A 72,089-nucleotide genomic window follows, 5' to 3' on the forward strand; every position below is an offset into this window, starting at 1 on the left:
CTCCAGAGGCATTTGCTCAGCACAGCCAGTGGCCAGGGGACACTTGGAAACTAGCAAAGCTGGATGTGTCTGGGCTATTCCAGAGCCATGTGCTAGCAAGGCCTAGAGCATTTTAAATAATAATTAACCATGTTCCAGTGATGCCAGGTCTGGTGTGTCACATCAGGAAAATCGTGCAGAAATGTATAATATCCAAGCAAGTGTCTGACTGGAAAATGTCATGGAAAATGTCTCAGTTACCTCTGCTGATTTCTTTCTGTGAGTGGTGATGCTCCTCAAACACTGACCCCAAAGTATGTTCTGCTGTTGCAAAACTTAAATCCCGTGTATGTTAGGAATCATGAATCACACTGGAACTGGCTGAAATAACAGGAAATTATTTTGAAACGGTTATTGTTAGACTTCCTAATTTTACCTCATCTATAGAACCAAAAAAAAATTAATTTAAAAGAAGATATCAAATTATAAGAAAGGCCATTCTGCAGAGAAAGCCTCATTTGCATCTTTCACTCTTCAGCTGAGCAATTAAGTTTGAACTGCCAAAGCCAGGCTATTTTGACACAGCCAAACCACAAAAGAAAACGTGGGCAATTGCATTTTACATCACAAAACGAAACTGGGGTTTATACTTGTCTGTTCTTTTGGCAGTAAAATGCAGCAGAAATACAAGATTGTGTGTACTTTAAAATTTTATTTTATTACTGATAAGGACCCATTTCTTTCTCCAGGGAGAGGGAATGTTTATATTGTGAAACAACTTTGTACAGTGAAGGAGTTAATCAGGAAAACCAGATTGCGGTTCATTTTCCAGGCAACTTAATTGAATTGGTTTTGAGACTGAAAAGATACAGTTTTGATACCTTGTAATGGTTAAAGACTAAGCAGCTGATTAGTTGAAGGTTGTATTAATACTAACAGCAACTCAGTGTGCCTTAAACAAAAATAGCAACACCCACCAGAATTCGTTAACTCCTCACTGCCGAATAACTTCATTCACTTCCCACATGCAACCACCCACTGTGTTGATAACTCATTCTTTTAAATCATGCTCAGATGCACCTGATTAAAGATAGTCTTGAGGGGTTTCTTAAGACTGGTTACATATTATGATTTTTGCAGTGAAAGTGTGCCTGCAAAGACAATATCTGTTTCACAAGGGGTATAGATAAGCTTCTATGTGCAAGCCTGATCAGTGCTCCTAGGCCTGCTTTTTTACCTTTTTTCTGATTTAAGCTTCTGAAATTATATGTTTCACTTAGCAGAAATTCTTTTTTGTTGTGGCTGTCCAATCTCCATCGGGTGCTTGCTTGCACAGCCAAAAAGAGCTTTTTCATAGCTTTCTGCTTAACAGAAACTGAGGTATAAAAAGCCTCAGAGAGGCGGTTTCAATGTGGAGGATGTGAAACAGCTTATTATACTAGCCCTGAAACTCCTACCCCCAAAGTATTTTCTTAAAGGGCTTTTGAGATTTCTACTTGAAAATTTGAAAGTTTAATTTTACCTCGAGGAGAGATCTTGAGGACAGTGTGAAGAGACAAAACTGAGGTCATCCTGTCTGTTATAATGAAGTGGCCTCCACAAACAGTTGTTCTATCAGGTTGTTCTTTCAGGTCTTTTATAATTATAATGGCTGCATCTATTTCTACCATGTCAAGATCTAGCTCCAGTTCATATACCTGTTCTCTAAGCCTTTCAAAGACCTCAGTTACAACAGACTGGACAGACTTTACATGAAGAATCTGGGAATTCAGTAACATGAGGATGAGAAAGGAAAGGAGAAAATAAAAATATATTAATGTACTTCACAACTGTCCTGGTTCCAGTCAGGACAGGGTTAATTTTTGCAGTAGCCATGAGGGGCATGGCCAGAACCCAGAAGTTATTCTATACCACCTCAATTCATTGCCAGGAGTGGGGGAAGGGAGCCTCTTCCACGGGGAAGGGCTCTCTTCTGGTTATAGGTGAGCATTTCACATGTGACTCACTCTCTTTCGTACAGTCTGTCATTAATATTGTTGCTGTTTCTGTTAATTTTCTTATCTCATTGCTCTTTCCAGTAAATTGTTCTTATCCCAACCTGTGGTCTTTGCCTTTTGTTCCCTCAGCTCCCCTCTCCAGCACACTGCACCAGAGAGGGACTGAGCAGTGCATGGTTTTAGTGGGAGCACAAAACTGGAGAATAACATTCTTATACAATAACACATCAAACTAATTTCCCTATTTCTCACTAGAAGTTCCATAAGAGGAGGCTGCAATATGACTTGCATCTGCTGTGAACTCAAATTATACAGCTGCAGTAGAAAGGAGAGACTAAGACTGCATTTGTAAGATTTGTGATGAGTATTGTGAATAGCATAATAATGAAGATTTCATTCTGGAAAAAAATAAATTAGTCCATTGTTCTTAACGAAGCTGAAGAGAGTTTTTCCTTTATATAATTCCCTCCTTCCTGACTTGGGACACTGGATAATGCTGTTTCTTCATTTTTTCCAACATTATTTCTACAGGTGCTTTGGCAGATACTTGAGAAATGTTATTTGGTTTTGTATTGGAAAGACAGGACTTGAAAGATTAATTGCTGCTTTCTGCATTAGGGAAGCTCTGTAGAATTACTGAATGTATCATGTATGTTTCCATACTATTCTTCTGCTTCAGAGTAGCATCATTTTCAGTGTGGGGTTTTTTTTATTTATGAGCTAACTATTTGGGAAGTGTGATTAAATTTTATTTCTGTTCTTAATAATGGGGAATTCCTTCTCTCATGTCTTGTATCAGCTCATAAAAATAAATACATTTCATGGCTAAACTGAATTTCCATTTCAAGATTCTCAGTGTTGCATTTATACTGAGCCTGATAATCAGAAACCACCTTGCCTCATAGATCCTTAATGGAGCTGAGCTGACTCCCACTGGTTGAAAATCAGGCTTTGTATTTCCAGTCAGTCATCCTGAAGACTTAGTGAACACTTAAAGAGGAATATATATCCAGGAATCTAAAATATTACTGCAGGTGTTTCCTTTCAGATCTTTCTCTACCTTAACAAAAAAATGTGTTTTTACACATTATGTGAATAGCGTATTTTCAACTCTTGTGCGAGTTGAAAGTGATAAGAGAAAGCAGTTTGCATTTTATTTTCTGAAGTTATATAGAAGTGAGAGTGGCTAGTGCTGCTACTAGAATGGTATATATTGGCTATTCGATAGAATGATCATTCACTGTATTCAGGAAAATCTGAGGAATAGAAAGCAGCAAAAGAGAAATTCTGCACATCATGATCCCTAAGAATTTGTTCATGATGTGCATATTTCAATATCCCGCAAAATGCAGCCACCACACAAAAGGATAAAATGCAGCAAAAGTAGAATCATTTTTCTGTGAAATAAATATATCAGGTGATCTTCCATCTAGTCTTGGGAGTTACAAGAATTTGGCACTGACTCCCACTTTCCAACCACCCAATCTCTAAAAAAGTATGGTTTTCACAGCTGAAGTAAATTTGTGTTTACCTTAGAGGAAAGCATTGTTTATTTCTGCAAACGTAAATTCCTTGGATTAAGAGTTTTATTGCAAAGAATCTTTCTCTAGCAGCAGCAAATACTCTTGGTAAATTCTTCCCATATCTGTCTTCTGTCTCCGGTGCCCAGATGTGGGCTCCAGGATGTCTCCCTCCTTTTTACCTGACTGATGGTAAGCCAACAGGCAAATCAAGGTGGGTTTTGCCCTTGTTTGAAGACAGCTGTGACACTTTGCTTTCTGCAGTTGTTGGGGTTCTCCCTAGTATCTACACTCTTGGAAAGCTGACAGAAACTGGTTGTACAAGGACATCAGCTACCTCCCTCAGCACCCTGGGCTGCAGCAGGACAGATCCCAGGACATGTGTGGGTGTTAAGTGCTCATGCATGATCCCTGATTTGACCATTAAACTAGGCTGGTAGCATTTTTTCAGTGAGTGCAGAGGCCTGGCAGACTTTGCTGGTGCCAAGAAGCAGGGTGATGAAGACCTGCCTAATCCATGTCTGCTGTCACTGGACTACCTCCCCCATCCTGCAAAGATCAGCCTCCTGTGACCAATGTAGTAGTAAAGGTGTCCACTGCCTCGACACTTCTTCCAAGCCAGTGGAATTTTGGCTTCCCTTTCACTGCCTCTACATGCCTTGGCAGTGTTTATTTATTCCTTCTCTATTTCCTGCCCCTGTCCCCCAATCATGTTTGCAATTTTTTTGTTGAAGCTGTGTCACAACCTTCTTGCTTCATCAAGCTGAACTTCTGATATGTCTCCTTGTTTTCATGAGGATGGACCATCCTTGAACTTGGAGACCACTGTCCCTGAAGGCCAACAATCTTTGTTGGAATTCTTTCCCATTCAGAGACACCCCCTCTGAGATCCCACCTACAAATTCCCTGAAAAAAGGCGAAGTTTTTGTGCCCTAAGTCCAAAGTCTGTTCTCTGATGATGTTCTGGAGCCATGACTCCTGAGTCCAGAGCAGAAAATTTAGGAAACCTTGCTAAGGCACTTGGAAAATTAAGAAGTGATTAATAACAGGCAATATGCCTTTACAAAGGGGATATCCTGCCTGATGAATTTGGTGACCCTCCAGGATGGGGACAGAGCAATCCCTTAACATTCTATTATCACCTTCCCTTGTATGGAAAAACTGTTGTCTTCAAGTTCAAGGAGCTTGTCATCCATGAAGGCTCCCATAGAGCTGCTCTCCAGCTGGCCAGCCCCTGTACTGGTACTTGGGGTTATTCCTCCCCAGGTGCAGACCCCTACACTTTCCCCTGTTTAACCTCACTGGGATCCTTTCCACCCAACTCTGCAGCCTAAGAAGGTCCAGATGAATGTCAGCACAGCCTTCAGGTGGATCCACCACTCCCCCAGTTTGGTATCATCAGCAAACTTGCCAAGGACACATTCCATCCCTTCATCCAGGTGACAGAATCACAGAACATGCTGAGTTGGAAAGGACCCATAAGGATCACTGGGTCCAGCTCTCAGCCCTACACAGCACCATTCCCAAGAGTTATGCCAGGTGCCTCAGAGTATTGGCCTAATGCTTCCTGAGCTCTGTCAGGCTTGGAGCTGTGACCACCTCCCTTGGGAGCCTGTTCCAGTGCCTCTGGGTGGAAAACCTTTCCCTAATATCCAGCCTAAACCTCTCCTGACAGAACTTTAACCCGTTCTCTTGGGTCATGTCATGGGTCACAGCAGAGAAGGGATCAGTGCCTGCCCCTCTGCTTTCCCTCATGAAGATGTTGAAGATTGTGATGAAGTCTGCCCTCAGTCTCCTCCAGGCTGAATAGACCAAGGGATCACAGATAACAGTAATGAGCAGTCATTCTATGCAGAATGGGATACTTACACCTCTGACACAATGACATAAGCCAGGGACCCAGGTCTGGTGCAATAGCAGAGGCCTTGAAAAGCAGAGATGCACAATATGATGCAGAGGAGTACAGGCATGGGGTGACAGAAAGTGGGGAAAAAACTTGGCACTGGAGAGAGATTCTGCAGCTATGAACAACTGTCCTGTGATCAGCTAGAGAAAAGCAGACCCAGAGCTGACCAGAAATGGTTTTAAAGATAACAAAGACAACAAATAAATGACACCTGCCATATGCAGAGAGCACCATATACAGTAAATTTGGATGCAGCATGATATTACATACCACTGAAGAAAAAGGAAGATGTAAAAGAATCATGTTAGCAAATGTGGCCTCAAGTAGCTCCTGGAGAGAGAAAGAACTATGAGTATCTTTTCCCTCCTGAATGATTCATGAGGCTGATAGCTTCTGACACTGCCCTCTCCAGGGGCCCCTGTTGGCTTCAAGATGTAGCAGAGCAGTGGGAAGATGAGCTCTAGGAAAAGGGGGGATAAAAACTGCAGAATGGGGGTTTTTCAATTTTAATTTTATTATTACTAAGACTTTTCCATATAGAAGTGATTTTGCTGAAATACTATTAATTCATGTCCTATAATAATTAGATCTAAATCACAGAATCACAGAATCATTAGGATTAGAAAAGACGTCCAAGATCACAGAATCCAACCTTTGACTGAACACCACCGTAACAACTAGACCATAGCACAAAGTGCCATATCCAGTCATTTCTTGAACTCTTTTGCTGAGCAGCCTGTTCAGTGCTTTACAACCCTTTCAGTAAAGAAATTCTTCCTGTCGTCCAGCCTGAACCTCCCCTGGCTCAACTTGAGGTTATTTCCTTTTGTCCTGTGGCTCAATGCCTGGGAGAGGAGACCAACCCCACCAGGCTACGACCTGTTATAGTTACAGAGAGTGATAAGGTCCCTCTGAATCTTCTTTCTTCCAGAGTAAACAACCCCAGGTTCCTCAGCCACCCCTCATGTATGACGTACTCTCTAGACCCTTCCCCAGCTTTATTGGCCTAAGAAATTTTATTTTTTAAATAAAAAACTGGTAGACTGCTGCATGCAGCTTCTCATTTGGATGTGACTTGTCTACCCTACATTCATCTACAAGTGGACTTTGAGCTTACTTAGAGATCCCAGCAGGGGAGCACAGCTACCACCCTTGACCAATGAATAGTACCACGTCTATTAGGGAGGCTGTCCTCACTAACTAAGCACACAGCATCAGGAGGAGCACACATGGAATGTTGAGAGAGAAAGGGAACCCCTGCCTAAGCTAGCCAGGTCAGTCAGATCAACCCATACAACCAAGGGCATGTCAGATCTCACAGCCAGATTACCCTTATATCAAACAGATGATTAAAGTGAGTTAAAATTAGTTAGTCTTTTAAGATTTCTGTCATCCTAGTTATGATTCCTCTATCCCATAAGCAGGATTTTGAGTATAATGCTGCAACAGCTGCCAGGTCACAGGGAATGAAGCCATCTCAGAGGGACAGGTTGCTGCCTGCAGCAGGGCCTGGAGTCTTTGCTGAAGACTATGTGATATGTACTATGTTCTATGTGCTGTAAGCTATGTGCCATGTGCTATGTGCTATGATGATGGTGGTGGGGTCCATGCCAAGGTGACCAACAGTGGTGAGAGTGAAAAACCACCAGAAATCAGCAGCAGTCAGTTGTAGAGTAAATTTGGGTCTTATCCAGTTTTTGAAAGCACAGTCAGAAAAAATTCATCCTACTAAATCAGGTGGTTTACTGTACAAGGCTGAGATATAGATACAGTCTAATTAACCAGAAAATGGTACAGTTAAACCTCATGAACAGCTTACCTGCTCTACTAAAACCAGTTTTGAAACTAGTTTTTGAAACCAGAGTTTCAAAACCAGAATGGAGTCTGCAAGGTTAAATTGTGACGATAACGTAACCATTGTTCTCACAATAGTATTTACATTCTCTGAGGTCTGTGAAGGATTTGAATATTAGCATGCATAACACTGTAAAATAGATTTATAAGGGCAGCTAATGTGCAAGGTGTTCCCTGCAGTAGTGTTTGTCTCGTGTCCCTAGTGTATTGAAGCATAAAGACCATTCCAAGGACATAAACAGCTGTGCATTTTGATTGTGTTGCACCTGTTTTTGTTAGACATCTGTGGATTGCTGTGATGGGAGCAGGCAAACCTCAAAACTTCCAGACTACTTTCATTTACGTTCAAATACTAGGCAAGTGCTTAGCAATTAAAAATTAATCATCATTAGTCAGGCCTTATGTATATCACACCACATTCCTGGTACTCCTTTCTGGCTCTTGATACTAGCAGGGTTGACTGGATTCAGGTCTCTGAGGTCAGGATGGCCAGGCTCAGGACCACTGTGGTAAGAGAAAAGAGAAACAAATTTGGCAGGTTGGGCCCAAAGAATTATTTCCTTCCTCTGTAGGTCAAAGCCAGCCTATTGTGATCCTTTCAGACCTGTGTTACTGATTTTCTAGAAGGGAAAAAAAATCACCTGCTGGGTGACTGCTGTCTGATTACTTCATAGGAATATCCAGTTGGACACTGGATATCATTGTCTTAGTTCTACTGTTTTTATGCAACTGTACCAAACAAACTTTACAAAATCTGTAGCTTCTGACATCAGTCAGTCTTTTGATATATGTGGTTGCCATGCTCACAGTCACTAACCAGGTCTGATGCCTGGAATAGGTAAGAGAGGGTAAGAGGTAAGAGAGGCAATCATTTTAATTTCATTTAATAAAGCATGCTAAGCAATGCACAGGTTTTGGCTGCAACAATGCCATGACTTAAAAGAATTTCAATCTAGTCTAGATTGAACCTCAGAAAAGATACAGCTCTGTCTGATTTGAAGTTTAAGAGATTCCACAGAAAGAGAAAGAACAGAAATCCTCTGTTTCACCAAATACTACCCCCCACCATGTCTCTCACCCAATTTCAGAAGAGTTTGATCAGACTTTGGGCAGAACAGAAATGTGAATCATGTCCAGAATCTAGCACAGGTATTCTGAGTTCATGTGTTTTGTTCTCTGACTCATCTCTTTAAATCCCTTTCCATTAATCAAATTCATCCATGCACATTCTGTAGAGAAAAGCACAGCATCATTATTATTTAAATATATAACAAATATTTATAACAAACTTATTTAAAATTTTTGGCGCACAGTTAAATACATTTTTTAAAATTGTAGATCAGGGAGTATGGATAAAAAAAAAAGGTTTGTACTTCTTAGAAAAAAAGTCTTATTATACATCTCAAAAATTACTTCAACTTTGTTTAAAGGAAAGAGGAAGATATCAGTCTTCTGGTTCCACACAAAATAACTGGAACACCTATAGGCTAGAGGATTTAAAATGTTGAGAGTTTTTAATTTTTTTTTATTCCAAAGTATTGAGTTGTCTTTTGTCAGGTATCACACCACAGAAGTGCTAAAGGGTATGCATGTCATGTATTGCGCTTCATTTGGGAACTGCAAGGATTAAAACAACATCATAATCTCCAAAGAAGCTTGCACTATAAACAAAAAAGAATTAGATTTTCCCATGGGTGATCTGTCTCACCTAGTAATTTAATTTCTCAGAAAGTTCAGTGATGACCATGTCAGGGAACAGCTTAGCCAAAATCAAGACACGAACCACCAGGCAGCAGCAAGTATTTCTAGAGCTAATCCTGGGCTAGAGCTGGAAGGGTTTGATATACTCCCCAAGAATGAGACTTAAGTTTATATCCCTTATTTTTATCCAAGCCCATGCATCCCCAGTTTTACTCCACACTAGTTTTGGGTGTAGACAAGGAGAGGTGGAATAAGCCTGTACAAATCTACTTCTTTCTACTACAAAATTTAGAAATATTTACAATATTTACATTTGCAAGCAACAAAGGAAGGAAATTTGGTATGTTCCTATTACTAGAACAACAAAATACAGTTTTTATCAACAACCTGGAGAATCCCTGTAATACTGTGGGTGTGATTTACTGAACTTTCAGGAAAAGATCTTATAGCTCACAGCAGCATTCCTCTGTTTCTCACTCTTCACCAAAACACACTCATCTGGCACTCTGTCCAGCTCTGGTGTTAATACAGTCACAACCCTGCAATGATGAGCACTTTCAGTTTTAAAACTAGATCTGGATTACAGAAATAGGCAGCCTCAATTTCCATTTTGCAGCCACAGTCCAGCAGACACTCAAAATGCAAGTTTTCTTCTCAGCTGAGACTATGAAGTGTAATTAAGTGAACTTTTGTTCTCCTAAAAAGAGCTGTACTGAAACAGTTCAAAGAAATGTGTCGCATAGATACACAACAGAATTATTGTGGGATCTTTGTTCCAACCTTGCTTCAAGTTTTTTCTTATTTTTTCAGAATGGTTGTATATCAAAAGTAGTTAAAGATCTGGAGGCTTCTTTGCAAAGTGATTTTGGAAAATGGTGCCCTGTCTATCTTGATACTCAAGTTCCTTCTTTTTGACAAGGCTTTATAAGATATTTTCAGACTAACTAACTGAAACTGAAGAACTAAAAGAATGTATGGTGTTGAGCATAAACACATGCCAAAGTGCCTTCTTTACACTTCCAAAACGTACACAATACATAGAAGCAAGCAAAAAAAAGGAAGATACTTTCTCAAATGCTCATCTCAGCCACCATAATGATCCTAGACCAACTAACCAGGTGGAACTGCTGCTGGTCCAGTTTTGTCAGACACAGCCTCAGGAAGTGGTATATCTGAGTGCCCTTCCTGTAAGCAGAGCATTTCACTAGAAGCCATCCCTTTATGGCAAGAATCATTTATGGACATATGCATTTTAAGGTAATACAGGTCATCTACTGATTAAATATATCCATCTTTATGCACTTATACAAAAGACAAAAGATGTGGAAATCAGTCCATGATTTTTTGTAGCATGACCATGCACAGTCCAGGTTGATGCAAATGCTGTAAATATCAGACCTACACAACTTTTGGGGGTTAGTTGTTAGTGTTAAGAGGATAGCTCACTGGTTAAGAAATCCCACAGTGCAACCCCAGTGAGGAGAGACAGTGGCCTTTGCTGGGCAGGGGCTGCTGGGGGTGTTTGGTGGTGGTGGCATCACCACAGCTTGATAGGGCAGGGCCAGGGACTCCTGTCACCACCTGCAGCCCCCATTCTGTCTCCTTCAGGGCATTGACTCCCTCCTGCACTTTCCAAGCTGGACTTCCCAGCACAGTGGTGATCCTGGAGATGCTTCTCAGGTTGGGTGCAAACCTGCTGGGAGCTGGCACACCCTGTGTGAGCTGCACAGGGCACAGCAGTAAGGTTCCTGTGTCAAGGAGTCAGCACAGACCAGGCTGCCCAGGCACAGAGGTGGTTTTGAAAGTCTTATCTTACATAGGGAAAATGTCCTTTGGACTTGTTTGGTCAGCTTTTTTTTTTTTTTTTTTTTTTTTTCCAGTTTGTCATCTGAACTTCCCTGTAGATACGAGATTAGAGATAACTTGCTGTGTGATACAATAGCAGCAGTTTGGAGTTAGGCTGAATTGCAAGAAGCTTTTCCATTGGCATCACTTCATGAAGAAATGAAGTTATTTTGGCAAGGTGACTCTTTTTGAGGGGTTAAGAAGGGAATAAAGTTGTGAAAGGTGACAATCTCAGAATCTGTGGAGAAGTTAAGCTCTTCCAGTCACCATGGTTACTTGCTTCTAAGCCAGAAACAGGGAGGGAATGTATAATTTATATCTTTAAACTGGCCTTCCTTATTGAAACTATATTGTGTTCTGAGTTGGACCCAGTTCAGTAAAACTGTTCAAAGAAAAAGGTCTGCATTTTATGTAAAATACCATGGAAGTTAATCAGAGCGATTAATCCCTGCACTCTGCAAACAGCAATTTTAAGAAATGAACTGACCAAGTCAGAATAAAAGTGGGTTTATTGAGGCTTTTTTAAGGTGACACAAAAATAGATTTGATATTTTTCAGAAGGTGAATTAAGACTCCAGTTGTTGGCCAGCACAAAGCTATGAGGACTATTTAAGCACTTAAAAAAAATGTATTTTGGTGCATGGAATGTTTACTAGGCCTTCTACATTGATGTTTGACCTTACTGCTGTCTTTGCATCTGGAAAAAATTGCTAGTAAGGAAGGCAGGGTCTGAAAAAAGATGACTAGGAAAATGTTATTAAAACAGTAATTCTGCTTATTAACTTCTGTCTGAAGTTAAGCTGAAAAATTTTTTCTCTCTCTCTCATGTTTTCTCTCCTGTCCATTTGTTCAAACTCTCATACATTCACTCCTAAATAAGAGGGTGAAGAGCTGGTAGTTCTGGGAGAGGAGGATGTCCCTGCCCATGTTAGGGTGGTTGTAACTAGGTGATTCTTAAGGTCCCTTCCAGCCCAAATCATTCTATGTTACTTTATGTACACCAGCAAGAGGTTTCAGAAAGAGATTTCCCAATGTACCATGCAATTCCTCGTTATATTATATCTCTTTAAAAAAATACCTTATTCTATATCCATGCACTTTACTTTGTTCCATGTACAATTTACTTACGTGATGGCCTGCACCATTTATTGAAGGGCCTTTTGCAATTCAGGAAACACTGTGGATCAAATTCAAATATTTCTCAGAAAAAAACCTACTTTCAACTTTTGATAAAGTAACTACCTTATCCATTTCAAAAAGCACTAGGTATATGCCTACTTAGATTAGGTGTCAAGAACCCTGAGATTTTTTGTATGATAACAAACCTCATTTAATTCAATATTAGTACTGTTACTAAATGAGAGCAGCATTGTGAAAGCTATTGCTTTCAAGTGTTTTCTTTTCATGCTCTTGATTTGGTCTTTAGTTATAAATGCTCACATTGTAATTCATTATTAAATCATGGTGAAGTCATCAGTTACAATTGTGACCAGACATTTGATTTTGACACTTCCATGATTTACATTATGTAAAGGAAGAGTTCTTGACACCTGACACTGCTGGTGTAGTTAATCCAGTCACCACATTTACTGCAGCCAAGGTAAGTGATTCATGAGCTAAATTGTGATCAAAAATGAACTTTTTGACTGTTGCATCTGCCCTAAAAGTAAAACAAACAAAAAAATTATACCGCTTGTTTTAAGCAAATCTTAGACTTTACCTATAATGGTTCAATTGCAAGTATCTTTCAGCAGAGAAGAGCACTGATGCCCACCCACAATGTGATGTTATAAATTTAGAAACACTCTTCTGCTGTTACCATAGAAATCATGTAAGTTTGCAACAAAAAAATTATGGGGGAATTTAGGGAAGATTTAACAGATGCTGTTAAATTTCATCTATTTTGTTTTCAATGCACAAAATACCCTCAGAGTTAAAAAACAGTCAAATTAGCAGAGGAGGGATGTTTGAAATCCTTAGCTCTGCCTGAGAAAAGTCTAGAAAAACTGAAGAATTGCTGGTAGTTGTCTTATCCAACTCCTCTGTGTCTACCTGTCTTACACCACTGGAAGATTAATCCTTCGGATCCCAAGGTTTGGGTCAGAGAACTCACTTTTGGGATGAACAGGAATTAGACCTATTATTTGGGCTGAAAAGAGTTTTACCCCCAAATCTACCTTATTTGAGACTTAAGACCTCCTTGGATACCATGGCCTTTCCAGCAAGAAAAATTCACATCAGAAATAAACAGTGCTATAACACCTTTTCAAAACAGCTTCTGTGTGACCACAAGCATTTGTGGATATGCTTGTGAGTCATCTCATTATAGTGAGATTCCAAGTGAACCACAAGGTCTTCTCATCAGGAGTAAGTTTTGATCTGAGTGCCTACAATGAAGAAGTCTTCATACCCAAAATCACCTTTAGAAGAGCAGAGGTTTGAAAATGTCAGATCCAGAGACCATTAGATTTAGTAGTGAGATTCCCACTGATTTTTGTACAGTCTGGATTTGATGCAGTGCTTACACAGAACCAGGTTCTTTCCTGCTTCTCACCCCACTCAACCAGAGAGGAGGGTGGGGAAAGGTAACCACCAGGACAGCTGACCCCAGCTGACCAAAGGATATTCCACACCATATGACATCATGCTAAGTGTATAAAATGAAGGCAGAAAGAGGAAGTGAAGGACATTTAGACTGATGGCATTTGTCTTCCCAAGTCACCATCACCTGTAATGGGGTCCTAGTCTGCTGGAGAGGGATGAATACCTGCCTGCCCATGGGAAGGAGTAAACTAACATCTTGTTTTTCTTTGCTTTCGTGTGGAATTTGCTTTTGCTTTACCTTTCTCTTTACCTTTTGGTGTACATTTTATACTGTCTTTACCCATGTGTTTTCTTTTAACTCTGATTTTTTCCCTTATCCCACCAGAAAATGAGGAGAAAAGAGGACGAGTGGGAAGAGTAGAATGAGCCAGAGATTGTTTGGAGCCTAGCTGCTCACCGGTGTTAAACTCTTTAAATTCTTCTTTCTTTTAAAAACATAAACCCAAACCACTGCACTGTACCAACTAATATTGGAAGAAAACTAATATTAATCCAGCCAAGAGAACAGGACACTTGAGATAAATTAACAATTCCATAAGTCTCAGAAAGTCCCTCAGTACTTCACAAAGAAACCTGGTGCAGTGCTGTTCTATAAAGCTGCTCTGTAGTAATACAGACCTTTAATACTAAATAAAACAACATGCTGGCATGGATTTAAATACTCTCATGCACGTGGTTATCTGCTAGAGGTCACCAGTCAAAGTCTGAAATTAATTGTGAATGAAATAAAAAGGAACTCTGAAAACCTCTGAGGAAACGGTGGCCAATAAATAGTTTTCAGGTCTCTGTTCCTAAACACTTACGATTGTACTTTGTCACTCTCATGAACACTCTCAAACTCAACATTCTCAACAACACACAGAGACTCACATAGACACACACACACTCATGAAGTGAAGGGACTGAGGAACCTCCAAAAGAGAAAAAGACAAACCACAAATTCAAATGCTGCTGTTGTCAGACTCAAATGATTCCAAATAACCCAATCCTAAATATTCAGCACCTTACAGGTATTTTTTGTTGACTGTCTTCCAATTGCTAACTAGTGAAGAATACAATTCTTTTTGAAATACAGGTTCAAATCTTTCTTTCAAGGAAAGAACTGCTTATCATGCATTATACCACTTACTTTTAATGAGAGGAAAATATTTCATTAGATTGGTACATATGGATCCCCAGGTGTATTTCTTACAAATTTGTTCAGTGTGTGTCAACAAAGGTCTGCACTGAAAGTTTTACAATAATTCATATTTTTGGCACTCAGAGCTGAGTTTCCTGTGACACTGAAACAATTCAAAAAGCACATTCAGTACGTGAATGTATTGGGTCTGGCTGACATGGAGCTGACTCTCTCCACAGCAGCCCACAAGTGCTACCAAGGGCAAAGTCCTGCTCTTCTGGTAGCAACTAAACAGCTCCTGGAAGTGGCAAGTGAATTTCTCTTTTTGATTTGCACTGCCCTGACACCAATTTTTGACCTTGTATTTTCCTTAAGGGTTAGGATTGGGTCTTAATTTGCCATCTCTATTAAGCTGTAATTATCTCACAAGTCTCCTTGCCTTTCTTCCATCATGTTCAGAGAAGGAAGCTAGCATTTGGCTCTCAGTTATGGCTGGCCCACCATGGCAAATGAGCAGGTGATTTATGAGAAGGAATTCATCATAGGAAGGCAGACTAACTCTTTTATACCTACAGTTTGATTTTTTTTTCCTTAACTAAAGAGAAAACTTAAAATTGTGTTGGTCCTGACACACACCTCCATGTCCTCTCAACTAGCAACTCATGGGTGCTCCTGAGAAGTTATTGCGGAAAATGAGAATTCTCAGTTAAATGTCATTTGCTGGCAATACTTTTTCATTTTCAGGCTTCTTTTTCAGCTCTACACCAGATTCTCCAAGATTTCTGGGGAAGTTCATGACATGAACTTAATCTAACTATATATAATCCTTTGATTTGTGTAATTTATTGTGTTTGTGCAGTGTTCACTTGTTTGGTTGGTTGGTTTGGGTTTTATTTTTATTTGTGTGTGTATGTTTTAATTAATTAAACATTCACATTACAAGAGGCCAACTTACAGAGGTTGATAGTTCTGACTTTTGGAAACTCAGCACTTGCCTACTTGTGCTGTTGCAGCTATAGGTGGGTTAGCCAGCTGGGAAGTACAGCCTTTTAAGCTTTCCCTAAAAACAAACTTCACATTAAAGCAGGATTCCCAGTTCAGTTTTCTGCCCTTGTTCCCAACCTTGTCCCCTCGGAAGCTTGCTAGAAGCACCGATCAGGGGGAGCTGCATCCCTGTGAGACAAAAGCTGGCCAGTCAGCTCTGGGGAATGAAACAAAACCCCTTCGAGAAACCCAGCCTGGTGTGTCACCGAGCAGCGTGAAGCCAACTTGCAAGCAAACCTTTTCACTTTGTTAGAGTGACACCTGGTGTTGCAAGGTAGCTTTTTCGAGAGAGAAATGTGAGGACGTCAGTAAAAGCAGCAACAGAAAGGCATGTACTTTGGCACTGGCAAGCAAATGTTCCAATTTGCAAACACAGGGCTGTTTTCAGCGCTGCTTTCTTCGTTTCTTGCTTACTAAGTGGGGAGGAGAAATATAAAAAAAAAAAAAAAAAAAAAAAAAAAAAAAAAAAAAAAAAAAGGAGGTTCTGTGACTTTGTGCATCTACTCCAGATGATTTATGTACACATTATACTCTGGAGCAACAACTGTCACACAGATTTGGGGGCCTTCTCTACAATCAGACAACAAAGCAGTTCTCTAAACATAAATGAAAAAACTCTAACCCAATTCTTCATTAAAGTATGTCAAACATGAAGCCCACAGGGCTGTCTTGATGTCAAATCAATTAGGGAAGACATATTTAACTACCAGTACAGTTCACTCTAGATCAGTAAAACAAGCTCCCTTGTAACATCATTAACTTTAAGAAGGAGCACAGCATTCTGTCCTGTTTTCAGCTGGGGTAGAATTAATTTTCTTTACAGTGCTTGTCATGGGGCTCATTTGGGTTTGTGCTGAACAGAGGGCTCATAATACCAAGATGATTGCTATTTCTGAGCAGAGGTAACACAGAGCCAAGGCCTATTCTACTCCTGATGCTGCCACAGTGGTAGGGTAGGGGTGCATGAGAGACTGGGGGGAAACAGACCCAGAACAGGTTACCCAAACTGACCAAAGGGATATTCCAAATCATCATGCTCAGTATAAACTAGGGGGAAGAAGGAGAAGGAGTGGACATTTGGAGTGATGGCACTAGTCTTCCCAAGTCACCATCATGTGTGATGGGGGCCTGCTCTCCTGGAGATAGCTGAACACCTGCCTGCCCTTGGGGTGCAGTCATTTAATTACTTACTTTGCACTGTTTGTGTGTGTGACTCTTGCTTTCCCTATCAAATTCTCTTTATCTCCCCCCACGGATTTTCTAGTCTTTACCTTTCTGATTCTCTCTCCAGTCCTGCGGGTGGGGCAGTGAGTGAGCAGCTCCCTGGGGCTTGACTGCTGGCTCAGGTTTAGCCACCACACATTCTCCAGATGCAGACTAACAAAATTCAGAGCTATGGTTATTAAGCTCTGTGAAGAAAAGATCCAAACCCAACAGGGTCACCAATGGTAAAATGCTTTAATACCAAGAGAACTAAAACACCCCACCTCCAAATTCCTCAAAAAACCCCAAACAAAATCTCACTAAAAACCATCAAATTATGAAGGTAAAATAGTGATAACTGTGTTTTGTCACTGAGAAGGTCTAGCTTCAGTTCTATGAGTGAGATTCTTAATCTGAATAATTCTTTTCTAGATCATTTCCATTTAGGCCCCAGGAGAAGAAGTACTGAACAGTAAGTACTGTCCATTGTAATGGCCCATTTGAATTGCTTCCATTTCAACAGAAGTTAGCATTTCATTCCTTGGAACCTGCTGAAAACCTCAGTTGACATGCTAGGAGGCAAAAAACACCAACTTATTGTCAGGCTAATTATGATAAAGCTCAAGGTTTGTTATTTCCATGCACATTACAGTGACAGCTGAAGACTGCAGAGGTGAAGAGAGTCAGGTGCAGGCTGTGTGAACTTCTATACTTCCATACTCATAAGCTGTTTCCTGCTACACCCTCTTCCCCTTCTTCCCACCTTGCCCCCACCCCCTGCCTCTAAATGGTAATTTGGACAAATTTGGCTGGATAAGCCTGCTTAACACCATCAGATATTTGGCAGAGGCCCTTCTCTCCATTTAAAGACTAAAGCATATGCATCACCCTTCCTTTAGAACTGTTCTTATTAATGGCTCATATTAGTGGCCAGGGACAAGAAGAGAGTGCACAGGGTAAGTGCTACAGGAGGGGAGGAAGGGGGTATGTTGTCACAGTTTTGTTTGGGTTATTTTTGGGGTTGTTTTGTTTTCTTTTGATTTTTTTTGTTCTGTTTTTGGGCTTTATTTAGATTCATTTTTGGTTCTTTTGGGTTTTTTGGTTTGTTTTGTCTTTGATTTTTTGGGGGAGGGTGTTGGGGGAATAGCAGGTTCACAATGTCAGCTGCTAATGTGATTTTTTTAAAGTAACATAGACAGCCACTACCTGTACTTGGTCTCTGTAGATCTTAGCTGCAGTCATGAGGATGAGAAAGGAGCAACTAGTTAGATGTGGTGGTGATCCAAAATGCAATTCTTTCTTGAAAGAGGAATTCATAATGTCAGAACTACTAATACTTAAATGCAACTCAAGATAGTAGAAAAACTGGAAATAAAGGAAAACTTCCTGCTGAAACACAGCAGAAACCATAGCTCTGAGGTTCTGGTTGCTGCATAGTCTTTGGATGGCTTACACATTTAGGCAATGATTTCCTAAAATGGGAGCATTATGGCAATACAGCATGAGTCTTTCTAGATATTTTCTAGGCAAAGTCCTTGTGATTTTTTTAAAGCATAAGATTAATTTTATAACATAAAGATTGTATTATGACTTTTCTCTAAGTAATGCAGGTACAAGCTTGCTCCATTCTGGAAGAGTTCCATCATTAACTCATTGTCAGGAAGACTAAACTGCTACTGAAGAGTTATTTTCTTTGGAGAATGAGATATTAGCCATTTCCAGAGAGACTTTTAAAATCTTTGTCCTGTAGGTAATAGTAAATCTGCCATTGCTTAAAAGAATAGAAATTGTCTTGTTTTATGGGGCTTATTTTTCCTTGGATATGGAAGGCTTGGGATTATTCTGCATTTCTCCAATACTATAAAAAATGTAGGGCTTTTTTATCTTTTCCCCCAAGACCCACGGCTTTATATCACGTCACATACATTTTACAAGCGTTACCACTTTGTATTGGGTTTGCAAGGTTTTGGTAGTGGGGTCTACAGGGTTGTTCTTTCTGGGAAGCTGATCTACCAGCTTCCCCCGTATCTGATGATGCCCACACAGCCTCTCTCCAAGATGGACCCACAGCAGGGCAGTTTTACCTTTCTGGCATCAATTCTGCGCTTTCTACTGGGAATAATCCAGAGTAATACATTGTTGCTGACAGTCAGAGGCTGTAGCTGCTCTCATGCCGGCTAGAAACTTCCACAGTCCAGGGGCTGTGGGACAAGGATACAAAATAACCCTAAAAGGAACATAATAGTCAGGAGGCAAGAGTCTGTGAGGGAAAAAACAAATCAAACTGTAACATGTATAGCTTTGCCACTACATATTATACAATAAATGCTACAAGTTTCACTGATGGTACATTTAGTAGTAATTAAAACTGTGGACACTTTTCATGGATAGTTTTGACACATGGTGCCATCCTTGCCTACCTAATATCAGGGAAACTGCAAGTCAAGCACAAGAAGAAGAGATACTACAATCTTGAGGCCCAAAATTGCAAGATGTCCTAGAAAGAGATTTCAAGTCAGTGCTGGCATACTGTAACAGGCATAAACCTTTTTTGTTTTGTTTTTGTATAAAAACATGATCTTCTCAATTCAAAAACAAATTATTATAATTTGTAAATTAGTATTTGGTGCTGTTTTCAAAGCACTTATAAGAATATATCTGATCCCTTCAATTTGGGTTTCTGAACACTTATGTCAGAAATGCAAGGAGAGATTTGGTAAAATCTTAATGCCTTTGGCTCCTGTGGTCATGTCCTCAAATTCAAGCTTATTATGGACAACTGAATTGTATTACCCCTATTATTACAAACAGGTGTTTTCTCATTGACTTAAAAAAAATAAACAAAAAAAAAAATTAAAAAAGATTATTTTTTATGTGATTTCATCTTAACTATTTTAGGGGCTCCAACAGAAATGTCTGCTACCTGAAATAAGCCAAATATTTTACTTCTAATCTGTCACAGGTAATTTGTTATCAAGCCACAGAAAGAACTCACTTCAACTGTTTCAAAGTTTGAGTTCTATTTACAAACTCTGTATGAGAGTTAAAAAATATCACCTTTTTCACAAGGAGTTTTGAATTGTATTAGCTTTCAGATGAAAGGCAGGCAGAAGAATTAAGTGAGATGCTGGCAGCTTGCGTGAGCAGCTCCCTAAACATCTGATAATGAAAAGCATGTCTCCGTGTCACTTACAAAGCTCTCCTCATTAACTCTGTAAGTCAGGCTGGTGCTTCCAATAAGCACCTAGTTTTGCATTTTCTACCAGCATACATTTACTTACGAGAACTCCAAAACAAAGAAAACATACATAATTATAGGGCTAGAGGTTTACAGGGTGGCTCACATTTGATGACCTGCAATATTTTCTTCAATTTTCCTTGCTAATGCTATGATTTACATCCAAGTACATGTCCATTATAGGGAGAAAGCAAGCTGTACTTTTCTTAATTAACCGGTAGTCCTATAAACCTTCAGAGGCTGGTATTACTACGGTATTTTAGAGGTATCCAGATTAATCAGTAGCCAAGACAAGAATAGGAGAGCCAAGACCATGCAAAACTGGAAGTAAACCACAGGGCAATGTTTTTTGCATTGCATGATACTTCAAAATATTGGATGATAGGATGTCTCAGAGATGCCTGTGAACTTTGACAGAGAAGATTGTTAAGGAATTATGCTAGGAGGTATCACTGTGTCCATATTAAATTCTCCTCATATGGCGATGAATCCAGCTTGTCTTAAGAAATCCTTGTATATGGCAATTTATTTCCAGAAATGTGCCAACCACGTTGAGTTCCAGCAGCTCCAGCCTACGATGAGCATTTCCCCTTGTGAAGTAAGAATCATCCGGCATTCCTGCCTCACACATACCAGCAGTCCACTATCTAATTGATTACTTCAGTGTTGAGTCATGTCAGGTGACACTCTTTAGGGCACTGGTAACAGGAACTCAGCTGTCAGCAACATCACTGCATCACTAGTGATGCATCAAGTATTCTACAGATGACTAATTAACATCTATCATTTTCTTCTTCAGTAATGTATTTTGTAAGGCTTCACAAGGTCCAGACAAACCCTGAGAACCACCCATCAGTCATACTGTTTAAACTGCATCTCAATACACTGCAGGCACTATGGTATTTTTATTTCCTCTAACATTTATAGACACAAATTCATTATTATTTGTGGAAGAAGAGGTAGAAAGATTTCAAAATCTCAATTAAAAACTCTAAAAATTTATATGACTACCCTGAAGATCTCAAAAATCTTTGATGACTTTTGATCTCATTTCTTTTTCAAAAATATTCTCATTTCTATATTATTTTACTGAAGATCAGCATTTAAAGGGGTCCTACTCCTGTATTATCCTCTGTTCAATAAGTTCCACAAAAAGAGACAAGAAAACCAAACTCTTGATATTCAGAACTCTTATGAGTTACAATAGCTTAATGCGGTTCCAAGTATATCCTAATCTTCAGTCAAAATTAAACAAGAAAATTACAATTGATTCTTTTACTCATGTTTGAAGTGTCTTCAGGAAAATGAAAACTCCTTTTCCCTTGTGAAGCTGCCATTTTGCAAGCTGACTCACAATCACCATATTAAATGGCGTTGCAGAAATGACTTCCAGCAGCATATCCTTTAGCCACAGTTACAAAGAAAGACACAAGGCTTAGCAGAACCAAAAACTGTCTTCAGACAGGCAGGACTAACACCAGCCAGCCACCACTGCAGCTGTGCTCACCCACAGCAAAGTTTTATCAGCTCTAGTACCAGCTCCAAACACAACATCAGGAGTGTGACATGAAGACTTCGGAGGACTTTCCCTCTGTGCAAACATTTTTGCACTGTGTTACAACATATCATTTCTCTCTGTTGCTCTGCTCACTCCTGGTACTGACAGGTTGTGTCACTGCTATGAGAAGAGAATTCCTCCCCTTATTTTCTCATTGTACAGCTCCTGCCAGTTCCATCACATGTTTTCCAGGATTTCCTCTCACCTTTTGACAAAGGACAGGGCCATGATAAATTTTTCCAAGTGGAAGAACATTTCCCATACGTATGTCACTTTCAAAAGCCAAGCTCACTTTTGGTGACAGTCATGGCTTCCCCTTCAGAGAGACCTGCTCTGAATCTACATCCAGATTACTTATTAACTTCCTTCCTCTACCTGGTCATCTGCAGTGTGTGCATGGGATATTCCTTGTTTACTCTGACCTTGTTGACGTCAACTTGCAGGACAACAGATGTGACATTAAGTCAGTTGTCATTGCTGTCCTGCTGGGAGGACTTACCTGTCAGTGAAACATGACCTTTAGATCCACCACGTCTGAACACACCCCTTTTCTGCCACTAAACACCTCTTGGTGTTTTCCAACTTGACAGGACAGACACAGGGTGTCTATCTGCACCCAAAGGATTAAGTTTCAGTATTTCCTTCATTCCAAAGTAGGGATGGGTAACAATCTCAGAGCTGAATTTTCTCATGAACCATCTGAAAAATGTAGTTTGAGAATCGAGTTTTTTCATGCTTACTATTGCAAATCAGGCAAAGTACCAAAGCAGATTGTGATACATAGCATATTGTCATAGGTAAATACTGTCAGTTAAATGTAAGGAGCAAGAACACACTATAGAAGAAATCAAACCATCCTGAATCCTGTAAAGACAATTACTGCAAGTTCAGTTAAGTTCTTTGTACAGTTTAACCAACACTGGAATAGAAACTGGGAAAGGAGTAATTCTATAAGCATCACACCACTAAGCAAGTCTGTTCATATCAGAGAAAACTACATTAGATCCAGATCAATCTCTGAATTCTGAAAAGGAAAACAAAGTGTGAGACCAGTTATGAGAAATTCTAAAGTCTGCATGTTGTTTCTTTACAAAACATTGGTAGCAACAAGGTCATAAATCTGTAATGCACACTTATACATAGTAAATAAGCTTTAATTGTTCATTAACTGTACTGGTAATGGTATTTATGCACTTGTTTCTTTTTCACAGGGAAAAAAGAAATTAACAAAAACCCACAGACACAAGGATAAGACCCCATTTGGAAACTCATTGACAGAATGCTGCAAGTTTTTCCTTCAGAAAACCATTACAGCTGCTTTAGCTCTTCCTATCTCTGTTTATTCTAGACTTTCAAGTAGATTTCCAGGTAGCAATAATACCTCCAAAAGTCACATAATACTTCAAACAATTACACAAAGAGGCTTTATTCCATAAAAACAGGAAGTTGTTACATAAATAACTTTGCTTACAGATAGAATTTCTGAGTATTTTCAAAGAAATTCTGTTCCTAATACACAAAAATGTGTATTAGTACAAATCCCCACATGTATCATTATACACAATGCCAACATTTACATAAAAGGACCTTAGATGTCAAATCAGGGTTTGGAGCACTTTAAGGCAAGCATTGGTTTACCATATTTGATTGCATATAATCTCTAGCATAAACACAACCTTTTAGATCTCTGTTGTTTCAAAATTCATACTTTTAAATCGTTCTTCAAGCACATCAGAATCTCCATCACTGTCTGCACCACTGACATTTGTATCAAAATCCAGCTCATCCTTCAATTTACTGCTCTCTTGGTCATTTTTAGAAGTCTCACTCTCAGTTCTGTCTTGTCCTTTATCAATCCTGTAGAAAGCAAGAGTGATACTATCACTACCCACTTCTGCAATTTAAACAAGAATGGGATGGAAGATAGAATATTCTCCCAGCATTCCATCCCAATAAAGGATGGAAGATGGAAAGAGGTAGGAAGAAGAAGGAGAAGGGCAATAAAAGTCCCTAAAGTTACTTCACACTAAATAGGAAGGATACAAAACAAAGTAAAATACAACAAAGTATGCATTTAAAAGTATTTAGTACAGAAGAAACTGTAAAGAATGAAAAATAAATATTTGAACAGCTTGACCAATTAAGCAACTGCTGGACTATTGTCACAAACTAGCAAATTAATGTTTTATGTATCATGCTCAATAGAGAACACTAGCAAAAAGCCAAAAGCCTGCTAAATGTACTGTGGTAACTGTACAGACTGTGGTATTAGTCCTTGTTTAATTCTTCTGTTCACTAGTAACTAAATCATCAAGTGGCAGACAAACAGTAAAGTGGCTTGTACATATTTTATGATGCTCAAAATCAGAACCCATTTTAAAGTGCTTTGTTAAGAAGATATACAATTAACTCATTGGTGTTAAAATGTCTTATCCAAGTAGCACTTGTTTTGTCTCAGCCCCACTAACATCAATAAGCAATTCACCCTCAGTTTTATCTGAGGAAAGTGAAGAAAATTACTCCTACTGATTCACGTTGGGATTATTGAGAATATGGCATAAAGTATAACAGCTTCTTGGCAGTTTCCAAACAAGGCTTACCACAAGGGGAATTATCAGTACAGAACTGAAACTATGTATTCTATGAGTTACTTACGGAATTACTATTTCTTCTTGTTTCCCACACTTAGCACAGATTTCTAGTTTACCAGCACATGGTCGACAAATAATATGATAAGGATCTTTTACAGTCTTCTGGAGGCACTTCACACTGTAAAGAGAAAGAAAACATGATTTAAAAAGTATTGTGGATGCTTACTAAACATTCTGTGTTCAAATACAATATACAAAAGAGGAACAAACACTCCACAAAAGAGGAAGGCTGGTTTCAAATTAAACACCTCATTTTTTATCAAGTAGCACTATCAAAATCATTGCTGCTCACCCCCATCTCTTACTTTTCTCAGGAAGAATTACTAAAATAAGTACTGAAAAAGAAATATTAAATAAAAATAATATATTTAAGTTGACAAAAGAAACATTTCTGTTCATTTTAGTAGGTAGTTTAATTTACTTTAAAATTGCATAACTTCTGGTTTCATGATAAAAGCAGCATATGGCACAAAAAAGTACATAGACTTTACAAATAAAAAGCTTTCAATTCAAACACTGCAATGACTTCCTCTTGAACTTCTCAGATTATAAACTGAGTCAGTGCTAGACTCTTGTTTTCTATGAACACAAGCCTGCATCGAACAGTATTCTCAACAAACCCAACCTAATAAGGTAGATGGCTTGGGGTATTTTTCAAAATATTATAATACCCTGTAGATTAAGTGATTTCCAAAATTCTGTAGCTTAACATTCAGCTGACACTACTAAAGCCTTGTGTATCTGGAGAACATTACTCAGAGCAATATACCTCATGTAATGCTGCTGTCTGGAATGTAATTTTCTTGGTTCTCATGCCCTCAGAAGTTCTTCCCAGACATGTCACACTAAGCAGGGGCAAGGCAGGTTTATATATATATATACACACACACACATATATATATATATATTTTAAATAGTTTTAACTTCTAATAACTAAATACTTGAAATACAAGTAAAGTAGGGAAAGAACTTGTACTAACACTCATCATTTTTAAGATATTATAAAACTAAAAATAAGTTGAGGTACAGAAAAGTCCACCATCTCCATCTTTTGCAACATAAAGTTTTCTTTTTTTTTTTTTTAATTGTCACTATTTTAATGTATTTGACTTCACCCAGAATCTTCATCTGCTGAAAATTTTCAGTCTTGTACTGTCAGAGCAATGGTTCACCTAGCAATTGTACTGCTGGCCTATAAACCACCACTTGTAAAGCTAGAATGCTCCAAAGCACAACTTTCTCATTCAAATATATGAGGGAGAATGTCACATATTCTGCTATAAGGTGCTGTTCTACAATGCCACTTTTTCTACATCCAATGCTTCCCTGATTTACATGGGGGTTTTTGCCTGCTTTCTTCCTTTTGGGGAAAAAAAAAAAAAAAAAAAAACCCACAAAAAAAAAACAGATGCAGATTTGAGAAAGAGTTTAAAAAACACAAAACTTCATCTGTGGTGCACAGAACACAAAATGTTTATTTTTTATTCAGCAAGTCTTCTATCTAATAATTTTAATTTTTTACACCAAAGGGTGAAACTGATTACTAAAACCAAAGCACAAGCTACTGTGACAAACCTGCCTGTATTGTGCACCACAGCCCAGCTGTGGTTTCTCTGGGTTCTATGTTTCATTGCTGAAACACCTGTGTCTGCTACCACAGGAAGTAAGGACCTCTGCAACAGAGCAAATAAGAAGGAAAAAGAGAGCATCCCCTTCAGAAACCTAAAATAATTTATATCTTTGTGATAGGTTAAAATATTAATAATATTTTTTATACAGTTACACAAAAATAAGTAATACAGTACTCTGTGCAAACAGTGCCATCATTTACTGGGTTGTAGTTTCTTCCAGAAAAGGAGCAAACATGCTAAGAGGTAATGAAATGCATGCACTGCAAACATTAGCAGAGTATTAAGTACATCAAGAGATGTGCAGATCCCTCTAATATACACGTGAAAGAAGACCTTAGAAAATCACGTTACAACAGGTTCAGGTTTGAATTTTTGTTCAGAAGGACACCTTGATGGGCTTGGAAACTTACAGGTCCACAGTTTAACCAGTTTTAACAGTAAAGAGGGAAGCAGCTGCTTCTCTTCTGTGTCTCATTTTTAAAAGTTTAAGACAAATTACATGAATTAGAAAATTAACATTGGCTATATGTTGTCATTGCACATGAGACTCCATATTTGAAAAATCTTGCATAATAGCAGATTCTTCTTGTGAGTTTCCAAAGCCAGAATGTTTTTCAAAAGCTCACAAAACACACAGTCAACAATTAACAAAAAGTATCTTCACTCACCATTTTTTAGGTTTTGTCAGTAGTTTATACTTTCTGAATTTTACTCGCCACTCCAAGACCCCTTTGCAATGCTGACACACTCCATCATGAAGCTTAGCATTTATTTTCTGAGTAAGCAAAAGAAAAATAAAATAAATTGATGATTTCCTACTGTAAAGAGTAAAATCTTGTTTAGAAAGCATTTTTGCCCATCATACAACCGATACAGTACTACAAATATGTTTGCCTGATAAAAGCCTTTCATATACATTTGTCTAGAAACTTTCTTCAATGGAAAGAGTACCTTGAGGTTAAAGACTAGATTACTATTATTATTATTGTAATGTTTTAATAGTGGTACTTCTTTTTGTTGTTATATTGTTGATAATAGGTATTTTATACTTTTAATTTCTAGAAATTTTACAAAATGGATTTCAGAAGAGGTAAGCCCTGAAATACACACTTTTTGTCCAAAGAAGACAACTGGAAAGACAGCATTTAACTTACTATTGCTCAAGCTATCCTCTACTATATAGTTTAAATAGTCTCAGGATTTTTCCTCAGATAACAATAAAGTAGAATCCACATGCTATTTGCATTCAAATTATTCCATATCTGTTTAATCTCAGCCTTCCTTTATGAAAAATATTTTTGCTCTCCGCACCTAAGATAACATCTTTAAAATGGTAATTGAAATCATGGTACATATTCGAGACAATAAAAAATTTATTTTAATATCTCCTACAACATTTTGTATTTAGCTTTCTCAGAAATATAAAATGTCAACTGGCAGTACTATTTGCACAAGAAAAGTTATTCTGAGATGGGAAACAATACCAAACCACAGTCTTACCTTAAATAACAAGCTATGCCCTTGTATGCTCAATATGATTTTATTTTTTCTTTAGTTAAGAATGTCAGCAGTATTGCTGTCTATCACATGGGTGTTCATATTAATTCAGAAATTTAAAATTAGAAATTACAGTTAAAAATGCAGATTAAAATGCATTTTTAAGATAGTTTAAAAATGGCTACCATATCAACATTGCATTATTAAAATGGTTTAAACTACACCTACTTCTTAGCATACCTAAAAGGAGTCATTCTGTATTAATCTGGATTACAATTTATGTTATTCTTTCAGAAATAAACTGGAAAAATGTTATTCTGTGAATATATCATCTTCTGAAGCAATTTCCTACTTTTGTGACCCACAAGAGCTTCTTACTACTCCATGATGCTATATTTCAATATATAAGATCAAAAAAACAAGCCAAGCTTTAAAAACACATTATCTTATTCTATTCCAAAAATGTGTATGGCAAAGGAGATGGTACTTTCAAATGAAACTATACTCTGCAACTTGTGTTCCACTGTCTCCTTTTTTATTAAACTTATGCATCCAGTATGAGTTTTCCCATGGTGTGATTAACTGAATGTGTGGTGCTTTCTGGCTGTTTCAGTTAAAAGAAAATTATTTTCTAAATTATCAAAAACAGACTTAGCATATTAAGAAGACAACCAAACATACTCCTTGAATACTGAATACAGAAAGTTGTGGTTCTGATGCATTACAAATATATTTTCCATAAAATACAAACAATTGCTTAATGTGCAAAATTTCTGAGATTATAACTGGTAACTTCCCAGCAGATATCTGTTAAAGACAATTCAATATCTCACAATTCAATATCTTGCAATTCAAACTGCTGTGAGCAGTGCCTGTGTTCAGTCTTTCAAAATGCATGCAGTTCAAACACAAACCTTGCTTTCAGCACTTGACCAGCACAAAGAAAGGCTCCAAGCACTATAGCCACATAAGCTTCCAACAACCTGCAGGTTGGCCTGAACCTCCCAGGGCTCTTCCTCGCTTCCCTGACTTGCATTGGTTGGTAATGCAGGAGGGCAGTAAGATACAAACACTGTGATTTGTTTTTCCATGTGGGAATACATTTATTGTTACCAGCCAGTTTTAGTTTTGCTAAGGCAGAACCCTGTGAATGCCAAAAGACTGCAGTAACTTAAGCTGAAGGCAGATGGTTGTCTTTCCAAAGGAGCAGTTAGCTTCGTGGATGAAAACAACATTGGTTTCCTTTAACACATCCTGAAATCACGGCTGGGGCTGGGGTAGGGAGCCGTGCCATGCAGTGATGCAGGGGAAGGCTCAGTAAAGTCTGAGGCACCTGGATTGCAAGAGTCTGTGCTCAGGACTGCAAGCCCTGACAAATGAAACAGAAACTTCAGAAACCTCACATCTGAAGCAAATCCAAAGTTCATAAAACAGGCAGCCTATTACAAATTCTGTTAAATATTTGCTATGGAACAAGGCAATATGCATAGTTATCATTCATGGAGCTTTACAAAGCTCTTGCTCACCCCAATACTCTTATCATCTGGCTCCAGAATACACAACAATCACACAAGAAGTGATGTTCTTCTTTTTTCTTCTTTTTCTTTTTCCAATCAAACTGAAACACTGACTATCCCAAAAGCTGAAGACGCCGAAGATAAAGGAGCAGTACAGCAGGGCACAGGCAACCCAGGAGGTTCCTAGCATACACTGATGACACCTGCCTTCTTCAATGGACAGAAGAGTCAACAAGGAGAGGTGCTCTCCTGGACCTTGCTCTCACCAAGGAGGGGCTGGTGAATGTGAAGCTCAAGGGCAGCCTAGGCTGCAGTGATCATGAAGCAGCAGATTTTAATGTCCTTGAGGCAGTCAGGAGTGTGGGAAGAAGGTAACTACCCTGGACTACAAGACAGCAGACTTTGGCATCTTCAAGGAACTCCTCAGTAGAGTGCCATGGGATAGAACCATGGAGGGAAGAGAGGCCCAAGAGAGCTGGATGATATTGAAATTGCCTCCTTCAGTTTCAAGTGCAATGCCTTCCTACAAATAGGAAATCAAGAAAGAAAACCAAGAGGCCTGCATGGATGGACAAGGAGCTTCTGAAGAAACTGAAACAGGTAACTTACAGAGGGTGGAAGCAAGGAAAAGTAGCCTGGGAGGAATACACAAAAATTGTCCAAAGAGCCAAGGACATGGTTAGGAAAGCTAACATACGGGCAGAAATAAATCTGGCAAAGGACATCAAGGGTAAGAAACAAAAGGTTCTTTAGGTATATCAGTGATCAAAGACAGACTCGGGAAAATGTGTGTTCTCTCAGGAGGGATACAGGATACAGAAGACCTGGTTACCTAGGGCATAGAGAAGGCATTTAGACAGGGATTGATGCAATCAACACACTGGAGGGAAGGAATGCCATACAGAAGGACCTGGACAGGTTTGAGAACGTGTACAAATCTCATGAAGTTCAACAAGGCCAAGTGCAAAGTCCTGCACCTGGGTTGTGGCAGTCCCAGTCATTCTCCACAAGGTGGAAGGAGAATGGACAGAGAGTATTCTGAGCAATATTCTGAGGACTTTGTGGGTGCTGGTGGATGAGAAGCTCAAGATGAGCCACCAGTGTGTGCTTGCAGCCCATAAATCTGGCCAGCAGGGCAAGGGAGGGGATTATGCCCCTTTACATTGCTCTTGTGAGACCCACATGAGAGCAAGAGAGGTGGAGATAGACTTTTACAAGAGAATATAGTCTCAGGCCAAAGGGGAATGGCTTCAAACTGAAAGAGTCTAGGTTTAGATGAGATCTTAAGAAAAAATTCTTTACTATGGGAGTAGTCAGACACCGGAAGAGGTTCCCCAGTGAAGCTGTGGATGCCTCACCCTTGGCAGTGTTCAAGGCCAGGCTGGATGGGGCTCTGAGCAATCTGGTCTAGAGAAAAGTGTCTCTGCTCATGACAGGGGGTTTGGAACTACATGATCTTTAAGATCCCTTTCAACCCAAACCATCATATGATTCTATCGTCACATTTATGTGCGTCAAAAATCACTTTAAGAATCCTGATCCACATATAACGATGCCTGGACTTTTCAACATGGTCAGACCACAAATCTTACACAGCTGCTCACAAAGAAACTACATTGCATCTGCTCAGAAGGTCACAAACTAGAAGACAACAGCTTTGAAGTTCTAATTTCCTTCACCTAAGAGGGATGCATACAGACAGCATCTTCCTCCTCTTCAGCAATTTCCTGTATTTTTTACTCAATTTTGATACCTCAAGTATGAGGTGTTGTAATTAATCATTGGCTCAGCACATCTGAATACAAGAGACACTAAGGCTTTACAAACCTATCAAGCAGTTGGTTTAGAAAGTCAATAGAGAATAATGGATTGACGTAAAGAAAGCAGTTAGAGAGTTTAACTTGTGTTTGTCTTTTAGATTTATTTTGCTCAGAAACAAACAAAAAAAAAAAAAGGCATGATATTTAAATGCTACCATTACTAAAACAAGTTGCCAATTTACTGTAGTTTTTTTACTTAATTCCGCATGTCCTCTGATGAAAGAAATCCATAACACACCGCTTTCAAAAGCAATGCAGACCTGAAGAGGTAAAGAAAACGGCCCCTAATGAAAGTTTTGAATAGTTTGTTTTTTCAGATTTTTGAAATTGCTTAAAACCACATGACAGCAGGTCTCATAATAAACCAGAAGATAAACTTTTCTTGTTTCTCAGTTCCCAGTCAGAATGGGGAAGTCACTAGTAAAATCAAATAAACCTCTCTGGTGCTTACTTTTTCTATCCTTATTTACTTTTTAATGTATTTTGTATATTGTTTAGACTTTCACAAATTCATATTTTCCTCCTTTTGCCCATTTAATAGCTTGCTTTCCCTTAAGGGTATTTAAAAAACCAACAACCCACACAAAGCCCTGAAAAAGGCTTGTAAACTTCATTACTCTTTTCCAACTTTTCTACAAAGCCTTTATGCTTATTCTACTGCCTTTATGCAGTCAGGCCCTCATACACAAAGGAGGTAGTGCTTGAAATTAATTTCTTGGTGTGAAATTAATTTCTTGGTGTGAAAACTACTCCAACATGTTAGATTATGATTCTGTTGCAGCAGTTTATCTGGGGTTTTCTTTATGCTCATTTCCCTGTTTCAGTCAATAGCCCTGTCTTTTTTTTAGTGTGCTTTGCTCCAAGGACAAGTGCAACTCATCCAGTGCTTACAGTATGTCTATACATTCTCCAGGGAAATTACAGTTATGCAATACAGACATTCCTAAGCAGTCTTAAGGTATGATGCCACAAAATATTCTGTGTGCACACTATATGCACAGTATGCACATTAACCAACCAATATCCTCTGCTCATGTAACCTAATATTAAATCACCTAACAACCTGCCAAAAGCAGTTCAGAATGTATTAAACTAATGCACCTACACCTACTAACTTGGCACACAAAATAATCCCTAGCTAAAACTAGCATTAAAGCGCTCACAGGTAAGATGTAATAACAGGGCTTCACAGAAGCTTCACCATCTGTTTGTAGGCTTTTAATTATGTGTATGTGTACTGGGTATTTTGCTTTCCTCTATTGAAAGCAGATTCCTGCTACTGAGCACATATTAGTGGTCTGCTATTCTGCTATGAATGACTGTAATGGTAAGGCCACCCACAAACTTCCTTGTCAAAAACACAGACGGCACTGCTTCAACCAGCAAGGACAAATGCAGCACAAGGATTAATGCAGAATCTCTAAACAACTGAACTTCTCAAAAAAAACCAAGTCCACAGGACCTCTAGCACACTGTAAAGCAGTTAGAGCAGGTCAGTGAAGACTGACAAACGTGAAACTGAGCTACCAGATGCCAGATTTCAGCATTCCAATACACATAACACAGCTCTCCCCCTGAGAGCTTTACTTGCTCACATATTGTAGCAGCGTTACTTGAAATTCCTTTTTCTACAGATATTTTCTCATCAAGTGTATTTCGAAATTTAAGCAACATATGGACATAGCATTTAAGAGAGCACTGGAAGGACTCTCCCAGAAAGAAGGGAAAAATACACAAAGACACAAACACACACACACACCAGACACACCTCCAGCACCTACCCACATATTCTTCCTCTTACTCTACCCCAGGTCCACAGTTAGGTTAGAGTCCAGAGCAGATGTACTTGCTCCTGTTCCCCTTACATGAAAGGCTACAACCCAGGTACTTCTGAACCCAGAGTAACAGGAGTGGCTAGAGAGTAGATTTCAGCCTACCAAGCTACTCTATGTTGCAGCAAGAACATTATCTAAAAAACTTGCAATATGGTTATCTAAGAATTCCAGTCAGCCACTAGTTTATCTCTTTCTCCCTTCTGTGCTTCCAAATACGATTACTGACTCAGCATTTAAGCTCTATATTCAGCTGTTCTCTTCCTAGTGCTTTCCCAGTCTCAACCAGTGTTTCCACTAAAACAAGTGATTTATCTATGCACACAGCTTAAAAAATAACTGACATTAACACTGTGGTAAAGCTGAGGTTCAGAGGTAATAACCCCTGAAATTTAGGGAAATGTGGATTATCATCTTGGGTGTACTTAATGAAAGAAAAGAAATGGAGAAACAAATCAGTCATTTGAGTGTAAATATGAATCACTTTGTGGTTTTACCATCTTACTACAATAGAATTCTAAATGTTCTCATTAAATGATATTTGCTTTCATTTCTAGAACTACTGCAGCTTCCACTATGACTTATGTAATATACTTTACATAAAATGTATATTCATATAACATAATGTATATTCCTCAGCTTGATGCTGCAAAAAGCTATTCTGGAATATACCACATAATGCAAACACCAACAAACAGATTCTAAGATTCAATTACTAATAAGACAGTGTCTTACCCTGTCCTGGCTATTTCTTCTTCAGGTCATCTTAAGATGCAAACTCCTGCAGCACTGTTGTAGGCTGTTTCCCAAATAGAGTTCAGAGGCAGTGTACTTTGTTGCAAGGATGTTTCACCTCAACAAGCCTCAAGAACAATGCTGTAGTAAAGACTGATCATTAGAAGAAAGATAGATGGATCTTCTATCATGTTCTCAAGTAATCAGATCTGTGGCCTCTAAGATTACAAGAGCACAAAACACTTCACAAAACCAAAAACCAACTGGATAATGACTACCAGCAGAGAAAAGTCAAAATACGATTAGATCAATTTCCTCTGCAGATACTGCTTCACTGAGAGAAATAGCAATAACACCATAATTAACTACCTCAACTCCACCCACTTTACAACCTGAAGCTATTGTAGTAAATTTTCAACATTGCTAATGCAGTGCACAACTGCAGCAGGACCCAAATTTTCAGCTGATAAGCATTTTGCAGCCTTTCAAGATAGTATTGCTTTGGACAGTGTACAACAGTAGACAAGCCAAATACAAAACCTGCCATGTTTAACAGTGATTTATAGGAGATCCACTCTCTTTGAGGAGCTTTGATCTACAGAGGTAATGAGAGGTAGAAAGGAGTACCCACTCCTGTATCAGTCCCTGTGGTAGAATTTCTGGTTTCTTCTTTTTCCTCAACACACACTGAACATTCATGACACATCTGATCATCCAGGACTACAAACACAGAGATGCAAAACTGCCAAAAATATCATCACTCAGCATATGACATATATGACTATGACATTAATCACTACTTATCTTCTATCTACTTATCTTCACTACTATTACAAACAACAGAAATGGGGCTAGTCACTATCATAATGACTCCTGTGTATCCCTGTCCTGGTTCTGGCCAAGCCAGGGTTAATTTTTCTAGGCTAGGACACCAAGGTTATTCTATACAATCTCACATCATTTTCCAGGAATGGGGGGAGGAGTCCCTTCCAGGTCACATAGCATGGTGTGGTCTGGTACTGCCAGGGGTCCCACACAGCAGACGCTTGTGTGTGAATCATCTCTACACTATTGCTGTTTGTTTTCTTTTTCATTTGCTGTTTCCAGTAAATTGTCTTTGTCTGAAGCTGTGATCTTTGCCTTTTGCACCTCTAATTCTCTTCTCCAGGGCTGTGCAGGGAGAGAGGTGGGGGGAGGAGCAAGTGACTGAGTGAGTGGTGCATGGTTTAATGTTTCAGCTGGAACACTAAACTGGGGAATATAAATCCTAAAACACGACAATACCTTAGGACTTGAATTTGTGCAGGACAGTATGCCCTAAGAAGAAGGAATGCCTCCTACTGAACATTATCTAACCCCTAGGAAGTGTGTTCTTCAGGCTGCTATTTCCACACACTCAGCCCTCTCCATGAACCAGCAGGCATAGAGAGAAATAATTTGCCTGGAATGGAAATAAAAAAGACACAAGTTGATGTCCACAGCAAACCTTGGCTACATTTAAAATATATCTATTTATTTGAGTATATGATATTGTATAGCCAGTTCTAGAGGATATCAATTATTGTCAAAGGAAAAACAGCCATGTGGGTATTAAAGTGATTATTTCAGTTACAAAACTGATACTAGAATTCAGTTTCTCTTTAAAACTTTTTTGATACATCAGCTCTTTACGATACTTTTGTGTGTACCCAGACAGAAAATACTCTCCTATAAGAGGTCATGCAGTGACTCACACAACAAATAACACTGTCACTGCTTAGAACCCCAGGAAAGTAGCCTGTTCAACTTGCAGAACCAGTCCTAAAAAAAAAAATCTCAAAAACCAAACCAAACAAACTCACAAAAACCCCAAACCTCTCTCTTTGGCATCAAGGCTTGAACACACTACTTTGTACCCCTCCTCCCAGCTCTTTTTGACAACCCAGGCAGGTTCAGTCAAAGGAATATTGATATGATAGCAATAGCACCAGATAAACTCTCCTAGATAATTCACCCTCTCTTTTGTCTGAGTCACCTTCTTGGGTTAGCCTGCAAGATGAAATATCTTTGTTGATGTCAACACACTTTGGTGGTGCTACTGCTCAGACACACCGTGTGCTCTTCAGCCCCTTCCACATTATGTTACCAAAACTACATGCAAAGAAATGTATTGTATATTGTAGACCATTTCCCTTTCCCTGCTTAGAACCAAAAAAGACAAAACAGTCTTCTGAAACAACAGAGTGAAGATGATAACTTTTGTAGCAAAAGTGCTGATAGACTAGCACTGATAGACACCTTTCTATCTAATTAATCAGAAGAGCCTTCTTTAAAAAAAAAGAAATTAAAGCACACATGAAAGTTATCTCAAAAGTATGCAGATTGAAGCTGGGCATTTATGTGTGATGGGGGAAAGTTGTTCCAACCAAGCTCTCAAAACATCAAGATTTCTGAGTTATGACCACATAGTCACAAACCTTGAGAAGAAGACCAAACACCTTACAAGAAGTGATATGGATAACATGCCATGAAACATTTAATTGCTGCACTCACTGCACAAGTGCAAGCGCTTTATTTCAGTCTTCCTCTTAATAATCTTTGGCTTAACTAGGTCCTTTCATGTCATAAGTACGATTCACACGTTTATGAACTCACACATTTGAAGTTACACACTACACATCTGCTTGTTGCGATTCTCTCTTAGCAGCACAGTGCCTGGTGCGGGCGGACCGGGCCCAGAGGTATCTCCATCACTAAAACCGTGCCTCGGCATCCTCTGCCACTTCACTTCGTTTGCGATCCCGAAGCTTACCGGGACCAGGGACCAGACCTCACAGGGACAGCAGGGACAGGGCTTCAGAGGGCGTAGGGGACCTGCCCACGCTTTCGGCAAGAAACCCTTCCCGCCGCTCCGGCCCAAGCGCTGCGCCGCCGGCAGAGGGGTGGCTCCCGGCGCCGGGACACGCCGGGACACGCCGGGACACGCCGGGACACGCCGGGACACGCCGGGACAGCCCCGCGCCCCCAGCCCGCCCCGCCTACCTTGCGCCGGGCGCTGGTGTCGTACTTGTCGTTCTGGAAGGCGCGCGCGTTCTGGTGGCGCTGGGGCCGCGTGCGCGACACGTTCCCCCGCTCCGAGCTCATCCCGGGCCGGCGCCGCGCGCCCCGGAACCGCTCCACGGGCCCGCCCGCCTGGGCGGCGCCGCCGCGGCTGCGCCCGCATTGGCGCTGCGGCCCGCGGGGCCCCGCCCCGGCCGCCCCCGGCAGCCGCCGCGCCGGTGCAGTCTGCGGGCGAGGCGAGGCCGGCGCCGCTCCGGAGGCTGCGCGGGGCGGGCTCGGCGCTGCCAGGGCCGCGCGTTCTCCGGCCGGGGCCGGGGTGCTGACGGCCGCCTCCCGCCGCGCCGTTACTCAGCACAGCCGGCGTCCCCACAGCCCGCGGCCCGGCAGTCGGGAGAGCGCGGGGCCGCCGAGCGGAGCGCCGGGTGCAGGTAGGGGCTGTCCTCCCCGGCGGGGATGGACGGTGTGCGGGTGTCCCGCTGCCGCGGTGTGTGGGCGAGTCGATTCCTGGCCGCAGGTCCGCCCGTGTCTCCTGCCCCGCTCGGACCCGGGTCCGTCGCGCCGCCCGGCGCAGGCGTGTGGCGGCCCCCGGGGCGAGCGGAAAGGCCCGCGGCTGCCGCCGGCGTTTCCTCAGAGCCGGGCGGGGAGCGGCCGCCCTCCTGCCCGCGCCCCAGGGTCGCGGGGCTCTCTGGGCATGTCGCCTGCCTCGGGGTGCCCTGGTGCTGTGGGCGATGTGTCCCCATGCTCCCGTCTCCGTGGTCTTGCCCTGGACTCCTTTGTTGGAAACGCGCGCCCCGACTTGGGACACGCTTGTTAAAGTCTGGCTTTTCGCGGCTCCAAGCAGCCCTTTGAGTCACTGCTGAGGATTTCGGCGGAACCCTTTTCAGCTGCGGACACCTGAGGAGTTAATTTAGTTCCCGCCAGCCAGGTTAAATTTATTCCTTCAGCTTCTGCTATTGAGGGTGGGAGTGACGCTGGCCTCAACATTGCTCTCAGGTATTATTAATATAAAAATTAAAAGTGCTTGGTTAGTAATTAACTAGGGAAGTTCATGGCTGCGGAAATCGGAGAAGAGCCACCTGGACGCCGGGCGGTGCTGCGGGCGGAGCTCCGTGCCGGCCGGGCTGAGGCGGCTGGAGAGCGGCTGGAGCGCGGCGGAGCTTCGGCACGATGGTGTTAGCAGGGCAGGTCCGGGGTGCAGGGTCTTGCTGGGAGCATGCAAGGCATTATGTAATCGACTTAATCCCGCTGTTGTCCAGCCGGAGCCTTTAGAGGTTTAGTTTGTTCTTCGGCTGATAAAGAATGTCTGGATTTTTCAGTTAGTGTTTACTTTATTCCTTTCCTTTCTTCAACCGTTAGGTTTTGATATATACAAAGTAACCAGCAGAGAGTAAATGTCTCTCTACATAAGTTATGATAGAATTTGTAAGACTAGCAGGGGTGTTTATTTGTTCAGAATCAAATTGACCAAAATAAAGTTTTGATTCCATCAGGCTTCTCTTGTTTTCATGTAATGTACTTGGTCATTTGAAAACTATCTGAAATAGTTACTTCACAGTATTTCTTGGTGTAGCTTTTTCATAATTGAGTAGACTTCCTTTGTGTTGTTTTCTGGACTTACTGTGTATTCTTAGTATTCTCTCAATCCTTGTATGTGATACTTAATCAGACACTATTTCTTTTTCACTGAACATTTTGTTGCTTTAAGTTTTGGACTAGCTAAAGGACGTTCATATCCTTCTGTTCCATTTTTAATGTAGCACAGGTGTTGAAATAGGTATTGGTACTTCAGCAGTGGCTTGAACTCAAGTTTTCATTGTATTCTGTTCAATGAAAGTGTGAGGGGGAAATGCTGTAGAATTTTTTGTTTCAACAGTGTATAATGAACAATAACGATTTAAAAAAATCAAACAACAAGCCCACAAGCAAAATACGCACAAAAAGCAACCAAACAAAAAAACCCCAACAATTTTAATATCTGGCCCGTTATGGTTTGAACAACACTTAAAGTTCCAGACCAGCAGCTATATTTATGAGTTTGACTTTGTTCTCGTGAAGGTTCTCATGAAATGGGCAATTTAATTTAAATAAACAATTAGAATATTTTATTTTTAATGTAAATATAAGGTGTCTAGATAAGTGTTTGCTAGGGTTGGGCTGCTTTTGAGACTAATACATAGTGAAGTATTCAAAGATGTGAATAATAGGTTCTGCTTTCTTGTTATGTACAGAGATAGGAGGACAGGAATAATTACTCATATGAAAAAACTACATTTGTGTTATCTTGGAAATCACAAGATAAATACTTGAGGTATTCTTTAAGATTAAATAGACGTTTCCCCTTTCTGTCAGTCTTTATGAGAAGTCTAATTGCCACAGAATGAATTAAAATCACTGCTTGTGGGCAGTTTCACATTTGCAATTTTATGCGTTAGGTCTTTATTCATAAGAGATGAAATTGATAAAATGCTCTAACTTTCCTTTTAAAAACCATACCAGAAGGTGTAAGTAATACAGCTTAGGTCTGTTTTATTTCTTAGCCTCTATTGCTTCAATAAAAGAATTTTCTGCAGTTTCTTCCACAGAATTTTCATACATAATTACTATGAAATATGCAATATAATTTCAAAGGGGATGTATATTTCTTTATTGTATTCTTTTTGTTGTTAGTATGTTTAACCAGCTGTAGGAACTGTTTGCAGAGCAGCATTGGCATGTTTATTACTACTGAAGTGTCAAGTAGAAGGTGAGATAGTTGTGTTGTTGTGGTATGTTGATCTCGGAATCTGATGATGCTGTAATGAGTGCAAAGATTTACATCATACATGCTCAGAAGGTGTTAGACTATACCTTAGGTATTCACAACATATCTTAGTCAAATGAGTCCCATTAAAGTTACTCATCTGTACTTGAGGAACCATATGCTTAAAGTAATCTGGTCAGAGCTGTTTTTGCCTCAGCTTCACTAAGGATCCAGATAAAGCACACATGCAGCTTATTCACACTCTCATGTGAGTAATCCATCACAGTGAATGACAAACGAGTTCCAGTATAATAGAAACACTGTTTGCATTTAGTTGGAACTATTCTCTCGTGCAAGTTCAATAGGTAGTTTGTATCAAATTGGTTCAGTTAATGACCTGCTGTTTTTCTTGGGTCTTCTGAGTGAAGAAAGTTGCATGTATTTCTTTTAAAGAAAAGAGTTGTTATTAGCTGTGATTTAGTTGGATAATGACTCTGGAATCAGAATCTTGTGTTTCAGTAGGCATATTTTCCATTGGATTAAAAGATCAATATATAAAGCCTACATTAGTCTAGCACAGGGGAGAAATAATACTTCATCTGTGGTCTTCAGCATGTCATTTGCCATATCTGGTGGCAGCTCATTTTTAGCACATTTAAGCTATCCTGGGGGACGGTACCCCCACAGCAGCTGATTTACTGTGGTTTACTGCAGTACTGCCCTGTGTGTGGATCCTGCAGGCCAGTTTCCAGTCTTCTGAAATTATTTTGGTGAAAAATAGAAAACATTTTCTGAGTGAGATCCTACTTGTAGCGTTGCTGGGCTGTTTATACTTACAAATAATGTAAACTCCCGTTCTAATTCTTTCTGACAAGTGGATTGGAAGAATTAAGAAATTCTGTAGCTATGGTTGTATGCTGGTATAGAGTACAATCCGCTGTTCCTGGGCAGAACAAACTATTTATATCTCACTTTTGGAGGTACAAATTCTTTTAAATTTTTCATGAAAAAAATAATAATCACCCCTTAGAATGAAGTATAGTATCTAACTTTGGTGTTTCTGAAAAGGTGGGAAAACTCACTCAGATCCATTTAATAGCTTCTGATAGAAATAGAAGTGATTTTGAGTTTTGGGTCGTACGTACTTGGGAAAAAAGCATCACAGGAACTTCATCGGATTTTGAAGATGAACTCATGAAGTAGAGGTGAAAGAAGTTGCTTCTTTGGTGCTCATAACCATAAGAGAAGTAAAGAAGGAACAAATACACACCACCATCACCCCTCAAAACAATTTTTGGATTTTTACTTTTCATAAGTCAATCCAAACCGTTTGCTAATACTTAGATTTCCTCCATAGATTCCTTCCACTTAGCCTGACTTGTGGGTATAACTGAATCTGAATGTTCACGTTATCTCATCTGACGGGGATGAGTTATTCCAAATTTGAGTGACTAATTGTGCTGATACACAAGATTATTGTTACTTCTGCTGGCAGGAATATGGTCTTTATGCAGGATCTTTTTAAGAGCCTATCTACCTTCTTCTGGGAGCAGATCAGTACTTCCTGCCATATCCTCTAAACTGCAAGTGTTGATCTCCCATGTCTAAACATTTGTGGTTTCCCTCTGTTTTGAAGAAAACTAGAGACCTGGGGCGAAAACTCTTAGCTGTGGCAGCCTCTTTTTTTGTGCTGTCTTTTTTGGTAGTATTCCACAAATGCTCGTGCTGTTTGTCAAATTACCTCGCTGTGCCTGTTTTTGCTGGTCTAAAAGTATTCTCCATGTAACATTGCTTTCATACTTTACCACCAGGAAGAGACCATTCATACATTCAAAATTATGGATAGTTGTTCCGTGATATATGTTAAAGTGTTTTTGCAGCACTGTCCTTGAAATTTTTTTAAAATGAAGACTATGCTTCTGTACAAGTTTAAGGACAAAACTTGAAATATATAAGTATTAGGTGTCATGATTAGCAGTAAGAGTTTATTGTTGGATGGTCCAAATACTTCTGGAAGAGCATAGTGCTGTACCCAACTAAAATCTGCTTGTTTTGTAGCTTGAGTCAAAGCCATTATGTGAAACTGTGTTTGTGTTCGCAGGGAACTGTCAGGAGATGAACTTGAGACCTGTAGATAGATGTGCTATGGAAAGGTTGTGTGAGTTAAGATGAAATGTCAGATGCCTTAAAACAAGGAGAATAGAGTAAATGCTTATCTTTAGTGGGCTGATTTCCAGCATGGTACTTGTCAAATTCCATTTATCTTCTTATTTCTGAGAAAAAGTATTGCTGCAACAAAGGATTCCCACATCCCCCCACACCCTCTAGTTCCTTCCCCTGGTCTCTTCTCACTGCTCTAAACTGAGAGAACACAATGTCTACTTTAAAGGCAACTGTATCTTTACCTGACTTGATTTTGGTGTAGGTGTAGGGGTTTTTTTTTCTCCCCCCCACTGTTAAAGCCAATGCTTTGAATTGGTACTATACATTATGCTTTAAAAAATATCTGTGATAGAACATTTAGGGATGTGTTTCTCAAAGCATGAAAACCAAAACCCCAGTTGTGTCATTTATACAATCCCAATTCCTACTTGCAGCACGGCTAAGAATTTCTTTGAAGGTTTTCAAAACATTTATGTCGTCAAGTATGAGGAGCAGAGATAAGTTTATGGCTACACTTTTGCGTACCAAAGCTCTACAGTGTTTGCTAAGCCAGAAGCATCATCTTGTTTTGTCTTCTAAGTTTTGACCTTTCATACTTCTGATACTGCTTGTAGGAGCCCATACCCTGTGATTGCAATACACGTTCTTTGTATTTAGGAAATGCTGTAGTGATTTTTAGCTGCAGAAATCTGCATAACTTTAGTATGCTGCAACTCTGCCACATATTTTAATTGTTCTTTATCACATATGTATTTGACAATGTCTTAAGATGAGGAACTTTTTTTTTTCCCTCCAAAGAAACTCCAGAACTCGTGCTTGCTCTTTCCCTGGGTAGTCAATCATGTTTTACTTTTGATATCTGGCAGGCTTTAGAGTTATCACTCTTTAATAATATACTCATTGTGAAGTAATTAATAATATCAAGTTAGATATTGTATGAAAATATACATATATGTATTTAAGTCTGTTTTCTTAAATGTTTAAAACTTATGCATTATTTTCTAGAGACATTACGCTTATATTTTTTTTAAGTGGTTTTTTTTTTTTATTGTCAGATTGTACCTGGAATCTGATACTATTCTCTCTTCCCATTTCAGACTAGAAGATGAATAATCTTTCCTTTAGTGAGCTGTGTTGCCTGTTCTGTTGTCCACCATGCCCAGGGAAAATTGCCTCCAAGCTGGCGTTTTTACCTCCGGATCCCACATACACACTGATGTGTGATGAGAGTGGTGGTCGCTGGACTTTGCATCTCTCTGAGAGAGCAGACTGGCAATATTCTTCTAGAGAAAAAGATGCCATTGAGTGCTTCATGACTAGAACATGTAAAGGCAACAGGATTGCCTGTATGTTCGTGCGTTGCTCACCTAATGCCAAGTACACTTTGCTCTTCTCACATGGAAATGCTGTTGACCTGGGTCAGATGAGCAGCTTTTATATAGGACTGGGCTCACGGATTAATTGTAACATATTCTCCTATGATTATTCTGGATATGGTGCAAGTTCTGGGAAGCCAACAGAAAAGAATCTATATGCTGACATTGATGCTGCTTGGGTGGCTCTTAGAACAAGGTAAGTCATTAATTGCAATTTTTATTTTATGGCATGCTTGTCAAATGGTTTTGTTTTGCATGCATCAGTAGTTGAAACAGCAATGCTGTGATTTAGAATTAGTGGATTCATATCCAAGCTGACTAGTGATGCCTGGTGCTGAAGGCATTGCCAGTATTAAGCAGGATCAGTGTATATTACTTACATACTGGAAAAATTGAAATGGAATTAAATTTAATAAGCTGTGGTTTAATCTTTAATGATTAGAAGATCATCCTTATTGTCATAGTTTGGAATCTTCTCAGCTGCAAAAACTAAAAAGGTGGGAAAAATCCATAATAATCGATACCCCAGTAATTAACCCACTGTTGTGATATGGATGTAAGAAAATGCAGGTTGTTTCTTCAGATAATTTCCATCACCTATTTTTTTTGTAGGGAGGGGCAGAGTAAAAGCTGGTACCAGAGAACTTGGTGAGACTGTATTTCTGTATGGTGTTGAGATCACCCTTTGTTTCAGAATTCTAACTAGCAGCTACAGCAGTTCCAAAGGGATAAACATCTTTTTGCTTTATATAGAAAGCTATCTTCACAAAATAGAATGTGTGGGAGAGGTTGTAATGGATATGTGGAAATAACTTATGGGGGTCACAAAAAAAGAAGGAATTTAGACCAGTGGTGTTAACTCAAGCAGAATAAAAATGAGCAAGAAAAAATACAAATTGAAAGATGTTATTTCAGCTATTTGTATTCTAAGTCTCTGATTTTTAGAGATAAAATAGGGAGATGAAAGACTCTGAATACATTTAGTGATATAGGTGAGAATCCTAGAGAATCCCACACCAAATAAATGTGGCTTCTCTAATTTGAGAGTGATTTTCACCGTAATTTTTTCCATTTGCTTAATATTCTTCTCATGTTACAAATAACCACACTGCAAAAAATATTTTTTAAAATAGTATGCAATCATGAGAATAGCTGCTCACCAAAAATCCCAGCACACTGTGTGTTTTACACCAAAAAGGCATAAAAACCTAAGTGTGGCTTGATCATTGCAACTTGAGCATCCTGTTTAATACTTATAGTATCAGGGATATGACTTAGTGTAAGGGCATGTGGACTTTAAATCCTGGATCCTGGTAATTGTCTCAGAGAGTTTAGAACTTCATCAAAGTAGTACTAATGAGCAGCTTACCCCTTTTCAGTTTAGTCTTGCATTCCTTTTACATTATAACAACAGTATGATATTTCTTTTCAAAGAAGCATATTTTTTATGTATTAAATAGGAGAAAAGCTTATTATCATAAGCTTCATTCAATCACAAGGGACAGGTTTTCAGCTTTGTCTATTCAAAAACATGCATACTAGGTTGTTAGATTAGCCTTTGGTGTTTATTTTTATTGCAGTTGAAAGTTGAGATATGACTGTTCCATAAGCCAAGAGCTGCAACAGGTGCACTGTTGACTATGGTTTGTAGCTAGTAGGATGTTAGCTACTTAGTGAACTACTCTGTAACATTTACCAAAAACATTATGTGGTTTGTGAACAGTGTGGAAGAGAGTCTGAATTATTTAAATATAGCAGAAAATAGAAGAGAACTAAATGGTGAAACATAATACTTTGTCAGTTTACAGGCTCGGCTTTATGAAGTAATTTGTAGTTATTGTTTCTGGTATTGCCTGGAAAAGCTGACGTGAAAGAGAGACTAGGCAGAGCAAAAGGAATAAAATAGGTATTTATTGAAGTGTCAGCCCCCTGGCTAGCCACCTTTTCCCTCACTGTTGCTTATGCTTTTTGAGTGATGGGTGTCTTTGATTCTCTAGCTAGGGATTGTTTTGTCTAACTACCCTGTGAAGAGAACTTACTAACACCTAATATGAAGTTTCAGAGTTACACACTTAAGCAGCAGAGATTCTGAAAAACATAAAAGCTAAAACCAAAGGCATCACTGGCACTATCTTTAACATTTATAACTAATTCTGTAAAAACAAATTAATTCAATTGATTGTTTGCAGGAGAAATGTGAGTGTAGCTGTAACCCCCTGGAAATTCTTGTTGATGATATAAGAAAGGGACCCTAAAGTTTTAAACAGTGTGCCTCACAGTTTGTGATGTGATGGAGGAAAGAATGGAGAAGTTACCTTTGGAGATTGACCACAGTTACCCATAGCTTCCTGCATTCCCTGTTCTGAAGAATGGAATCACAGAATCCAGCACTAAAAGGTGTTTCTGGAATAATTGAAATGCTCATGCTGACTTAGTTCAGTCAAAACTGCTTGTGGTATAGACTTGCTAGCATTTTAAGTTTGTATCTTGGAAGGACAATCCACATACTTACCTGTAAAAAAGCTGTCCAGTGGGGCCTGGACGTCTGGGGTGAAATAGTCTGGAACTCGTATTGAGGGTGATGATGAGACTTTGCTGTGAATATTAATATTCATGTAAGTGAATACAGAAAGCTAGTTTGGCAGCCTATCTGAACAGGTGAACAGCAGATGTAGATGCTGAGTTGTGCCCCTATTCTTTAACTTCTTTGAGTATGTTAATAGGAAGCAGTAACTACCTATGTGGATGATGGCTGTGAAAGAATGTGGTGTGATTCACTGCTTTAATCAGGTTTGGAAAAGTTGTACATTGCTGCATATTCATGTGCATGGGACTGTATAAAAACTGCAAGAGAGGACATTGTTTTTCCAGGTGTCATAGCTACCAAGTGTTGAAATACCAGGAGTCATTTTGGGATACGCCTGTTTTCTGCCGTTGTGGTCTCTGAAGGCCTTTGATGACACCCTAGTAAGGGTGGAAGGGTTTGACCAGCCCCAGGCAAATGCAGGGCAAGTGGCACTCATTCAGAAACCTCTGAAGAAGAGCCAGAATTGCCTCATGACCAGATTTACCTGTAAGAAGCCAAATGGCCCTTTCATTGTTGCTTATCATGGGCTGCATAATAATTGAAAAATTGAAGGGTAAATCTCACCATCAGATGATGTGTTGAAGTGGACAGAATGTCCATAAATTGAACAGCCAGGTATAGAAATAATACTGAATTTCTTCGGAAGTTGGCCAAAAGTGTTAATTTGATAATTTGCAAATTGATTTATTTTTTAAGTAGTAGAGGAAGAAGAAGGGGTGGGGTTCAGCTAGAAGTCAAGGTACATAACTTTGTACATTTGGAGAGAAATTGAGGTTTTATTTAAATTGATAGGGAAAAGTAGTTCAATAACCGTGGAAGAGAAGTCTTGGCAGTAGAGCAAGTGTATTGGCAGCATTTTAAAGTTTAGATGAGGCCAAGCTGTTATGAAAGTGGCAGAGAAGATGCAGTTTGTTGATTAAAATGTGGACAATGGGCTTGCCTCTCATAAAATATAGTTCCTTTTTTCTTCTCCCAATGTAAAATATTGTATGCACAAGAAGGGGAATGTGCACAGCAGTTGAGGAAGAGCTGTATGCTCCTGAATTTTATTCATGGCCTGCAATGTTGATAGTTACACATGTGAAAAATGTTCTTGTCCTTCATGTTCTGCAACTTGCAGCTGTAATTTCATGTGTTATGTCCATGATGACAAAAGATTCTGAATGTGCATTGAAAATTCCCTCAGGATGTTCCCACTTGTTCCATGTGCCCCAGGTGCTGTGTTGGCTTTCTAAATGTGTGTGTTGCAATAGCTTTACAAACAATAGCTTCTCTAGAGCATCTAGTGTAAGCCTAAAGAGGTACTATGGAAAATTTACCCTTCTAAGCTTCATCTTATCAACACTTTATTTCATTATTGTAAAGCGATCAAGTCCTCCAGATTAAGAGCAGTAGTTGGGAAGTAAATGTAAATTACTTTGTCTCCCTTATGTATATCCAGGTCAAAATGGCATGTATTTTTAAGAGCCTGACAATATAGCATGATAATTTCTGCTGGTATTTTTTTTTTCTTAAAGGTAAGGAAGTTAAAAACCAAAAACAAGGAGAAAACCCAAATTAAAAAAAAATGCTCCCTACCTTGTCACATCCAAACATGCATTCTCTAGTTTGTTTATTGGACATCACAGCAATGTGATACATATCCAGTGAAAATACAAAATAAGGTGAATATCAAATGTAAGTGATGTACATCCAATTAATGTGTTCAAGGAAAGGTCAGACAGTTTGAGCAACTCGATTCAGTGGAATATTACCTCCCTGTGCCAGGGGCTTGGACTATGTCACAGTCCAATGTGAACTGTTCTATGATCCCATGGAGGGACAGAGAAAAGGTGGACCATCAGTAAGATAAAGTGCAGGAAAAGTCTTGCTACAAAGACAGAAATATCAAGAAAATAGTGGAAGAGTTTCTGCTAAATCACATGAAGTTCATCACCAAGGGAAAAAAAGAATATTTCATTGCTGTTTAGCAGTTCTTTTTCTACCAGAAGCTGAAAAGATCAGGCCAGGAGTGTTTAGAGTTGCCTCTTTTGCAAGATACCATCTATATCTCGTCAGGATATGTCAGGCCACAGAAAAGGATACTGGCTTCATTAGTGTTGGGCCCTGATTCCAGGCAGTGGAACAGTTGGGACAGTTGCAACAACTTATTGCTTGCTCCTTCCTCAGCCCACCTATGGTATGTGTTTCCTGCCTGTCCCTGAACAAAGGCAGCACAAAGGAGCACAAAAGCTCCACTACTCCCAGACAATATTTATTTAGTTCTTTTCATTAACTGTTAAAGCCTAATGAGGGGGAACACATTGCTGAAGCTGCAATAGGAAAGTGGTTCTTTTCTCTTTGGCAATAGCTTAGCTTTGTAGTGACATGAACGTGTGCCTTTAGCGTGATGATGAGGCAGAAATTTATGAGGCCTCAGACACCCTGTGAGGATGTCAGGAAGCTTATGTGAGCACAGGTTCTGTGTCAAAACTGCTGTTTAGATTCTATCTGCTTTCTAGGCAGGTAATCTTTAAGTATGTGAACATAAAGGGTGTTGAAAGGAATTGAAATCTCAGTTGCTTTGAGAAAGAGAAAGATACTGAGTTAGCCTTTAAACTGCAAAAAATATCTATCTAGTTTTGTACCAGATTCTGCCCAGAATAAGTTGTCCATGAGGCATAGTGCTTTCTCTGAGAAGGTAAATCTGTGAGTAGCTACTTTTAATGTTTTCTTTTAAGGTCCTTTTTGGTGATTATGGCTTAAAAAAAAATCCCCAAACCTGAAAACAATCCTCCATTACCTTCACCCCCACATGGAAGGTCTGTCTATGCTGACACAAGTAACCTAAGATTACTTGAGTGGACAACAGTGTTTACATTAGTCCTATTATCAACATAATGAGCTTTCTAAGATAGCAACAGACTTTACAGTATGTCTTTGACCTCTTGTAACCAGAAGAACTACTTGAATTGTATGGCACTGTAAATGTCATGTTCCCCTTCCTCAGAATGGCCTGTACTTATGGCACTGATTAAGAGAAAAATGTTACTGTGACTTTTCTCTTGATCTGTCATTCTTCCTTCAGGAGACCAGGTATGTAGTCATCTGATAATTTGACACACAACTTCTTGGAGTTTAACAGGCTATGAGTCTCAAAAGCAGTAAAGTAGTTTTGTGAGTAGGGAACTTAAAACCAGTTACCTTTTCAAGAATTTTTCTGTTTTAGATTGTAAAATGATACTTTTGAGAGATAGCAACAGAGGGACAGTTGGGCTCTTTCTTTTTCCCAACATTTCAGAAGCCTGTTGTATTGGGCTTGCATGGCCAGGCTATGGTAGCAGTGGGCTAGAGGGGTGCCTTACGTGAGATGCTGCCAGAGGCTTCCTCCATGTCTGGCAGAGCCAATCTCTGTCCACTCCAAAGATGGAGCTGGCAGAGTCTGGGCTAGTTAGAAATTATGGTTGTGCCTCTGGGATAACATACTTAAGAAGAAGAGGGGGACAGAAATCATCATGCAGTTGTAATTTTGGCCAGAAAAGAGTGAAGTGAGAACATGTGATGGGAACAGTCCTCCAGACACCAGGGTCAGTGAAGGGGGGGCAGGAGATGCTCCAGGTGTGATGGAGCTGAGATTCCCCTGCAGCCTATGATGCAGACCATGTGAGGCAGCTGTGCCAGCCATGGGGATCCACAGGGATGCAGAGATCCATCTAGAGCCCATGGAGGAGCATCACACCAGATGTGTGAGGGGGGATGCCTGAAGGGAGGCTGTGACCCCGTGGGAGACCTGTGAAGAGAAGAGCCCTGCTCCTGTGCTGGAGCAGCCTGACCTTGAAGAACTGCACCCCATGGAAAAGTGACCCACACTACAGCAATTTGAGGCAACTGTTGCCTGTAGGACAGACTCACATCTGAAGTTCATGGAGAATTGTGTCCCATGAGAGGGATGCCTTGGTGAGCTGGGGAAGGACTCCTTGCCCTGAGCAGCAAGAGAAGCAGCCCATGTTGAACTGACCATAACCCCCATTCCCTGTCTCCATGTGCTGCTGGGGTAGGCTGTAGAGCTGGGAAGGAGCGGGGATGGGGGGAAGGTGTTTTTAAGGTCTGTTTTACTTCTCTTTATCCTGCTCTGATTTTGTTAGTAATAAATTTAGTTAATATCTCTACTTCTAGCTGGTTTTGCCCATGATGGTATTTGATGACGGATCTCTCCCAGTCCTTATCTCAGCCCACGAGCCCTTCGTTAAATTTTCCTCTCCCCTGTCCAGCTGTGGAGCAGAGTGATAGAGCTGCTTTGGAGGGTGCCTGGCATCCAGCCAGCGCCAGCCCACTAAACCTTTTCAAGTGAAAAGGGAAGACTGGAATGTGATCTCTCTTTTCCAAAGTGCTTGGAGTTTATTTGGGAGTCAGGGGTTGATTATTTAGGTTTTCATCTTCTTCGAGCCAGAATATTCAGAAGTCTACTTTGAACCACCACTTCTGGTTATTCACCTCTTTATTTTCGTTTACAGATTGCAAAGCATGTAGTTTCTGGTGGACACTGAGGCAATCTATTTGACTGTGGTGGTGTAAGGTTTACTTTAATCCAGATATCATAAATGCTTTTCTTGGCTTATTTTTTTTGTAGTCATCATTTATCTATCTTCAGGCTGAAGGAATTTAATCAAAATGTAAGGGAAAGAATAATGAGAAAGAGAGAAGAATACACGTTCCAAAATGTACTTTTTAAGTTCTGCTTTAAATTCCTGGGTAATGGCCTGTATCTTTTAAAACTCCTCCAACAAAATGCAAGTGTGGTAATTAGGAAGGTTTGTTATTTGAAAAAACGTTTTTTTTGCTGTGCAAAATGCTTTTTTTGTTTTTTTTTCAGGTATTCATTCATATTTTGTTTAGATTATGTGGGAATGGAGGGAAGGTCATACTGTACTTTTAGAATGGTCAAATGTGATGTGAATGGGGAGATGAATTGTAAAATGATAGGTGCTAAGATATTCTCAGGTGTTTCAGAAGAGATGCAGAAATAGTGAAGACGTTAGATTTGTTTTTTGTTTCAAGGCTTTAATTTGTTGTATTTATGTGTGTTGGAATTTTCAGAAAATCTTGTTAATGCTTGAAATTGCTTATTCTTTGAGAACTGTCATGAGGTGAAGGGCTTGCTGGTAGTTCCAGGCTGATGATGAAGACTTAGAGTTTTAGAAGTCTTAATTTGATCATGATCTGATTATGACTCGAAGCTCTTTCTAGGAAACACTGACAGTAATTAAGTAGTCATGATTCAGCAAGGTTCCTGTGTCAAGCAGAGTCTGCCTCTGTGCTAATACTTTAAAAGCTTTTACATTTCACTCTATCAGAACCAAATTTAAAGAAACAGATGAATATTAAATAGACAATGTTAGATGTGAACAGTGGGTTTTAACCAAAGTTAGCAAGCTATTGTCATGCCTAATGAGCTCTGCTGCTGATATGTAAAATGCAATACTACAATTACTACAATTACTACAATACTACAAAAATACTACAATCTTGAAATCTTCTAGATACCTATTTTTTATTAACTGTTTATTATATGCTGGTGCAACTTAGAGGACATTTTTTCTGGCTTATTAAGAAGTACTTGTGGATTTGGCAATTTTGGTGTTGGTTGTAATTTGAATGTCTTGGTGCGAGAATGTCTTGGTTTGAGACATTGGTTTGTTCCTAATGTTCCTGGTTTTTTAGTATCTTAGACTTTACTGATTTTAGTGTTTGGTTTCCTATACAGTTATTTACCCATGTTTATAAGGTACAGGAGAATTTCTTTGTTACTTCCCCTGACTTTACTAGAGGTATGCAAAATATACTAATTTGATAACTTTTTTGTGGGTTTGGGCATTGTTATATAGTGTTGACAGAAAATATACATGCCTTTAGTGTCAACAAGGTAACTAGTGCACTTTCCTACACTAGATTTTCATTCCTTTTAGAGTTAAAGTGGCAAACATCAAACGTGCCCCATGCTGTTTCACAGTGACGTTAGGCTAGGCTGCTCTTAGTTAAAAAGTTGGACAAGTTTTTAATAATGAGAACAGTAATTTGGGTTTGGTGTGTTTTTTGTTTTGTTTTGGGGCTTTGGACTTCTTTTGGAGGTGATAGGGAGGAGTTGTTTTGTTTTTTGTGGGGTTTTGGGGAGGGTGATTGTTTTTGGTTTTGGGGTTTTTTTTCTGTATGGGGTTTTCCTGGGTTTGGTATTAATGTAATGTAGTATCCCTTCCAATTAAAGGTACTTCCTTTCCCAAGTTTAGATACACTGATGCAGTATGGCCTATTGTAAGAGTACCTGGTTAGTACAGGGCAATGGATCAGCACCTCACTTCTGTTGCAGGCACTAATCTTTAGAGGCTTTTCTCATGTAACTTGGGTATCCATGCTAATGCTGAAAAATATATTAAACTGACTTGCCTAAGTGTTAAGTGTCTAGATATTTCTTTTGTTTGCCCTTGTTAATTGCACCTTAGGAGGGAGGCTTTGACTTCAATTCTGTATTCCCTGTTGGGCTGTCTTGCTTGTGGATTAGGTTGATAAGAACAAGCTTCTTTGCTACTACCTGGAATGCTCAGTATTATTATACTGATCACTCTCAGTATGGGCATGCTTTAAGTCTCAGTAAATTTATAAACAATGTTACCAGTTTGCAGGTTTTATTAGGTAGCATAAGAGTTAAGCTTACCAAATTTTTGCAGGCTTGATTATGCTTCATGTGATGTAACCTAAGAGCTCTTAAGGCTCTAATCTGTTTTTTGTTTTCGGTTGTAGGTCCACTGGAGTTAATAGTGACAAGTTTTAACTAGTATACAAGCCACACTGCATTGAGGCATAAGAAAAAAAATACTGCAAATGGAGAGTAAATAAATAATTGTGTATTTTAGTCAGGAACGTTATAGAACAGACTTGTTTGCTCTTCTACCAGCTCCTGTTTCATAGTTGATACCCTTCTGAAAATTTTCACCTTCAGAAATGCCTTTTTTGCCTTGCTCTGTAGGTTTTGTCTGTTTCACTTAATAAACATTTCTAATTTTCACTTTTGTCTGTTTCACTTTTTAAATGTTTCTAATATTCTAGGTATGGAATTCGCCCTGAAAATGTGATTATATATGGCCAGAGTATAGGAACAGTACCATCTGTGGATCTTGCTGCTAGGTATGAAAGTGCTGCTGTAATTCTTCATTCTCCACTGACTTCAGGGATGCGAGTAGCTTTTCCTGATACCAAGAAGACGTACTGCTTTGATGCATTCCCGAAGTAAGTTTTAGGATTATCTTTTTTTATTTAGCAGGCATTTTCTCTATTAAAGAAGTTTTCAACTAAAGAAACAAGTAGTCTGGCAAATCCTCTTAAATTTTTTTCCAAAGTTTAATAAAACAGTTGGAGAAAAATCAGTGAGTAATATCAAAGAGGAACATTTAATTTCAAGAAGTTTACAAAACTTTGTAAACCTTATGGGTGCTTTGCATCTCAAATTATTTTAGTGGATATCTGTAAAGAAGTAATTCATTTTCCTATACATAATATGTAAATCCTTAGTTCTAACAAGTAGTTCCATCCAGTCAATTGTTAGTTTGGATAACTCTGGACAAAGTTGCTTGGAGTAAGTTTCTGTAAAACTAAGTACGTCTTAACTGAAGAAAATTCCTGTTATGTATTTCAGAACAATGCCATTGTTTACATAGATACAATCTTTTTCTTACAGCATTGACAAAATTTCTAAAATAACATCTCCTGTCTTAATAATCCATGGAACTGAAGATGAAGTAATTGACTTTTCACATGGCCTGGCGTTATTTGAGCGTTGTCAGAGACCTGTAGAGCCACTGTGGGTAGAAGGAGCAGGCCATAATGATGTGGAACTCTATGGACAGTACCTTGAAAGGTTAAAACAGTTTGTGTCACAGGAACTGGTGAACTTGTAACTTTCGTTGTGTATTTACATGTTTTTTTCATTTCACTGCAGAACTGCACATCTTGATAAATTTGTTATTTAAAACCTGAATGTTGTGTTTTCAAATCATCTTGGTTGCCTTCATTAAATGTACAGATAATGATTTGTCAACATAATTAATGAAGGTTTTAATGCCACATTAGAAACTGGAATTACATGGTCATGCAGTCAGACTTGGCAGTTCATATTTCTTTGTGTGAGGTTTTTTCTTCTTAGATATAAAGAAAAAAAATCACAAGGCGTACTGTAAGAAAATTTAATTATTTAAAACCAAATGCTGTAAAAGTGTTGCCAAGTGCTTCAGCATATCAAAAACAAGTTTATAAATATTTTTTAAACATCTCAAGGTGTACTGTGACTTACTCTGTTGCACAGGTGTAATTAAAAAACAGACTTCTAAGCAGTTGTTCTGTAAAAATGTAATAGCCATGAAATTTGAGTAAATACTAATGTATGTAATGAGAATAAACAGTCACTGAAAACTACTCATGCCCTGTTACAGGGAGGGGGGTGCAAAATAGATATATTTTCCCATACTTTTCGTTTCCTTTGTGCTTAGTTTTCCTCTAGTTATTTTGTACTCATGTTGTCGCTTAGCTTTCAGGATAATAAAATGTACCTTCTCATGTTCTCAGGAGTCCTAATCTTGCCAAAATAATTCCACAAGTTATTATAATTGTAATGCAAGTATCATTCATATGATTACTACTGAGGCCATTTCTTTGAAAATAGGTGAAATACCTCTTTGAAACCAGTAAGACTTTTAAAACCTAGAAGACTTGTTGAACCATGTAGTTTTAAACACTGATTTTCTAGAGTCACAGTGTGTCATTAAGAAGAATTTTGAAGTATATTCAACATAATAAAAAATTTGCAACTTTGCAGTTGTCTATCAGGCTTAATTTTGGGTGTTTAGTATAAAAGCTTATTGTTTCTTGAGTATCATATGGAAATTTTACTAATCAGGCCTGGGTGTGGTGAGAGGAGAAGAGAATATTGACATTTTTCTATTAACTCATCATGAAATAAACTTAAATAGCCTTTCCCTTGAATGACTGTGCGTGAATAAAACTACGAAAAATAAACTTAATTATATGTAGCCTAATTGTAAACAAAATAATTTTCCAACAATACACACTGTGCTTTTAAGGCCTTACATAGTTTAATTGTTCTGCTTGTTTTTGTGATTGAGACTATTGTATACTTAAGTGTAGCTTTGAGTATTGTGAAAACTTTGGTTAAGAGGTGTTGATTAACAGTAAACAATATCTCACAAACTTTTGCAGTTCTTCCTTTTTCTTTTTATTCAGAGAAGTAGCAGCAGTTGCTTATAGTATCAAAATACTTAGCAACTCCCACTTTATTCAAGGAAATCTGATATCTAAAGCAATAACCCATTGTTCTGAATTTCCAGCACCTTTATCAAAAGCTTCTGTTCTGATCACCCTATCTCCATGCCTCACCTTTCTACCATTTGCCATTCATCACACAGGCTTTCTGCTGCAATGCTGCTTGTAAACTTTTCTTCTGTAATTAATTCTACTATTCCCTTCTTTGAAATTGAAAAAATAATTCTCTTGTGCACTTTGGCGAGTTAAATGAGTAGAAAAAAATTTATTCTCAAGCACCTAGGTTCCTAGGTTTTGATCAAGGATGCCTCAGTGAGTTCTGAAATTGAGTATATTCAGGAACAGCAACATTAGACTTAAGCATTTTCATCCTAATTGAAGACTTTTGTATGCAGATGCATAACTCAGCTTTATAACACTGTACATAATCATAGTTTGATTTTCTTTTCTTACTACCTTCTAGCCACTATCTCAGATGGAAATCATTACCATTAAATGTTTAAGTGCTTTCTTTGTGATGAATGAAGCTTGTTTTGAGATTTACCTTCAGGAATTTCTAAATAAAGAGTGTAGAAGTCCAATGTTAAATGATACTTACTGGCTGTAGTTGGTTGCCTGCCCGTTGCAGGCAAATGATCAACTGTCATCACAAGAACTATCTGATTGTTCTGGGGATATTATGGCACCCTGTAATTGAAAAAGACAGAAAAGGTGTCATAGCAGTTTTGTTGGTTTTGTTTCTGTGTTTTGTTGAAGCAGAATAAAAGATCTGACTAACAGTGTTTTGTCTTCAGTATGTGCAGCTGTGCTGGATTGCACTGGTGAGTAGAGATTCTGGCCTATTTTGCACCATTTATGCATGGTTAATATTGCCAGTTTGTGCTAATTTGTTTTATACCTGTATTTTTTTCAGATGGGTTGTATACATGAAGGAATTTAAATGGGTTTTAGGCATAGCCTAGCCTGTAGTGCAGATTGTATTATGGCAGCAAACTTGTTGCTTGACAGTAAGCAAATCTGATCTATTGCAGTGATGAGGAAAACATTTGACATCCTGATTGTCTTATCCTTATACCATAGTTTTGGTGAATTTGACAATGGGCTGTTGTTGAATGTTACAGATGCAATTGTCTTCTGATAAATAAAGTTGATTCAGCATTCATTGAAAAGACAATGCCTGTATTTTAGCAGAAAAGAAAAGCAGTTTGTAAGCCTGGTGGTGTTATTCCTTGTTACTTTTTTTTTTCTTTTAAGAGATGTATTTGACAGTAAACTGTCTTTTTCAGTTCTGGAAACCTTGGCAAATCAATTTTCAAAACAACTCCGTGTATGTAAAATATGTCATTAGATTCTAAAGGGGGCATCCATTTGGGACAATGTTTTGCTTTTATGATCATAGTTCTATAAGACTCCCCTCTCTTTACTTTCCATTTCTGGCAGAAAGGAATTCTAGTGCATGTTCAGTTAGCTACTCTTATTATTTTAAACTTGCTTTCCTTTTCAATACTGTTTTTTATTGGGGGAAAATATGCATGTTTATTCCTGGGCTTCTTTAATTGGGTGACATTGGATAACAAGGTACTGTTCATATGGAATATTCCAGGTCCTAATTTTCCAGGGTACTAATTTTTCTCACTACACTGTAGGCATTGTTAATATCTTAAAGTCAGAAATAAGAAAAATAGTGTGTAAATAGGGGGCTGATTGGTTAAAAACTTTGCAGAAAAGGAGTTGGGGACCCTGTTGGGACAGGCTGCACATGAGCCAGGAATGTGCCCTTACACCAAAAGTGAGCGAGAGCATTCCAGGTCTCATAGGCAGAGATTTGCCAGCAGGACATAGGAAATGATCCTAACCTTCTTCTCTGCACTGTGAGTGCAGATGTGAAATTAGAGTGTGAAATGCTGGGTCTAACTCTGGGCTTTTGCATGAGGAAGATATGGATATACTGGACAAAGTCTAGTACAGGGCCACAGCTATTACTGAAAGACTGGTGATCCAGCATGGGAAGAGGTGCTAAGAGAACCAGGGCTATTCATCCTGGGGAAGAAAGTGTTTGGCAGGATACTAACTGTTGTGTTTGAATATCTGAGGGAGGGAGTGGAGAGAGCTGGACGTTCCCCCTGTACTGCCCTCTGAGAGGGCAGATGACACATTAAAAAACAGAAAATGTAATCTGAAATTAGACTTCTTTTTTTTTTTTTTGTGAGGCAGGTCAAACACTGGGACTGACTGTGGAGTTCTCATCTTTACACATAGTCAGAATTCAGCTGAGCACAGTTTAGGCAGCCTGCTGTAGCTGACCCTTCTCTGAGCACACAAGTAGATGATCTCAAGGGGTTCCTTTAAGCCTCTGTCATTCTGCCTATGCCAGCTCAGAAGTGGAGACTGATTATTTTTAAAAATTATCTTCATTACTGTTCCCCATTTTTGATGCTTTATTTTAAAGCAACAGAAAGCCACAGAAGAGCCCTTTTTCTCTTAGTCCTGAGACCATCACTGTTTGATGCACTGCTGCTGAGTCAGACTAATACCAACTTTTATATCACAGTGTCATCAAAGATCACAGATTGCTACAGTATACTACAAAAGAAAGGTTGAAAAGCTAGAAGCAACATATAAGCATGCTATTCTGAAAAGAGAAAAAGTGCTTGAAAGATATCTTAAACATTGTCAAAGATGAAAATGTATTCACAGCTACTATTAAGTATGGTTGTTTTGGGTTGCTTCAATAATATTGGGTAATAAAGTTGGTTCTGCTTAGTTCTTAGTTCTGATTAATGTTTGTAAAACAGAAATAAAAAATTGTTTCTGGGGAAGTTTGTCATGAGTTAGTAACTGTGTCAGGCTTGCTCATCATCACTTAAACAGATCAGATAATTCTGATTGTTAGAAGTTAATGTGAAAACCTATTTATCCTGAGTACCACCAGATTGACATGTCAGCGTGGTATAATCTTAAAGCTCTTAAGATATGGATCTTCATAAGCAATTTGAGTTGTCATTATTATTAATTGTAAAATAGCCATAAAAAGAAATAAAGATTCCCTAATAAATGCTATTGTAATAATTTTTAAATTGTATCTGTGTCCCTTTTTTTTTTTTTTTTAAACTCCTCAGTTAAGGTGTCATCTTTCCGTGAAATGAAATAAAATCCTAGAAAGCATCTGGTAAAATGGCAAGGAAAATGTTTTAAGAAAGAGGACAATGTAAAAGAAATTATCTTAACTAAGATTCCTCTTCCACTGAGGAAAGGCCAACCATAAAAATTATTTCAGCATTAACTTTTTCCCAGGGGCATTAGTAAGGTGTCTTAGTCTAATAATGTCTTTCAAAATAATGAGAAAACCTTGAAATTATCTTCTTGCTTAGAAGAGGTTTTGTGGTTGGTAAAGGAGGCACCATACAAATGGTTGTTATTTTAGTGTTTAATTTTCAAATTTCTTGCTTAAAGAGGGGAAATAGCTTTCTAACCCACAATGAGCACTGCAGAGAAGGCATGAGAGAGACATTGATGAGATAGTCAACATACCTTCATATTAGGCTAGAAGCTGTGCGTGCCTCAAGTGGCTAACTGTGCCTCGTCTTGTAGAGCCTTGGGTGAATGCCATGTGGATGTTATCAGGTCGTCATGTTGGGACATTTTTAATTTTCCAAAGTCACAGAAGTTTTTGCAAGAAGTTTTTTTCTGGAGATAGGTAAATGGCAGATTGACTAAAAGTCTAAAACAGCTATGCCAAAGCTCCAAATAAGCCTTAAGCTAGAACAGTATTTCAAGTCATTTGCACAGTAACTAAACTAGCAGCTCAAGGGCACATAATGGCACTGCAATTGTTTCTCCAGCACCTGAAGCATTACAAAGGTGCTTGGTTGGCCAAGCCATTTGCCTTTAAAGGTCTAAATACACTTTAAATGTAAGTATTGTACATTTATGTAAGTCAGTATAAGTCATTCTATAGCGAACAAGGAGTGTGTGGATAAAAATCACCAGCGGCTTTACTGGAGTGTTACTGATTTGGAGACACATATGATACATTTTGATTTTGCCCCAAATATTTCTTAAAAAGTTTGCTAGGTCTAATTTGGTAGATGCTGCACACTCTTCAAAATAGGAACAGAAATCTCTGGTCTCTGGTTTAAAATGGCCTCCCAGGATAATGCTGTTTTGTTACATCAATGGCAATGCTTTAATTCATTAGAAAAACATTGACAAAGCATTTGGTTGGTTAAAATCTAAGTGTGGATGAGACATCGCAGTTTCCAGACCTTTGTGCTTCTCAAGATGGTACTAGTTAAATATATAGTTTATTTCTTTATTTTGTATTTGCACTAATGTATCGTAGTGTGCTGCATAGAGAAAAGCCTTACTTTTCAGAATTGTTTGTGTTGTATCAGAATTCTTTTCGTGTTATAGTATCATTTATAGTAGCAACAAGCTTTAATAAAAGTTTTTTCCTGTCAGAGATTCTGAGGCCTCCTAAGTGGTGGAACACAAACTACATGCTTGGAGCCAGAACAGGAGGGTAGACAAAAACTGCAGACTTCAAAAAATGTATGAGTTCCTATTCTGCTGTATTTGTAGAGCCCAGCACTCTCTGAGTTTGACCATAGCAGGTGTGTAATAGATATTCTGTCATTATATTACTTAGGATTTTGGAACAGAAAGAATTTGTGTCCTGTTTTAAGACAACTTGAAGGAGAATGCTCTGGAACAAGCTGCCTTCCTTTATAGATTCAACTAAGCCCTTTCCACCAGTAAGCAAAGAATAAAAGATGTAAGTAAAAAGGTTACTGACAACGGGGACAGCAACAATCTAGAAATAACCAATGGCCACCAGATACAAAACTGCTAAACCTCGCAAACTCCACAGAACAGAGAGACCCGAAATGCCGGGGACAGCCCCCCATGATGACGCTCCACAACCAAGTGCATGGTTCGAAGGACAAAGGGAGAGGTGGTGCCAGTCTTTCCTCACCATACTCCTGCACTCTGCTTATCTCCAGCTGTGGCTCCGGCTTGTGTTCATGCAGATCAAGGGCTGGAAAATTGCGGAAGGACTCCCCCTTTCTCTTGGCAGGAGCAGTGAAGGCAAGGTGGCTGGGCTCGGGCAACTTCTTTCCTGGGGTGGGGACAGATGGACCTGGACCAGCTTGCAGGAACAGGGCCATCCCCACTCAGTGCGGGTGTACAGGCAACACACGTGGCATTTTCCTCCTGGCTGCTCAAAACTGCCAGCTGCAGACTCCAAATCGGGAGGAAGAAGCTGAACGAGAATCCCAGAAAAAAGTGGTTCTGCTTGGGTAAAGACCAAGAAGTCAGCGAGCCGAAACCCACATGGGAAGGGTTTTGAGCTGCTTGTGAAAGCCGACTTCAAAAGCGCCTGGTACCACCCCCTGCCCCAACTTTTCAGCTGCAGTGTCAGAGAGACCCTGCAGAGGAACAATTTTGGACACAATTGTGGAATACAGCAGTATTTTGGGTTACCGATGATGAATTGACTAATCTAGCACTTAGGATGGTACATAGGCTGTGTTTTATGTGCTTCTTTGTAGTCACAAAGTCTTGAGGGTTCTGTTTCAAGGAAAAGGTGTGATTCACCTGTCAGTAACTAGAGCTCTTTAGAGATGTATGATATCACAAGGCATGATAAAACCACAAGGACTGGCAAATCTGAATGTTCAGCCCAGAAGCAACTCCAGAGTAATGCAGAAAAGATAAATAATACCTTTAATCTATGGTTATTTCAGACTGATGGTACAAAGCATTGTTGTCCTGATATATTTTCATTTTCTAATATAAGAAAATTGATTTTATGCAAGGCATTATTCATGCATTACAAAATCACATTTTGTTTCCCCATGTGTGTCTGTTCTGTGAAATTTAGGCTTTCTTCCCACAGAAGTTTGCGTCAACAGAGTTTTTTAAATGGTTCAGTCTCTCCTTCCAAGTAGCAAGTGATAAGAAAAGAGAAAATGGCCTCAAGTTGCACCAGGGTGAGTATGGATCGGATATTAATAAAAATATTTTCACCAAAGAGACTGTCAGGGATTGGAAGAGGTTGCTCAGGGAAGTGGTCGAGTCACCTTCTTGGCGTTATTTAAAAGACAAGTAGACACAGTGCTTGGGGATATGAGAGGGGTGTGGGAGACCTAGGAGTGCTGTGGTAGTGGTTGGACTTACTGACCTTAAAGATCTTTTGCAGTTTTAAGAATTTTATTAATTCCATGGGGAGTCACTATTTTAAGAAACAATCATATATGAAAAGTAGGGTTCACAGGTGAACAAAGCATTATTACTTCTGATTATTGCTTTGTCAGTGTTTGACAGCTGTCTGAGTCACATTGTCTCTGTGGCATGTGTAATGGTTTTTTTTTTTGTCATTTATTTATTTATTCTATCACTTGTTCTGAATTGTAATTAGTAGTGTGTGACTTCAGTAAACAATTGGATTTTATAAGTAACCAGGAATCATTAAGGTGTGTTTGTTTAGGAATTCGTGTTTTGAAATATACACACTTCCATGTATCATGACTCTCATAGATCTACAGCTATTGAATAATTGTATAATTTCATTGTAGTCAATCATGATCATTTATGATAAGCCAAAAATTGGACTCTTTTTATCAGTAAATCATTCAGTTGGCTGCAGTGCTTTTCTATGCTTCACTTTCATGGTTCATAGGAGCTTTTTCTGTTACAAAGGTCAAATTAAAGAGCCAATTTGGTTATGATGATGGGAGCTGATCCACTGCATTGAGCTTATGGGGAACACAGAGACATCAATTACCATATCTGAATTTTACATTTTTGCAGCTTTCTGCACTGTGTAGACCGCAGGTGGAGCAGGGCTAGGGTGTGCAATAAAGTTTTTATTTAGGTAAACGTATGAATTTCCTATAAGCCAAATCTTCTGCAATAGCCATTAATAAATGCATGATTACTTATGCTTTTCTTTAATTGTATCACATTTTCACATGGCTTAGAACCTGCAAACAGATTAGCAACTAATACACAGAAAATGCTTTTCTTGTAGCGAATTCTCTTTAAAAGTACTGTACTGAGTCAAGCAAATTGTCCGTCTGTCCCAGCACTCTCTCTGCAGCACTGCTAGTCAGAGGTGTGATTTAGAAAGGGCTTTTAGACTGCATTCTCTCTGTTTTCAGATCTTCTCATGCTCTATTGACATCCTAAATTAGAGAACTTGAAGTGTTAAAGACTACATAGAAACGCATGCCTTTTAAAATCTTTAGTATGTGATTGTATTTATTGCCTTTTTGAACTTCTCAGTACTGTTATTTCATGGCTACAAACCAAAGAATTCCATCATCCTAAAAGAAATACTTCCTTTTCTCTGTTTTCAAATCCTTCTCCTTAAATTTTCACTTGTGAATGAATGTCCTCCCTTTTGTGTTTGCAGGGTTTGGTGAACAGTTCTGCTACTAACAATTCTCTAGTAGATTTCATTACTTTTCTTGGTAAAGGAAGTGTTCCCTCTCATTAGTCATTTAGTTGTCCTATGATATGTCTTGTTTGAAATGTAATGCACTCTTAGGGTGCACTAAGAAACTGCATTACTGAAAATACATGCTCACACTTTCAAGTAATCTGATAAAAAGAGACAAAATATGTATTATCTATAAAAAATGTGTATAAATATATAATCTAGCCACCACTATGTTTTATGGAGCAGTATTTCTAGAGATACTTTTATTGACTTTTGAGACCATTAGTGTAGAATTGGATATAATATAGGATATTGTGGGATGCAGGCGCTGATAACTGTTTTTGTGATAGAATATTTTTAAAAATATGCTTTTAGAAGCAACCATGTCTTCAAAGCACTTAGTTTTTTTTAGCATAGTTAAAGCAGTATAACCAGGTACTAGCAAATACTTTGAGAACTAATTTAAATGGTCGACTTTAACTTGTTAGTAAAGTTTTCTGATATGTACTATAATACTTTGGTGTGATATTTTTGACCAAAAAGCTGCATATACATTGACAAGTCCTATACTGATCCTCTCTTTTAACTTTAGTAAATTTCTATGAGGAAGAAAAGATTAAGTGTCATAGGTATCTACATTGCTTTTTTTCAATTACACTTCACTGTGACTAATTTCATATGCCATTGCACCTCGGTTAATGATAATTTGAAAAGTGCAGCAGCAGAGAAGCAACTAATTTAATAATGTCAGACTTCAAAGGCTCTTGATCATTAAGTTGCAGCTTGCCAGATTGCTTATTGTGCTGTTTTCTCCTGTAACAATACTCGAATTGCAGCAATTGCCACCTGCTGATGTGGCCAGATTTCCCTTGAATTTAGATTGTTCCTTAGCTTCACACATGCATTTCTTCCTGCAGGCTCTTTGTCGTCCCTTGCACTCTTGTCTAGCTGCCCCTTGCTGTCCTAGTCTCAGTGCTTCCCAAGCCCATCTCAGAAATCTTTCAACCTGCAGCCAGAAGTGGATGAGGGTCCTGGACTGTGTGCCACATTCTGCATTTCAGTGGCACAGAGGAGCACAGACAAGAAGGGCCTTGCTGCAGCAAATGTTGGGATATTCCTGCTTTCGTAAGGGGAGGTTGGTTGCCAAGGAGCCGAAAGGCCAGAGGAAACAGAACACTACAAAAGCATGTATCTGCTCCTAAGTATTTCTCTTCCATCTTGTTGTGGGAAAAGAAAATAACAGGAAAGGGAGGATGTGGAAAACAGGACATTCCACTGGGGAAAAAGGAAAAAGGTTAAGGTAAATGTTTGGCCTGGTGGAGGCCCAGAGATGGCTCTGCAGATCAGATGAGAGGAGTTTGTGGTTAGATAGCAGAAAGCAAACCCAGCAGAATGAGACAGAAAAAGGGTAGATGCTGGGAGAAGTGAGAGATTTTGACAGAACTAGGCAAAATATGGAAAACAAAAAATAAGAGGAAAAATACAGAAGGAGCTTAAAGCTTTTGTCTTTTCAACAAAAAACATCTTTTGAAAGAAAAATGTAACTAATCCAAATGGGAGTGGAGCAATTAGTAGATGGAGAAGTGCCAAATGTAATGAAAAATAGAGAGAGGAAGAAGGAAAATGTAAAAATGAAAGGAAGTGGAAAGGGGGAGGGGGAGCACCCTACATTACTTCTATTTTTCCAATTCCTTTGTTTTATCACATGTCCTTGGGACATCTGTTTATTGTGATAAAAGAATTTATGTCTAACAATGGCATATCCTCTGCTATTACTCACTGATACTATTACTGTACTAGGGCTAGACCAGTGACCTCCAAAATTTTTTTGATCATGCACCTCTATCAAGAAGACCTTTGTGAACATGCACCCATAACTGAGGCATATATGTTTATCAATTATAGACATGTACTCTTCTATTAATAGACATGTACTCTTCTATTAATGTATTATGTACATTATAAAATATTACCAAAATAGAAATTAAAACAATGTGAGATAAAGATGAAACAAACAAACACTATTTTGAAATTTTTTATTTTATATTCTTTTGTTAATGCTAGAACACGTATTTCTTCATTCCAGTGGATTGTCTGGCACACATCCTGGACTGTATATTTCCCTGCTACATACTACACATACTTTGGAGGCCACAGGACTACACCCTAATGCAAAGTCTAAAGCTTTGTGATGAGGTCTCCAAAGCTATTGGTTACATTTCTGATGGCCTTAGTGAGGAGAATAAGGAGGTGGCCTCCTTATCACAAGATGCAGAGCAGCCCCAACTCTTCATAAGTGTTTTACAGTACTACACAGAAACAGATTCAGAAATAGCTGCTTAGGACCAAATTTTATCAAAATCATTGATAAAAATAATCATTTAGCCTGACCACATTTGAATTTTCTATGTTCTGTTTTCTTATATTTACCAGCTAAAAGGAAAAAAATTACTGTTTCCAAAAATAAAAGCACAACTTACTGAAAGAATTGGCCATGAGTTTAGAAGTTTCTAGACCAGCTATGCCTGAAGTAGACCTACAGCTATTTGATAAAGACATTGAGAATTCAATTTAGTCTTTTATATTTTTCTAAGTTTCTTGTCAAATTAGGATCATCAAATTGAGTTGTGCACATCCTTTAAATTAGACCTGCCATCATGCTTTCAGTTGCACAGATGAGACCCACTTCTTCAGGCATAATTTTATTTATATATGTTGACTCTTGATTTTCAAACGCGTTTAACATAACACATTTGAAAGTAGTGTGACATTCAAAACTTCAAGAATAAATTATACTGGACTTTCTTGAGAAGGGTAAGTCCAAAAAAAAGCCTTTGTTTTGCTGGTGTTCCTTGTGCTTTTCTGTGAAATCCATATAACAAAGGTTTTGGAAAGGTAAGAACTGTAAGAATATAAGCATACTCTTGTATTTAAAGAATATTTCTTTATACTTGTTTAACAACATTTATAATTAATGTTTGTATAATTAATTTTCTTATGTCTAGAAACAGCAATTTGAAGCAGTAACAAAAATGCAAATACTTACAGTGAAACAAAACTATTATAAAATTACAGATTATTTATAGGAATTTTCAGGTTAATTTACATTTCAATGCTTTCTGACCTTCTTTATGCCCTCTGCTGATGTATACCTGAATTACCAGACATTATTACATTTAACATCCTAACCTAATAAATTTTTGTTACCAGCAGATTATCTAATGCAGTCTGCAGTTCAGTAGAAAGGTTGGGTTAGAGTGCTCTATAAATGTAGGAATTTATGCCAGCACAAAACCTGGCAAATTATATTAACCCCTTTAGTCAAATTTATACTTACATATCAAATATGTATTTTATGGATTTTAGAGTTTGGAGGGAGGTTTCTGATTTTATATGTTTCCTTGTAAGGGTTGATCAGTGTATCAACCAGTCATATTAATGGCTTCAGGACCAGAATGGCTAGATCCCAAAAAGGTGTGTTTAATCTTCCTGGGTCTGATCTTTCTGCTGGGAATATTAGAAAAGACAGTAGTGGTTACAAAACAGACACCAGTTTGCACTGACTTGTACTGAGAAGATTGCTTGTCTTCAGTATGCTTCCCCATGGTGGCATCAGGCAATTACTCTGTACTTTGTTTTCAACTCACTTTATAAACACAAATCCATCATTCTTTCAATCTGCTGGAGTGCTGGTTGAAGTTGACTCAAACATAAAAGGGTCTGTATCCTGTGCTGGGTCTCTGCTACCCGTTAAGTAGTGTTTAATGACTGTACTGTTTGTGAGACAATACTGGCAGAGTCGTAGGAAGACCCTACTGCATTGTGACCTAGATCATTATCAATCAGATAAACTTAAAAAAGAAAGAGGCCTACAGAGCTGGTTTTTAAATTTAGTTGTAAATAGAATGCATTCTATACAGTTTTGTATGAGATCTGTTATACAGAGGATGTTTATGAGTCTTTTCAACAAGGAAGGGATAGTAAACTCTTTAAAATACCAATCCAATATATCCAAAACATGTGTTGGACCACAAAAATTCTTGAGTTTTTCCCTCTCCCACAACACAAACTAATCCAAGCTGGGTCCGTTCAATTTACCTCCTGTGTTTTGAACCGTTAGTGGACACAAAAGTTATATTTCCAAACTCCAGCTTCAAAACAGACGCTAAAGTACTTAATTTTAAAAAGAAAGCTTAGATTCTGATGTAACTTGCATTCAAAAGCGAATAAGAGGGTATGGAGACTGTAAGGCAGATGTCATTAAATTTCAAGCTAATGAAAAAGTCATGAGAGCTGACAACACTAAATAAGCTTGAGTTTCCACATTGATTTATGGTTCTACTCCTTGCAGGACCAATTTGAGACCAGTTGGTCTCAGGACAGGTGCCTGAGGTTGTAACCAGTGGGTACCTTGCTGTATATAACACGGGAGGTCACAGCTTTGGCCTCTATCCACAACTTCCCTAAGTTGAACCCATTTGTATTTCAGAGGAGATTAAAAAGAAAGATTAAATATGTTTGTGTCAGGCAGACATCAAAGCTAGTAATCTGCTGCTTTAGATTACCCAGTCCATAGTAAGATGCAGCTTTTCCATTGCTAGTGTTATCTAAAGGTTCATAAAAGCCTTAAGCCACAGAGAATTTCGTGCTAAAAGTTCACTTTCTTCTAGTTCCTGTGGAAAATCTAGGAATAATCTTTTTTCAGTGCTATCTTATTCCATAGTCATGTTCATATCCAAGAAAGTTGCATTCACCTGAAAGTTCTATTCAGATCTTCTCTATCTTGAGTTCTAGCTCAAGACTAATCCAAAGAAAGAAGAAAGCCTCCTGTGAAGTTTTGGGTGCTGTCAACCGCATATGAAAAAGTCAGCATTTTATTCACAAAAAAAGGAGTAAGGTTTTAACTGTCTGTGTTCCTCATTGAGTGAACATTTGAAAATATTGTTAGTGAAAAGGACAGCATGTATGCCAGGATAAAAATTAAATTCCTTTAAAGAGAGAAAGAAATTCCATTCCATTCCACTGGCAAGAAATTCCATTCCACTTGCTAATTCCAGTTAGCAAGTGTGTGTTTCACTCCAGATTTGAATTGGAATATGGCATTAATTAGCAGTTATTAGCCACACTAACCTTTTTTTTTTCCCCATTAGTAATAAAGTGTTAACTAATATTTCCCTTTAAAAGGTGGTTACTCAATTTCATGATTAGCACCCATGGGAGCCATTCACATCTTATGTCTTGTGTTATACCAGCCAGCAATCTCTGTTATTAGGTTGATATGCATATTTTAAAACTTAATTGTAGAGCTGCAGGCATTCCAAGGTGGATATTAAGATTGTTTGAATACATTTGTATAGTATCTTGCAAGAAACTTAGACACTGGATAGTAAATACATCAGATAAAATGGGATTCATTTTTGGGGGTATGAGAGATGAATAGTAAACCCATGTTTAAATGCTGAAGACCAAATAAAGCTATGCATTTTTAAAAAGTAGAGTCATTACTACTGAATAATCTTTTAGATATGTATATAGCAACATATGCCTGAGTATTTGCTACACAAGATAGATGGATCAGGTAGTACTGCTTCAAATTCAAAAATATTCTATGAGAAGAGGTCCAAAATAAAGCATGCAAAGATACTTGTGTCCATTTGTGTCTGATTTTAATTCATTATCTTTACATGAAGTCATTATTTTGCACTGGGGAATAGGTTTTTTAAATGGTTGTGATTTCTGTACACTGTGGCTTTCAGAAAATTTATGATTTATTGTCACATTTCTCTTGTTCCAAAAAAGTTTCCTCTTTCCCTGGTGAAAGACTTATGAACCTGATAAGGTTAAGCTGGAGAAATGGGGAGAAGCCTCTTTTAAAGTCTTTCTGTTAAAATGACACACCACAAAGATTAAGTTAATTTCTAATTCTGGTGGGTTCACCTTGGCTGGATGTCCGGTGTTCACCCAGGCACTCTATCACTCCCCTCTTTGACTGACAGGAGCCTGTTCCAGTCCAGGCTTCCCACAGGATCACAGCATCCTTTAGGCATCCCCTTGCTCCAGGCTGCGGACCTTCATGAGCTACAGGTGGGTCTCTGCTCTCCCCTCTCCAAGGGGAGATCCTGTGGATCTGCAGAGGCACAGCTGTCTCAACATGGGCTGCACAAGGGGCTGCAGAGAAATCTCTGCTCCAGCCCCTGGAGCACCTCCTGCCCCTCCTTCTTGCAGGTCTCTTTTTCTCGGGTATACTCACTCTTCCCCAGTGCAATAATTTACATATATGATTGGATTTTTATCTCCTGAAGGGTGTATGATTTAAAACAGTGATGTAAAAAGTATTAATTACGTAACAAATAAAGCAAAATAACAATCTATAACCATATAATAGTCCTTTCTGCATAGCAAGAAATTTGATTTGAGGCACCCATAAGTTTGGGAAACGGCTGTATCCTGTTCGTTGTCTTTTGGGTTAGCCAGAATGTAAATGTCTAAGAATTTATGTCCAGTTCCTGAGTACTTAAAGGAGAGGACACAAATTTTCCCAGTCTCATACAGCTTTTTGTTCTGACTATCTGTCCAGCATGAATGTGGTCCATGTACAGGTGGAGGTTTAGTCCAAAGACTGTATGAATCTCACCACTGCAGCAGGGGCTGATGAAGACTGCTGCATTGTTTTAGCCTCATACAAATTTTAATTTGAACTCAGGAAAAGGTCTAATCACTGTATAACTCAGCACCATTGGTGATTCCTTGTGCTTGTAAAAAGTGTAAATGTATGATGGGAAACAACAGGCTTTATGGCAAATACTATCCAAATAAATCTTTCAGACAGCCTTTATCATACATAAAGCCAGCAAGACCTTTTCTGTGCAGTCATTATCTCTGAGCCTCTAGAGGCTTGGTTGTGATGTTTTTCTTGTAGTTGCTCCCCCCAACTCTGGGATTGTTTTTTCCCAGGAATTGACTTCAGTTAAACTTTTAATCTCTATTAAGTCTGTGCTCTTTCTAATTCAGAATGGAGATAATTGCTTGGACAGATATTCTACCTTCACTGTGCTCAGCTTAAAGTTTCAGCTGAGAAATCATTGCCTAAGTTATCTTTCCTGTTGGAGTTTGTTGTACAAACATGAAATATGTTTCTATTTGTAGTTTCTTTCTTTCTTTCTTTCTTTCTTTCTTTCTTTCTTTCTTTCTTTCTTTCTTTCTTTCTTTCTTTCTTTCTTTCTTTCTTTCTTTCTTCTTCCTTCCTTCCTTCCTTCCTTCCTTCCTTCCTTCCTTCCTTCCTTCCTTCCTTCCTTCCTTCCTTCCTTCCTTCCTTCCTTCCTTCCTTCCTTCCTTCCTTCCTTCTTCTCTCTTTCTCTCTTTCTTTCTCTCTCTCTTTCTCTCTCTCTTCTTTTCCTGTGCTCTCTTTTCCATACAGCTAGTTCCATGGAATTTTGCAGAGGTAAGACTTAACTGTAAAATGTTGGTGTCAGTCCAACATGTACATCTGCTTGGCTTAGTAAATATGCTTCTACTGCAAAAAAATAGGAAATAGGCTAAGGGAGTGGAACCAAAAAGCAAGAGAGAAACATAAGATTGGTAGCAAGAGAACTTGAAGGAAAATTAAAGGGTCAGCAGAAAAGAACTTCCCTGATTGACTAGCCTAACGCTTACAAAGAATGGCAAGCTTGTACTGAGAATGTTATCTTGCCTTCAGCATATTATATACTTCATTAGGTATTCTTCACCTGTTTTTTTTCCCCCCTCATTTCTTGCCTTAAATCAAATGACAGTATTTGAGGAGACAATAGGGAACTAATGGCCTGTTTTTTTCAAAGGTCTAGTTTATGGAAAAGATTATCATTTTTGCATGGCTTCTATTTTGCAATTGACACAGAACAGGAACTTGCTGCTCAGAACAGAGCATGAACAATTTGAAATGCAGCTCCTTCTTAGAAGCTTGCTGATGTGATTGTGATAGCACATGATACTTACAGGTTGTTGGGAAATCCAAAGTAAAGTTTATGTACACAATTACAGGCTCTAGAGAGTTACTGTTCAGAAATACTACTAAGGAAACATCAACTCAATATTCAATGGTGACCAACAAAACAAAAATATTTAGGGAGATATGATTTAGGGAGAAAATACAATGAAAAGAAAGCACTTTTTTTTAACCTAAGGTACCCATGTTCTGGAGGAATTGCAATTCTTTTTCTGTCTTCTTTAAATAAATGGGCAGCAAAAATGGCAATAAGAAAATAAAGGTGCTGAAACATGAAAGAGTTTCCATGAAAGGGACAGAAAAATATGTTCTGTTAATACATTTTTTATTATCTCAAAACAGATGAGCATGAGAAAACTTGATGGAGTGTCATGGAAAAGGTGAATAAGAATTTTCTTTCAATGTAAGAACTGTGGGGTATCATATGAGATAAGTGGAACCTCTGAAAGAGACATTTCTTGTTACAAGATATGCTTCTTGTAACTCATATGTCTGGTGTAGTTGCTACAGAGCTCCTTGTCATAGGACATCATGGATGTTAATAGCTTACATAGTTTAGAAAGCAACAGAGTCTATAAGAGGAGCTGGTAAAAAGAAGCGTGTCAATGGTGACAGAGCTGCAGAGCACTTGAAGAAGGGGAAGTAGTCTATCTAGTTTTGATGTATGTTTACTTAACTTTTTAGAATATATTCTTGTAATGTCCTGTCAACAGCTGTTGGAAAGAAGCTCCTCTGCTAGATAAATCTCTGCTTTAGTATAGAGTCCTATTTTAATGTTAATTTATGTTCTTTGTAAAGAAACAGATCTGCAAAACCTGTAATGATCATGATGCTTTCACCTCAAGCACTTGTTTAAAGAATTGATTTTTAAAAAGTAGCATGATTTGTAGGATTGCTGAATATCTCAATGTGAATAAAATGTCCTGCAGGATTGCAAATGCATCTCAGAGAATCAAAGTATTCATTTCTCTTGGGCAAAAAAATACTTCTTGTTTTTACATTTGGCTGTCATTCATATTAGACACTTTGTTTCCTAGATTTTTTTTTTTGTAAAAAAACCTCCAAAAGGTCAGGATGATATCCTATGCACAGAATCCAACAGATAGCTTTTTCCTGTAACTGTGATTCGCATTTCCAGAAAGGAAAAATGTTCAGTCTGTCATTTGCTGACACACTGTGTTGGCAGAAAACTGAAAGTTTACTGGAAACAACCCCCCTGATTTTATATATGCATTTATATATGCTATTGCTTTGTTACAAAACAAGATAAATGCAAGTGCCTTATTCTACAATGTTACTTAAACATGTGTCAAATGTTTCTTCTGAATTTTACAGAAGTTTTTATAAGAGAATGAAATTTTGAAGACTATGGTCAAAAAGTGAATTGACAAGCCCAAAGCTTTGTAAGAAGGTTTTGCATTAGCAAATCGTCTTGCGCAAGAAATATATCTTGTGTCTGATGGAGAGTTCTGTTTTGAAGCTGGTTTTAACGCCGTGGAAAACAATGTTATCTTAGTATCCTAATGTTGCAGTTTGCCTTTTACATTTTCAAATACACAAGGTGTTCCTACCTACATACCTTTCTTCTGGGTTGAAACAAGGCAGCAGCAAATATAGGTTTTTTGAACTTTCCATACCTGTTTCTGGCATTAATTTATAAGTATTACAACTTTATTACTTTCTGTATGTTTTATGCTTTATAAATAAGTAATATTCCTGAGCATTTCACCTTGTTTAAATATTTGTATTTCTCCTTAATCAGATACATAGAAAATAACCATGAGAGCATAAACTTAAAATGTATTTTTCTACAGTGAAAGTCAGGCTCTCTGTCTTTCTCATAAATTAAAAGAACACAATTTTGTTTCTGGCTTTCTAGTATCTGAATGCAAATCAGAAATCTGTGCTTTAAGCTCTGCTCATCTTTTTTAAAATTCACAGAGTTTTAACCAAAATCATTGCTAGGATAAAAACACAGCAAAAAATTCAGGACTTAAATTTATCACATAGAAACATTATGTGCAGAATTTAAAAGCAAATACACCAGGCACATGAGATGAAAAGCAAATGATCAAAGATATTTCAAACAGTCTCAGCCAAAGTCCAGTGGGCAATTTTTAGGAAATTATTCATTTCACAATTTTTCATCTGCCTTATGGATGATGGAATGCCTCATAATAAAAAATTTCTGACAAGTG

General features: G+C 38.7%; 2 protein-coding genes and 1 long non-coding RNA gene across 7 annotated transcripts; 1 reads left to right on the forward strand and 2 right to left on the reverse strand.

The window, feature by feature from the left end:
• Window positions 1-18,857: 18,857 nt before the first annotated feature.
• On the reverse strand, window positions 18,858-21,931 carry LOC130265644 (uncharacterized). The gene is made up of 2 exons (XR_008842649.1): window positions 21,775-21,931; window positions 18,858-19,000 (listed from the first exon to the last, which is right to left on the reverse strand). It is a non-coding gene; the product is annotated as an uncharacterized LOC130265644 (long non-coding RNA).
• Window positions 21,932-22,460: 529 nt separating this feature from the next.
• CZH9orf85 (chromosome Z C9orf85 homolog) lies at window positions 22,461-36,474 on the reverse strand. Of its 2 annotated transcripts, none has more exons than XM_056514880.1 (4): window positions 36,274-36,474; window positions 26,520-26,626; window positions 24,225-24,338; window positions 22,461-23,426 (listed from the first exon to the last, which is right to left on the reverse strand). In XM_056514880.1, the coding sequence occupies exons 1-4, from the start codon at window positions 36,373-36,375 to the stop codon at window positions 23,249-23,251; spliced, it is 501 nt and encodes a 166-aa protein (XP_056370855.1). In that variant the 5' UTR covers window positions 36,376-36,474; the 3' UTR covers window positions 22,461-23,248. The 2 variants fall into 2 exon arrangements, with proteins under 2 accessions (XP_056370855.1, XP_056370856.1); XM_056514881.1 differs by lacking the exon at window positions 36,274-36,474 and adding an exon at window positions 32,467-32,628.
• A 157-nt stretch (window positions 36,475-36,631) lies between these two features.
• Window positions 36,632-54,555, forward strand: ABHD17B (abhydrolase domain containing 17B, depalmitoylase). 4 transcript variants are annotated; one of them, XM_056514878.1, is made up of 5 exons: window positions 36,636-36,719; window positions 41,133-41,314; window positions 42,292-42,766; window positions 52,238-52,417; window positions 52,866-54,555. In XM_056514878.1, exons 3-5 carry the CDS (start codon window positions 42,300-42,302, stop codon window positions 53,083-53,085), a joined length of 867 nt encoding a protein of 288 aa, XP_056370853.1. In that variant the 5' UTR covers window positions 36,636-36,719; window positions 41,133-41,314; window positions 42,292-42,299; the 3' UTR covers window positions 53,086-54,555. The 4 variants fall into 4 exon arrangements, with proteins under 4 accessions (XP_056370851.1, XP_056370853.1, XP_056370854.1 ...); XM_056514879.1 differs by having other exon boundaries at window positions 41,133-41,272; XM_056514876.1 differs by lacking the exon at window positions 41,133-41,314 and having other exon boundaries at window positions 36,632-36,719.
• Window positions 54,556-72,089: the final 17,534 nt, after the last annotated feature.

The sequence above is a fragment of the Oenanthe melanoleuca genome, chromosome Z (genome assembly GCF_029582105.1).
Source record: "Oenanthe melanoleuca isolate GR-GAL-2019-014 chromosome Z, OMel1.0, whole genome shotgun sequence".
Lineage (NCBI taxonomy): Eukaryota > Metazoa > Chordata > Aves > Passeriformes > Muscicapidae > Oenanthe > Oenanthe melanoleuca.

Bases quoted from the DNA above. Each gene is read 5' to 3' on its own strand.
- CZH9orf85 (XM_056514880.1), bottom strand. From the start codon at position 36,375: ATGAGCTCGGAGCGGGGGAACGTGTCGCGCACGCGGCCCCAGCGCCAC. The intron at 26,627-36,273 runs GTAGGCGGGGCG...TTGCTTACTCAG, and splicing joins ACACCAGCGCCCGGCGCAAG to AAAATAAATGCTAAGCTTCA. The intron at 23,427-24,224 runs GTAAGTAACTCA...TGCTTTCTACAG, and splicing joins CAAGAAGAAATAGTAATTCC to GATTGATAAAGGACAAGACA.
- ABHD17B (XM_056514876.1), top strand. From the start codon at position 42,300: ATGAATAATCTTTCCTTTAGTGAGCTGTGTTGCCTGTTCTGTTGTCCA. The intron at 42,767-52,237 runs GTAAGTCATTAA...CTAATATTCTAG, and splicing joins TGGGTGGCTCTTAGAACAAG to GTATGGAATTCGCCCTGAAA. The intron at 52,418-52,865 runs GTAAGTTTTAGG...TTTTTCTTACAG, and splicing joins TGCTTTGATGCATTCCCGAA to CATTGACAAAATTTCTAAAA.